We start from the raw sequence: 52,354 nt of genomic DNA on the forward strand, positions 1-52,354 counted from the left end.
GTTGATGCTTTAATTTCATTCACTAGGCAACACTTCCTCAGCTGCATTGCTACATCTACCACCTCCGCCTGACTTCAGTAATTGGACAAAAAAAAGCTCTGGGAATTTAAAGGAAACTGAAAAGACGCCAAAACATCAGTGGCACGTTTGAATGGGTGGAAAGACGCAAGAGCACATCTGTGTGCTGTCATCCTAACGATATGAAGTGGGTGGGAGAGGTATACAGCTGGGCTATCCTCAACAGAGCTCCACTGTTTACAGCACTGCATGGAGACTTTGTCACTGACATTCAATTTGCAAACACAGCTATGCTCCATTGTGTTGTTTTCTGTCTTGTGGGACACATCCATCCATCCTTTGGGAAAGCAAAGAACACAATAACAACAAATTGTGACTCATTTGGGTCACATGAAACGGCCTGCAGTTTTTCCAGAAGGAATTAAGATTAAATCTTTCTGGAGCAAAGCCGAGCTGAGCGAGGGGGGTGGGGGGTGGGGGGGGGGAACCACTGTGACCCTCAGAGGAGAAGGAGCCAGTGAACAAACCCAAAAGGCAGGCCTGTCCAGTAGGAAGGAGAGAAAGAGGGAGGGAAGTGAACAGAGGACGAGAGAGAGAGAGAGAGAGAGAGTGAGAGAGAGAGAGAAGGAGGGAGGGGTAGCAAAGGAGTGTGAAGGGCAGAGAGGAATAAAGACACTACTTGTGACTTGACAAAAGAGGGCAGGTCCCAGAAACAGGTAAGAAAGTTTGTTTGTTGTGTCCAGTTGAGGAATTTTTCATGAGGAATGATGATCAGGACAAACGGCCGCAGTGAGAAAGCAGTCAGGAGCGTTTGAGTGTGCAGCAGAAGGAGGCAGAGGGACAGAGGGTGATGTTTGTGGACTCCTGGTACAGAAACAGCTGAGAGGGTTTCTATAGAAACACATGCAGAGGGATACTCTGTCCTCCACGGAGCAGCAGGGACACTTTGAATCGGCCAAACACTCGCCTTCAGCTGGGCTTTCTAGCCATCAGTTATCGAGCAGAGCTGCCATTGCATTAAGACTAAATTTGAAATGAAGATGTTCACCTTTTTTTCTTTGCAAAATGCCGTTCTCGTGGCTTTCTGTTGTAGAGATGAGGCCTTTAAAGGGTTTGCTACAAAAGCAGCAATTTACTCCTCGGCTTGAAATCCTCTGGTGAGATTTCAGATGGATGGTGCTCCTGGGCGGGTGTGAACCAAAAGCGATTATAAAACTGAAAAGAAACTATTCTGGAAACTTTGGAGCGCAAGTTTATATTTCTTTTCCCCAGGCAAACACATTTTGTGCTGATTATTCATGCTCTAGGTGGATAAACTACAATGAACAGTTTTTGCAGTGTGGAAAGAATGCAGGAACATAAACAGAAATCATTCTTGGCTGATGCTCAGAATAAATATGCAGGTATTAGGGCCTCCAGTCTGATCAAAAACTGAAAATATACAGAGCCTCAGAAAGGCAGAACAACAAGTTTGCTACAGAAAATATTTATTTTTTTATATAGTTTTTGCAACCGATAATAAGAAGGAATTTGTTGTTGTTTTCTTAGAATGTTTTATATAATTTATGCATAACTGGCTTGCTTCTACAGCCAGGCAATTACAACATCTCTGTAAATGTGCCATTTGGTCACACATACTGCCAGATAACAGAGTCAGATAATTAATTTCTGCTGTGAAAGACCTGTCTCTAGTGCAAAGCTCCAGTGTTTTGGCAAAGTACTGGTCTGCAGTCTGGACCAAGGAATGACGGTTACTGGCTCGGCCAAAACAAAATAGCCGTTTGGAAAAGGCTGATTATTAAGGACTGCTGCAGAGAAAACCTTTCATCAAATAGTGGGACAGGTGTACCCCAAGAATTTAAATTGTTCTTTTTAATTTAGTAATCCTTCAAACACAGTAGTGCACTCACTCAAATAGTTATAATCTTCGCTTTCATATGGCTTATACATGAGGAGCGAACAAACGTTGCACAGATAAAGAGTATTTTAAGTGAGATTTTTAACTGCTATCAGCACCGATTTTCTTCTAAAACATAAATACCTATTAAAGCGCCAAGAGATGTTTTGCATTGAAAGGTCAGATCAAAATTATGTTAATTCTCTAATTTTATTCATAGGTGACTTTTAATAAATTAATTGCTAAAGGGTGTGCACATAGCTCCATTTCCGCAGGTTTTAAATAATTTTCAGCCTTGTATCTAATGATGGAACAAATCATTTTCAAATATAAAAATATAAAAAGTGTAAAAGATGGACAAGGAGGCAAGGAGCACAGTTAAAAGTTGGTGAAGAGAAGGGATGATGCATTTTCAACCCCAAACTTAGGCAAACAAACAAATGTGGTGATAGCGCCGTGAAGTTTTTGGGGTGATTTATCCAGTGAGGAGCAAAAAGCAGTAGCTTGGAGACCAAACAAACCGGCACCCTACAGAGGATTTTAAAAGCTCTTTGTAGCATTCTCAATCTGCCTGGAGTTCACCACAGTGTTGAAAGATAGCTTGTGAAAAAATCTCTAATTCAAAACCCTAAAATTTTATCGGCTTGAGATGGTGTTGTACTTTCTGCTCCATTATTGCTTTGATGTGCATAGGCATTCATCAGCACCCTCCTACCGACAACTGTGTCACTAGAATAGCCTACTTTATCTCAGTGTGTTGTGCAGTTAAAATACTCCATTAAAAAATACTGATATAAAACCAGACTGCAGCTGTAAAATACCCTTTGGTTATCATAGCTCAACATGCGGAGGGATGAGGGTTTGGAGGTTAATGATCTAACATGACCTTTTTAACACAAGCAGACATTCTTCACTTACAGAGGACATCAAAAGTAAAAGCAGCTGTAAAAGAGAGACTTTTCTTACCTGAAAAGCATTATGCTCACCAACAACAGCAGCTGTTAAATATAACTTTGCAGAAAAAAGAGTTTTATTTATTACAATTTGTCATTGCGGTTTTAGTTCTCAGCTACACATTCAGCTGCATCTTAGTTTCCAGCGAGTGTTTGGTTAGATAGTTTTCCATATGATTCATGCTTGATGGATTATTCGCATAGTGTTACAAGTCCAAACTGCATGTTCTTTTGTCAGATTTACTTATCGAGGCGACAGATAACCCTGCTATAAATCGAACGTCTCTGACTCTCAGTCCTTCAGTGTTTGCCAGACTTCTTGACATTTAATACAAGAAAAGGGGACAGAGAAAGCTGGTTCTGCTTTCAGACTAAAGGGATGTGCAGCTTAGAGAGGGAAAAAGGAAGGGCAACGCCAGGGAACACAGGAAACTTCAGATCTGTTTTTTCAGGCAGCAACTCTGGATCAGAGCCTCATTCCTAACTTGGGGTGTTTATGTGACGTGTCAGTCAACTTGTTTTTGTCGAACCTTTTCTTGTTTCCCATTAGCTTGCGTTTCACAGTTTCTTTTGATTTCTTTGTGATGATCACTTAAATTTTGTTTAATTTTGTTGTTTTGTTTCATTTCCTGAGTCTAGCTTCTTTCTGTTACTCTCCAGTCCTGCTGTCTCTTTACACCATGTACTAGTTTCAACATTTCCTGCTGATTTATCCTTTCTGTATAATCTTAGATGTCCTTATCAAGGATGTTTCATCCTAGTCTTTCTTTAATGCAGGCTTTTGATAAGAGCAATATGGCTCCCCACCCAGGGCACCATTACGTCAGTGGGTGGCAACTCAGATGCACCTTTATTATATATTTGTGAAAACACAAATAAAAAAGTATTTAACCACTTTTTTTTGATATTGGGAAAACCTTAAAGTGAGAAAACTGCAATACAAGCATGTCAAAAAATGACAACTTTCTGATGATCTTTTGACTTATGAATAAGCACCCGTATTTAGATTGGACTGATCTGAATCATAGTTGTTGTACAATCAGCCATGGAGGATAAAATCAGACTGTATGTTTAAAGCCACTGAAATGTGAGACGTTTACAAGCCCCCATGGGACTGCCCATCACAGCAGGGGGTGCCAACACTGCCACGTACCAAGCCCTCTTGGATTTATCTTTCTCATGCGCTCAACCTAGTAGCATGACTTAGTTTGCCATCTGCCTTCTGCATAATCAGATGCCGGAGTAAGGAACCGTTTTGCCAAATTTTTGCAGGAAGTTTAGCTGAGACCACATGAGACAGTTTCCACGGTGCCTAAACACCCCCCACCGCGTCGCAACAAGCACTCCTGCTGCGCAGAGGTCCACACACTGCCGCTTCCACAGCCGGGGCGCAATGCCCCCTAAACATATGTGCAATGCTGGTTTTTGTTTAGCTCCGCCACAGTTTTGAAAGTGCTACAAGCGTTATTACAGCATTAATAGGGAGTAACTTTAAGGTAAACTCAAGGTGATGTAAACATTGGTCACAGGAAGTGCCCCGACACGTCATTTCTGGTCAATCGTCCGCTTACAGCACCCTCTAGCTTCCCAAATTACCAATTCGAGTCTTAATTATTCCCTGGAGAAATCAAGTTTCCTAAAGGTTATTGATTTTTTACTGAGCAAACCATTCTTTAAAATTTTATTTCCTCGAATAACGTTGTATATAACTCAGATTTACTTTGTGAATGGGTTGAAACATACCAAATGTTGTTCTAAGTTAGTTAAGCTAATTTAACCTCATTCCACATTCTTTAAAATGATCTTTAATTCTTTACTTTAGATCTCCAGTGAACCAGGATTCACTGAATCATTCTGATGATGGTTTTCAACTATTTTTTTTTTTTTTTTTTTTTTTTTGTATGTACATAGTCCCTTAGCTTATTTTTATCTTAATTTTACTCAGTAGTTTAGTTAAGTTTCACTAGCCTCGTAGAGAGGATTTGTTGACTGAGATATAGTGTTAATTTAGAGAAACAGCATTCTATAGTGAAGCTCTCTGGATGTTCATTTTATTTCTGCTAATAAATTCTTGAACTTCAAGAGAAGTTGTCACTCATTTATTCTATATGTGTGCAGAGATTGCTGTTAAAAGAACGCCAGTGCTCGAATCACCCTTTCGACTATTGTCCTATCAGCTGTTTGGGCTGACATTCACTGGACAATACCTAACAGACCGAGGGTTATGAAATAAACATTAAATAACTTAAAACTGTGCGTAATGGCACAACATAGCACATTCATTGTAAAACATAGTTCTGTAAGAATAAAGAAGCTTTATTGTCATTAATTGTTACCATAATGAAATGTTCTGTTTTGTAAAGGTTGAAACTTCTACCCTAGATGTAAAAAAATCGGTCAGTAACTTGTTCTTTGGTAGAAATAAATGTATTACTTTTCTTAATCTGCCTTCCTGTGGAGCTCTGCCGCCTTTTGGGTCCTCCCCCCATCACTTAACACAATTTCCCATGACATGAAGTTTAAAAAAACTGGGCAGTTTTCCTAAGCCAAAGCAATCAGGAACCACTGCAATCTCAGACTTGGAGATTTACTCTGAAAGCTTTATGATGATTATTTCCAGCAGGGTTCTGCTTATCTGGGATGTTTGCTTGGTTGAGAAGGCTTGTTCACACCCACCTCTATACAAACTAAATCCCTGACATGAAGAGATGATGTAAATGATTGTGTTCGTCCTACACAATCCACACGGCTGAGCTGGTTTCTCCCATCTGTAAAATGCATTTCTAAAAATCAGCGGTTACAGTATGCAGAGAAAATCCCCTCCCCTCTGTTCTCCTGGTGAAAATGAAAACTGGGTGTGTTTGAAGCAAAGATTCCTTCATGCAAGCAGACTAATTTGATGCATTTTTTACCACTAACATCACAAGTTAGTTAGTTTTTGTTTGGTTTGAAAACACCAAACAGCTTTGCAGAGTTAAAACATAAAAAGTGTTTCCATTTGTTTCTTTCAGTTTCAGTGGGATACGGTCCAGTTTCCGTCGGGCTTCTTGTACTTCTTGAGTTGCCGTAGCATCTACAGCCTCAGCTGGGTTTTCTGAACTGTGTCTATGTGTGAAAACCATCTCAGGTCCAGAGAAAGGATGGTTCCTTGGAACCTGAAGTGGTCCACAGCGGACTTATTGAGGATAGTGAGGGGAAGCTGTGTGGGGGAAGTAATTCAGAAGATCACCATCCTCTCCACTATCTTGAGTGGGTTGGGCTCCAGATGGTTCTGACCGCACTAGTGGACCAGCCGGTCAGTGAGGAAGTTGGTTATCTCCTGACAGATGGAGGCTGGCACTGGGTGATCTTCTGGTGGAGAATATCTGGGTTGATGGTGTTGAAGGTCAAGTTTCCAGAAACAGACGACCGGCTTATTATTATCTATGTCTGCTTTATTAGCTGACCCTCTTTAAGAGTTCAACAAGCTTAAAAAAACACCCAGTTCCATCCGGCTGGCTTCCACTATAAAACGATGGGATTCCAGCTTCCATCTATAAGGACCGAAACAGTAAATAATCATTTTTTAAAGTTTACAACATGCTATTACTAAACCTGTTAGGATGTTTTTTTTTTTTTTTTGTTTTTTTTTAGAAAATTCTGTGACATGCAGTCGGTTCTGTCAGAGGCCTGAAATAGGAAAGCCTTTGAGCCGGGGGATTTGATCATGGCTGAGGAACAAAGCTGATGGGTGTAGGAAGAAGTGTGGCTGTGGAAAAACAGCAGTCAGTCACATGGAGTGCAGAGAGGAACAGGAGGATTTTAGTTAGGACGCAGAACCTGGCCGGCACACAAGGAATCCAAGAGAAGAGAAGAAAATCTCCTTGCCAGGGAGTTATTATGAGTTTTAAAGGTGATAAAAAAACACTGACAGTCAGGTATGACAACCATCTTCTCTTTCTGCAGGAACAGATCAAAAAGCTTTGCCTTACACTCAAAAAAGAAACTGTCAGAAAAACAGTGAGAGACAAAATGTGGCAGAGAGAGCTAAGATAATCATTGGTTACAGTCAATCAAACATGTTGTAAACACCCTCAAGCAGTATTTGGGCTTCCTGAGATACATGTGCTACTGTCCTACATCCAAATATGTAGTGCATGGAGGGAGCAAAAGTAGCTTAAACAGGCCAAAAAAGAGCACCACATTAAATATTTAATACATCTTCACTGATAATGTGCCTATAAACCCCTTCTCATGGCAAAACGCTGAGTGTTTTGCAGAGAAGAGATACTCAAAACAATGAGCTCAGAATAATTTAGGACCGAGAGCTGCAACAACAAAAGTAGGCAGTGACATCATTTACTGCAACAGGTGGCTCAAATAAAGACCAAGAAAAGAGGATTCAGTCATTTGTGTATTAAAACGGTCTAAGCAAATTAACAAATGAGCCAAAAGACGTTGTGCTAAAGTGCAAAACCAATGAATAGAAATCAATTGTTTAATTGTCATGCATGTGATCATTAGGAGAGAAATTCTGTTTGAGGCATTTGAACAAAATTAAATCCAGATTCAGTGAATTTCATTGTTTTAACTCACTAACAAAATATTTAGCAGAAAAGCAGACAGCAGACCCCTTTCTCCTTAACATAGACATGGATGATTGTGGGAAACATACTTTAAGGCTGTTCTGTATCTTTAGTCTGGTTATTTTGCATATGCAGCCACTCAGGGTTCCTGATTTGCTGAAGGATTTCTTAACTTTTGCACATACAATCAAAGGCCAACCAGATTTTTTTTGTCTGGTTTGTGCATATCCCTCTTTTGTCGAGGGGGATAGGCACCTGAACCTGTACAAAAGAGCAAATAGTTTCTCTCTGTGCTCGTGCATCCTGCCCAACATTTAAAGAGGTGTCATGGAGGGATTCAAGGGCAACACTAGCGAGATAAATGTTTATTTGTATGATTTATAGTGGGACAAAAAACATCATATTCGAAAAGGCCAGCTGAGAGATCGTTGTGAGTGCAGTCCAGGAAAATAAACCAACCTGCTGCATGCTGGCTATGCAAACAGAGCAGAGACATGAAATATAGGTCTAATTCATGATGTTTTTGCTTATAATTTCTGCAATAAACCAATAAACGTAGAAGTGCACAGAATTCAGTCTTTACCTTTACTGTGCTGTGTGCCTTATAGATTTTTTTTCTTTATCACTTTTTTTCCTGAAATGTTTGTAGAAAACCTGCCAGGTCCTAATTTAAAAAGTAATTGCTCCCTAAACATATTAACAGCTTGTGCCACACTTGGCCGAACCAGCTGTCATCAGGCATTTAAAAAAAATGGCAAAGAGACTTTTGCTATTGCAGGAGTTTTGTCCCACTCTTCTTTTGCAGAATTTCATCATCCAAGTCCAGACTTTACCTACAACACCCACAATTCTTTATTTTATCTTTTTTTTTTTTTACCCATCAGAGGTGGACTTACTGGTTTGTTTTTGATCATTGTCCTGCTGCATAGCCCAAATGGGCTTGAACCTAAGGTCTCAATGTAATAGCTGGACATTTACCCAGGATTTCATCCTGCGCTGTAAGTCGTCCAGATCCTGAAGAAGCTATGCAAACCCAGAACCACCAGCACCATGTTTGACTGTCGGTATGACGTTCTTCTTCGCTTAATGGATCGCTGTTTCATAACAGATGTAATGAGACACACACCTTCCAAAAAATACCTTTTGTCTCATCAACCCACAGAATATATTCCCCAAAAACCTGATTTCTGTAGAAAGTGTAATGGACCTTCATGTTCTTTTTGCTCAGCAGTGGATTTGGTCTTTGACCTTTCCCATGGATGCCTGTTTTTGTCCAATCGCTATCTTAATCTAGAATTCAGGTGATGCTCTGGGTTCTTTTGTGACCTCCCTGCTGAGTCTTTTATGTGCCGTTTGAGTTGCATCGGTGACAGAGACGGTTCATCGCTGTTCCATGTTTTCTGGACTCTTGAGCCCTTCTTTCCTTTTTCATACGTCAGACAGGTTCAGTTCAAGTGATTTTATGAGGGAGACAATACCTTAAACATTTTTCACATATGACCAAGTTCTTTTTTTCTTACTAATTTAAATCCTAATTTCAAAGCTACATTCATAATATTTGAAAAATATTTGGAAAAGTTCAAAGGGTGTCATTACTCTTCCAAAGTGTTGTAATTCTTTACCGAGTAATAGCCCTGATGTGCAAAAGAGAGTTTTTTTTATTCTCTTTGCTTGATGCATTAATGCACATTTTGCTCTGAAAAAGCAAAAGTTATAGTATAGTTCATGTTCTTTTGCAGGACGATGAAGACTGGTGTGGGACTTATCTCTTCATTGCTCCTGTTCTTCTTGATGGGAGCAGTTTTCACCCAGAGAACTCCGCAGAGGAAGCCCAGCGGACGTCGTGCTACCAAGCCTTTTGTCCCAAAGCGTGTGGTACCAGCCGGGCCTGAACCCCAGGAGCCTACAGATTTCCCCCCGCCCATCCTTGGTCCTCCGTCCATCTTCCCTGACTGCCCCCGAGAGTGCTTGTGCCACCCGAGCTACCCAAATTCTCTCAACTGTGAGAACCGGAACCTCCGTGCGGTCCCCGTCATCCCACTCAGAACTCATTACCTGTACCTACAGAACAACTATATCTCCCAACTCACTGCAGAGCCCTTCAACAATGCTACAGAGGTCCGCTGGGTCAATCTGGCAAACAACCGCATCAAAAGAATAGACAAACAGGTCAGACAGAACCTTTTGTCCATTAAAATATAGATGCACAGTTTTAAAATGGTAATCTGGTGTCCGTGTCTTGTGCAGGTTTTTGAGAAGATCCCAGGTCTACTGTATTTCTATGCACAAAGAAACCAACTGAATGAAGTCCCATCAGGCCTCCCAACAAGTCTTGAACAACTTCGTCTTGACAGGAATCACATTTCTAAGATCCCCGCTGGTGCTTTCAGTAAGCTGGGGAACCTGACTCTGCTGGACCTGCACTACAACCAGGTGAACCACATTTAACACTCGATGTCGGCATCAACTGCATTCTCACTACTGGAGAGGTTTATCAGTGTGTGGTGTCTTCTCGGTCAGCTGAGCGACAGTGCCCTTGGAAAGAACGCGCTTAAAGACCTGAAGAACCTCATGCAACTCAACCTGGCCCACAACACTTTGAAGAAGATGCCGGCTGGTGTGCCGAACAGCCTCATTCAGCTGTTTCTGGACAAGAATCGCATAGATGACATACCAAAGCAAGTACACACCATGCAGATGTTGTTTAAAGAACACGTGTGGATACACACACTCCACGCGTTATGGCAGTATATATGGGTGCACGTATGAGCGGAACCTTTTCTGAGAAATTAAGATTTTTAAGATTTGTTCAGAAGAAGATTTATATTTAAAGTAAAGGTTTGTGCAGTTTGCAAACATCTGAGTACATACATAAAGCAGAAATCTAAATTTAAAGCTGTTACATAAATATTAACAATATGTAGAAATTTTTAAGCAAAATATCAAGATATCAGCTTATCAAGAAGTTGAAATTCGGTGTTATGCCCAGAAGGCAGAGAACGTGATGTTCTAGCCGGGTATTGCATTTTAACAGTATTTAAAAACAGTAAATACTTGGTGCAGGCAGGCAAAAGTAAAACGTGAGCAGGAGCTGACAGGGCGAAACTAAAAGGCCGACAGAGCTGATGGGCTCGACAAAGATCGTGGTCAGGAAACAATTTAGGTTGATGTCCAGAAAAAGTGAGAGCCAGCGAGGTGTTCGAACTAGAGCGAAGTTAGAACAGGAAATCCAAAAACGAGAACTAGGTCAGAAGCAGCAAACGAGGAACGCTGGACATCTACTCACCAACTGCTTTTAAATAATTTTGCCGCCAACTGACTGAAAAGCTTCTGCATATAAAGGCAGAAACACAAGTGACTGAGGTGAGGTTAATGAGCTGCTGCAAGTGTAGCTGCTCAAACCAATCAGCAGAGACATCAAGACACAGTAAGCCGGCCCAGGTAATAACCGAAGCAGAGGGTAACTAAGATAAACATGCAGAATCGTGACAGTATGGGCATAACTTAGTTTTACAAATAGAAAAATGCATGAAGCCTAGCACAAACTTGACGTTTTAAATTGGTTATTACCAAGGCCTGATCTTAGACCAAAATGTGTGAGCTGCGCCAAAAAATCCACCAAACTACCTTGAGAAGCTTGTTAAAGAATCCCAAAATGTTTGATCCAAGTCAAAAAGCTTAAAAACCAACTCTACCATGTATTAAGGAAGTGTATGTAAACTTTTAAATGTGAAGAAAATTTTGTGCAATTTGTTTTTGCCATTTAGCAGATAAAAATAATTTTGATAATCCCAACTAACCTAAGACAGTAAAAGTGTGTCTAACTTAATGTTGGAGTGAAAAAGAAACATATGTCTCAACTCATACATTGTCTGCAAATATCTGGTTTGTGTATAATTGTCATAAAAACAGCTTTGTGACAAATTGTTTGTAATATGTTAGCCTGTTTTGTTGCTCACTGTCCAATCAGTTTGTAGCGCAGATTTAACAATACAAAAAGATTTCTGCTTTTTGTTTGTATTATGCTCTCAAACTGCTAAAAATTTTAATCACAAATACAAAAATACCTTTCGACAGTTGTACAAACCCTAAGTATCAAAGTATCCTTCAACACTTTTCTTCACAGCATCACAAAGCTGGATTAACAAGAACAGTAATTTTGATTGAACTTGTCTTTGCATTTAGCTGAATTGTTGAGAAACGCTTCTGTGGTTTGCTTCCTCGATGCTTGTGTTGTTCAGAGACTACTTCAAAGACTTCTCCCACCTGGCGTTTGTGAGGCTGAACTACAACCAGCTGAGTGATAAAGGCGTTCCCAAGGCTGTGTTCAACATGAGCAGCCTGCTGGACCTGCAGCTGGCTCACAACCAGCTCTCAGTGGTCCCCCTCTTCAACAATCACCTGGAGCACCTGCATCTCAACCACAACAGCATTGAGAGTAGGTGACTGTTTTAACGCACTGGTGTTAACATATTATCACACTTCCACATGTGGTGGGACGGTTTTAAAACGTGCCTATAAAAACAAATGTGGATACAGTCATATGGCTCATACCTGTGGAATAGGTGAAGAAAATGTTGAATAATTGTAGTGTATATGGCAGAATAAAATCGATGCTAACCAATGGGTTAGCTAACAAGCTACCTGAACAACACAACTCTACACCATTTTGTAATCTCATTAATCCTTCAAGGAGCATTAAGTGAAATTTCACCACTAGGTGCACTGTTTAGCACTAGTCTGTAGACCTAAACAAAATGTGTGGCACCACCACTGAGCTATATTATACACTGGAGTGCTGATTTTGCCGAAAAACTGAAGTCACTGGCCGCCATCTTGCTACTCCCTACTCTCACAGAATCCCATAGGATTAGGTTTTAACAACAAGCAGTTTTCTGGCTGTATGAAAACGTTTCACAGGTAATTCTACAGTCAGTGGATGTTCTAACACTATCAACTACTAGGAAATTAGGTGCGGAATTTTTTTTACTTGTTATTCATATTAAATAAATATATATGTGTATATGAGTATGTGTATATGTATATATGTATATATATGTATACATATATCTAAATATATGTTTTTGTATATTGCTATTTATATATTTATAAATGTTCTATATGTATATTTAAATAAATAAAATGCAAAATATTTCAGCACATGACTTTCTCAGTACTTAAAAGTTTTAGTACATAACATAAAAGTAAATGGCATTTGACATTTTAAAAGTTTTAAGCACCCCCATGAACATGAGAAAATCCTCGTTATTCGATGCTGTAGCGCACATATTCCCTAGTTACTGGGGGAAAATAGGGAGTACCAATATGGCGGCTGGTGGCTTCAAAGCGACTCGTTCTAACAGCGGGCTATTAGCACTCCAGTGTATAATATAGCTCAGTGGGCACCACCAGTAATCCCTTTCAATTTGACATTTGTTGTCAAAAAAAGAATGCCCTGAATGTATGCAACACACAAGCCTGCTGGGCTGCATAAAACAATGCTAACTGTGTTAGCTAGGCTACCGGCTACTCACCTTACATAACAGTAACACCTGGCCCATTGCTGGTCAAACTCCAACAATTAACCCACATGCCACTATTGTAGCATTACATTGAATTGAGTCAACATAGCAACACAAGTCTAACAAGACTGTAACATCAACAAAAACAAAGATTTGACTTCATGCTTTTACTGTCTAGGAGGAGAAAAGCTAGCTCAGAGTCAAACTGGAGCAGCTTCTGCTCTTAAATGCTCTCCACCGTGGAAACACGAGACCAGTGTAATCCTCATTTTGTCTCTTTTATTATCTGAGAACTACTTTGCCAAAGACCATTGTTTTTTTTGTGGTAATACTGGGGCATGACCGCCTTCAAATGAACGTGGTGGTGGCATATTATGGGGAGAGAGGGCGTAAGACCTGAGTGGTAGCTGTTCACACGGACGTACATGTATGTAAATAAGAGACTGGAGAACAACACAGAGAGATGGTGTGTGACGTTGTACCATATTCCATCTAAAAAGATTCATTTAGTTCCTCACAACACTATTTTTTATAAAATATTGAAATTTCGCTCATCTCTCCTTTAAAAATTTGAAGTAGGACAGAAAAATAACTTTTATTTTGCAACAGGCATCAACGGCACTGAGCTCTGCCCGTTCAGCATGACGGCCGACCTGAATGACGACAGCCTGGTGCCACGACTAAGGTAGATCACATCATTTAAAATGTGGGAATCTGTTTGCATGAACCGCTGCTGTAACTTGCTGCGAACGGTAACTAACAGTCTGGTCCCGTGCTGATGGCTTTTATTCTGCTGCCTCAGGTACCTGCGTCTGGATGGGAATCATTTGCACCCCCCCATCCCCAGGGACATCGTCATGTGTTTCAGAAACCTTCACTCCATTGTCATTTAGGGAGGGGGGGGGGGGAGCGTGCTTTCTCACACAAGCCTGCAAATGTACAAAAAAAAAATCTAATGAAAAACAGCAGTGCGCGACAGGGAATTTGAGATCGAACATGCTCATTTACGCCCAACGTTTCAAGCTTGAACAAGTTGTTGCATTACTGAATGAGGAACTGCTCAGCAGCAGAGCTTTGAGTTTACTTTTAAAATGACAGAAAGCAACATTACTGCCAGAATCCAACTGCAAACTGGCAAAAAGAGATTATAGGAACATTTAGCTTATGGTTTGCATGGGAGGTTTAGTGTATCTTTAATAAAAAAAAAAAAAAAAAGAAAAATATTGAATGAACAAAATCTTCAAGTGCAGTTTAGTTAAAAGACATGCAGGTGCCTTTACAAAAATTGGAATGCCATTCATTTTATTTCAGTGAAAAAGTGAAACTCATGTAATATAAAGCAATTACACACAGAGTGTTATGTTTCAAGCAATTATTTCCGTTAATTGTGATGACAATGACAATTAAAACATTACATAAGGAAAGTAAAGAAGGGATAGTCAGTGCATGAAAGTATTTAAGGCATAAAGTATGTCCGTGTAGAGTAAGGTATAACTTCTCAAGCGTTGGCTGGCGTTCCTGTTGGATAAATCACTGCAGCAATGCAGCGTAGCATGGAAGAGATGAGCCTGTTGCTGTGCTGAGGTGTTGTTTAGGTTGCTTTAGTAGCATTGCTCCCTAAAGCACCGGCTGTGGAAATGTCTAAATGGACCTCAAACATCTCGGATTCTGTACATCTCCATTCTTCCTCCAGACTCTGAGCCCTTGATTATCTAATAAAATGCTAAATTACTGTGGTGTGAAAGGAGAAGTACGGACCACTGAGCAACAGTCTAGTGTTTTGTCTGGGTCCAGAGTATCTTAACACAAAGAATGAGAAAGATGTAGCCAATGTCCAATGGTTCTTGACTCCAGCCACATCCAGCCCATACCTTGTAAATCCTCCACTTTTGAACTATTGCGTCCCAATAATCAAAAGACCTACTTCTTCTACTTAACTTTCCATTAATACTTAGTAATGACATTTCGTGACTTACACTCCTTGTGAATGCTATCAGGGAAAGCTGTCAAATCAGCATTCTTCCCGATGAATATGTGACCTTTTTTTAATTGTTTTTATGTAATATTACATTTTTTTGATTAACCGAATTTCTGGTTTTCATAAACCATAATCAGAAAAAAATGTAAATTAAATATGAACTATATCACTATGTGTGCAATGAATATATATCAGAGTTTCACTGTTTGAACTGAATTATTGAAAAAAAAAAACTTTTTGATGGGATGCTCAAGTTTTCTTAGCTCTCCTGCACCACAGACATAAAGGGCAGTTTTGTTTAAGGACCCACAATTGACCTGCATAGACCCAAAGAGTGCTTTACGGTTTCCAAGGGGCTTAGTGTAAAAATGTTTTTATTTTTTTCCTATTAATAGACTTTTATGCTATTCCTCTGTATAAAGGCGCTTTGTACAAATACTGAAAAATAAAATGTCTTTGCTTATATATAGTTGAACTTCAATTGTAATTTATTTGTTTTTGTTTAAGGTTCTGTGATCTTCTTTTGACATCAACACTCAGCTCTGATACTTAATATCCACCTTTTAGTTCTATGAGATGTCAGTATCCTCATTGTGTTAAGATTTCTGTGTCCCTTTTTAAACTCAAAAGCAAATATAAAAGCTAAATCTAAAAGCTAATATATATATATATATATATATATATATATATATATATATATATATATATATATATATATATATATATATATATATATATATATATATGTATGTATGTTTTGTTGGATTTATGTTCCATGTAAAGTTGAGGAATTAGTATCTTTAGCCTGCCCAGCTGTTCCTGACACATTATGTAAATGTATGCACATCATCAGCATGCAGGATGTAACTCAGTTAAAATGGGCTTAGAAAATGTTTTGGCCGATTCTAAAACCAGAAGCATTTGCATGGGTTGGTATCTTACCAGAATACAACACACCTGCCTTTTTCTGGAAGTTACTCTCCTTAAGTCGTGATACAGGAAGCAGTCTTTGGCAGGAAGGAAACATCCAGGTACATGAAACATGACTCATAATGGCTTTAAACCCATTCAGATGCTGTATTTTCTTGAGGAGTTTCCAAGTTTTTTTTATCAGAAATCTCCAGGTTCATAATGCCATGCACGCTAACAAGGTTCCCAGGGCTTTAGGGAATGAAACACGCCCACTGCATCACTCACCCTCCACCATACCTTTGTCAAATAGATGGTTGCTTTGGTGTTGTCTGTCTGTCTTGTCCACGATAATGTGTGCTGCTGCCTTTCTTGTGAAAGGGGTCTTGATCTCCATCAGTCTTTAACCTAAAGGTTTAATGATAAATACATAATAAATGTTTAATAGTGTACATGGCATGCTTTTTCCACACTTCATTTGTTGAATGATGCCAAACCCGCCTGGAAGGTTTGTTGCAGAAAAGCCCAGTTTTAGTCCTGTCCAACAAGACTACACAGTTAAAATCACAGCAGAGTTTAGACTTTTTCCTTTTACTCAAAATAATGGTTTAATTTTGTGATTATCTGTGTAAAACTTGCATTTATTTAGAAGGCTTTTTACATATCTTTGCCAGTAGTGCGAATGAATGTGGCAGGCAATGACAGGCGTCCTGTCAAGGCTTTCTGACCCTTTGAACTTTTTCATATTTACTCATATTCATATTACAGCAACATTTCAGTGTATTTTATTACAGTCTTATGTGAAAGACAAACATGAAGCGGTGCATAAGTGAAGTGGATGGAAAACCATGCATGGTTTTCAAAACTATTCACAAATAAAGATGTAAAACCTGTGATGAATTTGCCTTCATTTTCTAGAGTCGGAACTGTAAAGTGTCACGTTTCCCTTCAATCTGCTTTAAATGTATAACATTACGGACATGTTTATCCGTTTGTTTTTCCAACATTGTTCAAGTTCAGTCAAACTTAATCCAGATCATCTGTGAAGAATCAATTTCAGAAATGTTGTCAAATTCTCAATTGTATTTTGGACTAGACTTTGACTAGGCCACTCTACAACAAACATTTTTCTGAACTTAAACCATTCTGACGTAGCTCTGGCTGTATGACCTACAGGGAGGTCAAATCTGAACTCTATAGCACACTCTTACAAATTTCCACCCAGAATTCTCCCTCGTTTTTGGCTCCATATCTCTTTCCCTCCACCGACATGTGTAACCATGATGATGGCATATTTGGGGCTGTGTGTTCTTCTGCACACATAACATTTTGCATGAAGCCCAACATGTTTAATTTTGCTCTGATCGGACCATTAGCTTTTATCTCTAAATGAATTTCATGTCCCATACCTGCCTTGAGACAAACTGCAAACTGTTCCGAGGGTATTTGATTAAAATGGATCAAAAACATAAGCATGCCACACTTTATAGATTTTGATTTTGTCAAACTATAATAAACTGCATAGCATTTTTTTCCACACCATTTTATTTTGATGGATCAGCAAAACAGATTTAAGCTTTCTGGTGAACACAATAAGGACTGTTTCACATAGATGTTTTGTGGTGCCCCCTACTGGTTATTAATGGCACTACTGCAACTGCTAACACTAGGCTTTCACCTTCTTTAATTTTCTAAATTTCCAGTCAAAAATATGCAGTCAGACATTTTCTCTCCCTCGAAAGACCCTCGGAAATTTTGCACCAATGCTACTATAGCAACAGATGCAGCAACTCAATATTATTCCAAGAGTGCAGGTAATTCCTGTTGTCACCTGACTTCCCTGCAGACATTCTTTTTAGCCATGACTGGATTCTCAACCATTGCCGTGAGCAGGTTCTGCAAGTGTTACTGAAAATGACTTGCCTAACCTGTGTTGAGGTGAAGGACTTATGCCATGAGGGAGAAAAAAAAAAGATGCTTACAGATTGATTATTTATGTTCAGCAGCACAAGGAATGATCAATCAAAAAACTCTCTAAGAAACAATAAGCTAAACAAGTTTAGGACCAAACCGTTTTTTTAATCCTAAAACTGTAAACACAAGTAATTTGGGGAATTATTAACTGAATTTACAAACGGGATGATGGCTCTCTAATCTGATGAATGACTCATGAGCCCATTAGCAGAATGTCAGTGAGAGTGATTCTCCACAGTGACGGGGCTTTACGTCACAAAAGAGGAGGAAACTCTCATTCAGGTATTTTCGTTTTCTTTTACAAGAGCACGAACGAGGAGTTCCTTTAATTGCATCACACTTCCTATCCAGTAAACAAAGGTGTGCACGCCCGCAGCCTCTTCCGTTTCTGTGGGTCGGCGTATGATGACAAAAACCCCCTCAGTCTACTATAAGAGGACAGAGAATGGAGACTGAGGGACACATGCTCTTCAGGAGTCATCCTCTCAGGAAACACACAGGTGAGTCTGAGCACAGGTGATGCTGCTGCTGCTGCTGATGGTGATGAGTGTTGAATTCAGCACTGTTCCCATTTAGTTTTTCTAACACAGCAAGACATTGTTACAAGTTTTATAACTAATCATTGTAGTAATTGCATACATCCTGGGAGGTTTTCTCCTTTAGTCATTAATGATCAGTGGGTGCGGATTTTGGACAGGAGGCATCTTCAGCATGTGCCAACTATCAACTATCAATGAGTGTTTTGACCGTTACCCATAACCCACTCCTGTTGGTAATAGCTTTTAACGAATCAAAATGTTTCCATCAGAGTCACCTTCCGGTAACCACAGTCATGAAGATCCTGCTCAGCTCTTCCATCTGCACCCTGCTCCTCCTCGGCTTTCTGAACGGGCCTGTGGAGAGCCGGACCATGCATGCGGACGGCTGCTCTGCCAACGTTCACTTCCACGAGCTGCACAAACACTTCTCTGACATAAGATCAGATGCGGTGAGTTTAATACACACAGACACGCACTTTTACCTCAGTGTGTGTCTGCATCTCCGGAGTAACATGCAGACACAGGAAAGCATTCCCTTCATGTACGGTGTGCCACATGATGCGTTCAGGTGGAAGGAAACTGAATGAGAGGGATTTTAATGTTCTGTTTTTTTTTTCATGGCAGATATCAGCAGATGGCGAGATCGCTGTGAAACTTCTAGATACATCTCTGATGAAAAATGTTCAGGTGAGCTCTTCAGGCTTTTTCACCATGTAGCTTCATTACCCGAATAAATCTGCATTCAGTCCCCCCCCCCCCAGCATATACTAATGAATGCTTTTATAACTGACACCTGTCTGTGTCCATCAGGAGGGTCAGACGTGCTGTTTTGTTCGTCTCCTGCTTCGCTTCTACGTTGAAAGAGTGTTCAGGAACTACGAGTCCTCTCAGCCGCATCAGCAGCGCTGCGCCAGCTCCCTGGCCAACGCTTTTGTCAGCATCAGAAAGGAAATGCATAAATGTGTAAGCTGCCAGTCATGTCTCATATGTGATATTATTAGACACAACTAGATGTCACAATAATATATAATTTACATTTTTTTTGCTCTGCTCTTTGCAGCACTGCAACTGTGGAGAAGAAACCCAGAGGACAATCGACTCAGTGCTTGCCAAGTTTGACAAGGTACGCTACTTCAAGTGTACGCTCTGTACAACGTGCAAAGATCTTATCGCAGCTCACATACCAGCGGCAGACTGCACAGCATTCTGTCTTAGCTTAAAATCATTTTTTAAAGACCTTACGTTTTATTATTGAGCATCTATTCTTGTTAAAAAGGATCCTGACACACTGTGTCCCACTGCCACAAACCAGTCCAGCAGTGTTGTCATTCTTCATTGTAGGACTTTGCATTTGAAAGAAGAGATGATCAATAGAAATAAATAGAAATCCAACTGTTCTCTTAAGCCACTCTAATGATAGTTTTGAGTTTTGCATTTACGCTCGTATCTTAACCTTTTTGCTCTCGTTTCTCCATCTGTTTCTTCTTGATGCAGCTGCAGATCGAGCAGGCAGCGCAGAAGGCCGTGGGAGAACTGGACACAGTGCTGGAATGGCTGGAGGGACTGGCACCTAAATCATAAGCCTGAAAACAACCCAATCAAGAGACACTTCTCCATTTACCCTTGATCCATTTAGCATTTCTCTGTTTATACTTGAATTAACTTAAAACGGTATATATTTGTACTCTCTTACCTGGACGTTTTTTGGTGAAATGCTTAAAATGGACTTTTAGAAGAATGTATTTTTCGACCTGGGGTCTTTCTGCTTGCAGTCTGCATGTTCTCCCTGTGCATGTGTGGGTTCTCTCTGGGTACTCCGACTTCTTCCCACAGTCAAAAAATATGACTGTTAAGTTAACTGGTTACTCAAAATTGGCCCTAGGTGTGTGTGTGTGCATGTTTTTTTGTCCATTGACTGCTGGAAATAGGCACCAGCTCCTCTGTGACCCTGCACAGATAAGTGGGTATTGACAAAGGAAGGATGTATATATATTTTATATAAATTTAAAGTTGTAAAAAGTGTTACTGTGAACCTGTAAAAAGTGTTTTATATTGAAACTATGCTTTAATCTCAGTTGAAAAAATAAAAAAATATATTAATACATTATAATTTTCTTGTATCATTGGTTGTTATTTACTGCCATCTAGTGGTGCCTAAGAAGAATGCAATAATGCAGTACACAGCAAATAAATCCACACCAGCCCTAGTAAAGGTGTGAAGAAGAGCCTTAAAATAAATTGTTGCTATGGAGACGTTTTGCTGCAGTTTCAAAACAGAGAGTTTGGTCCATCACCTGGAAGCCTCTCCTGCCTCAACTCAAAGCAACACAACTTGTTTTCCCTTTTCAGCTTCCACCACTTTGTCCTCTGCTCTGCCTTTGCCCTCTTCATCTTCCTCTCCATCAGACTAATTCTACACACCATCCTGTGCTGTCTGGCAACACTCTCACCTACCAATACCTTGCAATCACTGAGTTCCTTCAGGTTGCATGTCTGAAGCTCAGGAGCCTCATGGCCTTGATACCTTTCTATGGAGTTAGTTTCCTGACAAAACGTTGTACACAAAAAAATGTTTTGCACACAAATAAAACTTGTTTTGCAAACTATGTTCAAATGTTGCTCTCAAAATATCATTCATAAATTGTCCCAGAGTACAAAACGGTCTCTGCTCGCACAAAACGGGCCTCGACCATTCAGGTATAAAGAGAAAAAAAGTAGGACCAAAACAAAGCCCCCACTTTACATTCAAGTCCTCACCTTACAAGTAAAATGTGCAAAAAATGTTGTTGCTCAGATTTAAGTACAAGAACACACATGCACAACCCATTAACCATCAGCAGCTGCAAACTTTTTAAATAAGCATTATATTAATAATTAAAATTTTCAAACAATTTAACATTTTGGTAATTTTGCAATTGCTGAAGAAAACTTGATTAGGTTGAAGAATGTTATTTAAAAAAAAAATTCAGGGTGAAAAACGTAGGACTGGTGCTTTGACTTTGCGTTACCTCTTTGCCCATATTTTTTAATCATATTCAATAATCTTTGAGTTCAGTTTAACTGAGTTCTTCACCCGAATAGAAGGTTTCATTATAGTAGATTTTTATCGGGCAATGCTGTATCAAACTATAAAGAGTCTGTTCTGCTTTTAGTTTCCTCACTATCACACTAATACAGAGCAGAGAGCAGCAGTGTTATTTTTCTCATTCACAAGTTGATGCTCTTGTTGACACTGTAGTCCCCTTGAAAAGAAAGGTAATTATTCTCAGGAAACTGGCTTCCTGGTTTAATTCAGAGCTGCGTTCTTTCAAGCTCAACGTTAGGAAATTGGAGAGAAAATGGCACTCTACACATCTAGAGGAGTCCAACCTAATCTGGAAAAACAGTCTTCTGTTGTATAAACAGACCATTTGCAGAGTTAGAGCAGCTTATTTTTCATCATTAATATAGGGGAATAAAAATAATCTTAGATTTCTCTTCACTGCAGTTGCCAAACTTACCCAGGTCATAGCTCTGTTGATCCATCCATTCTTGCAGCTCTCAGCAGTAATGATTTTATGGGATTCTTCATTAATAAAATTGATTCCATTCAAAATTAAATAATTGGCATCCTCCCAAACATGATTACCTTGTCCTCAGTAAGTGAAGCTGTGTTAGAGAAATGTTTAGAACCTGATCGGTGTTTGAAGGGTTTAGAAGCAGTAGAGCTTTCTAAGCTATCTAAAATTTTAGCTTCATGTAAACCTATTACCTGTATGTTAGACCCAATCCCAATCAAGTTGTTTAATGAGGAATTGATTAATTAATGCCCCTATTTTAGACATGATTAATCTATCCTTAGTAAATCGATGTGTACCACAGGCTTTTAAAGTAGCTGTTATTAAACCTTTTCTTAAGAAACATTCTCTTGATCAAGATGAGTTAATAAATTACGGGCCTATTTCTAATCTTCTTTTCCTATCTAAAATTCTTGAGAATGTAGTTGCTACTCAAGAATGTGAATTTTTACAAAGTAATGACCTACTTGAAAAGTTTCAGTCAGGCTTCAGAGCTCATCATAGCACTGAAACAGCTCTGGTGAAGGTCACTAATGATATTCTCATGGCCTCAGATAATGGACTTGTGTCTGTACTTGTCCTGTTAGAACTCAGTGCTGCGTTTGATACAGTTGATCACAATATTCTCCTACAAAGACTTGAACATACTGTAGGGATTAAGGGGAAAGCATTAGGCTGGTTTAAATCTTATCTGTCGGACAGATTCCAGTTTGTTCATGTTAATAATAAATCTTCCTCAAACTCTAGGGTCACCTGTGGAGTACCACAGGGTTCAGTCCTTGGACCAATTCTCTTTACTATATATATGCTTCCAATTGGTAAAATGATCAGACAGCATGGGATTAATTTCCACTGTTATGCTGATGACACTCAGCTATATTCATCGATAAATCCTGTTGAATCCAATCAATTACTTCCACTACAGACATGTCTTGATGACTTCAAAACCTGGATGACTTTAAATATTTCTGCTTTTAAAATCTGACAAAACAGAAGATGTCATCTTTGGGCCAGAGTCCTTAAAAAACTCACTTCTTAATTATTCACCCAATCTGGATGGCATTAAACTGGGCTCTGGTAATAAAGTAAAAAAAAAGAAAAGAAAAAAGAAAAAGAAAAAAAACCTTGGTGTTATTTTTGACCAATACATGTATGTAATGTTCTGGGTTCTGTTCTGGTTATGTTAGTTATTTTACTCCCCTGTCTTAGGTTTTCTGGCTGCTTTGAGTTTTGTCTTGTCCTGTTAGCTTCTTAGTTTAGGTTTGGTTTCTGATTTATTTCTTGTTTTGAGCCTCTGCACTGATGTCTGGTCTAATTACTTACTCTGCACACCTGCCTTACTCCACCCCTGCTGCAATCATATCTGACCGGTTTCACCTGCTTCATCCTCCTTATAAACTGTTGAGACCAAACATCAGTGCCAGGTCGTCTGTTTGAGTATGGGTGAGTCTCCTCCTGCAAGTTTCTGTTTATTGGTTTGCTTTTGGATTTTTGACTCCTTTTCTCCAGTGATCTGAGCCATCCTGTTCCTGTCTGTTCCTGTCCTGCCTGCCCTGTTAGTCTGTTTATTTTTGTGCCGTTTTTTTGGTTGTGAGGTTTTTTGGTTTTTGCCTCAGTCTTTGATTTTTTTTTTTTTTTTTTGTTAATTAAGAGCCTGATCTGAAGCTCTGCTGGTCTGGCTGAATTCTGGGTCCCCTGCCTCCGATTCATGACAATGTAATTTAAATCCCATATTAAACAGGTTTCGAGATGCAATTGTTAATTCAAGGCTGGACAATTCTTTACTATCAGGAAGTCCACAAAATGCAGTTTGAAGCCTTCAGCTGATCCAAAATGCTGCAGCAAGAGTTCTTGTGAAAATCAACCAGAGGGATCATATTTCTCCTATTTTAGCTTTTCTTCATAGGATTCCTGTTAAATCAAGAATAGAATTTGAAATTCTGATTCTCATGTATAAAGCCCTTAATAATCAAGTTCCATCATAAATCCCTAACCCCCCAGTTGGTAAGGGCAGATGACTGTTCACACTGAGCCTTGTTCTGCTGGAAGTTTCTTCCTCTAAAAGGGGAGTTTTCCTCTCCACCGTCGCTTTATGCATGCTCAGTATGAGGGATTGCTGCAAAGCCATCAACCATGCAGACGACTGTCCACTGGGGCTCTACACTCTTTCAGGAGGATTGAATGATGCAATCTGCTAGGTTTCCTCAGACAGAACACTTTTTTACCAATCTGTCTGATTTGATTAAATTTGACTTTATAAAGTATCTTGATGTGTTGTGAATTTGAGCTATAAATATGACAGAGAAACTGACAAGTTGAATTGAACTTAACTGAACTTGTGTTTCATAATTTAATTAGAGTTTAGAGGTCTCTATCACCACTACTTATCAGATTTTCAAGTAAATCTATGTACATGTGTGAAGTTCTTCTGAGCCAGACTCGCCTTGCTGTTACATCCGTCCACCAGGTGGCGGTAGAGCTCCTGTACACTGAAGCGTTGAACCCACTGGCGTGCTGCTGGTGGTGGATTTGTGAAAGTATAGTCCCTCGTTTGAAACAGTCTTTGAAAATACTTCAAACAAGAAACTTCTTGGATCCCTGAAAAGAACCGACGTGGATTCATAGAATCTAATTTTAGCAGCCCGTCTTCACGCATTGGACTTTGTCTTGAAACACGTCAGAGACATTGTTGAAGATTAGGCCTCCAGTGGGACATTGTATTCTCTAAAGCACAGTTCAGAAAAAGGCTGTTGTCAAATAAAAAACATACAGAAGAAACCCAAAAACAATTGCAAACCCCTCTAATTTAGAGACAATCTGACTGCATTTTTTTTTTTACTCTTGCAATGACAGAGAAATGAAACTTAAAGCGATATCTTGTCCAATTGAAATGTGATTTCCTTGTGTTTTTTCCTTTTTTGCTGAAAGCTGATAATTGTTAGTTGCAAAGAAGCTGTATATCAAAGAAGGAAGTTAGTCTACAGTGAAAAGTGATTTGATTCAGTTGAATGTAGATTTTTATCAGCAAACCATCTGAAAAGTTGAGTGATAAACTAGCATAATATTTAACTAATAATGCTGCAATAGTGATGATAAAAATTAAGGATTTGAAAATTGATGACATCAATCTTCAAATCCTTAATTACTGAAACCTCCACAAGCAGGGTATAAAGCCATAAAAGGTTGCTACAAAATCAGCTGGCTCATTACAGTTTACTGGACCCAAGGATACTGATGGAAAGTATAGTTGAAGATAAAAGTCTCATGGAACAAGGTGCACAGGCAACAGCGATACCCATAGCCTTGCGATGATTGGGAAACAAAACCCATTCAAGAGTTTAGTGGAGACCACAGCTTGGGCCAGTACTTTAAGACCCACCCCACACATACACGTCCAGGACATAGGCTTATGCAATCTTCATGGGAATGCTGATATCATTTTCTAGCAGAACACTGCGCCTGATAACACAGCCAAAAGTATCAACATCAGCTTCAATTGCCATGGTAAAGGAAAGCCAACATGTCTGTCCTGAACCCCATAGAGAATCTAAGAAGTCTTGTCAAGATGTGAGACACCAGACCCAGAATTAAAGACAAGAAAAAGGCTGCTATTAATGTAATCCTTAAGACCTTAGCAGAGACACACATTGACACAAGATTAATGCAGTAATTAATTGCATTAATTGCAAAAGGAGCCCCAGCCAAGTACGGTGTGCTGACATTTTGCATTATGTGGACATGCTTTTTAGTAGCCTGACATTTCTGTCTTAAAAAAAATCATTTTGCATTGGTTTGATAAAATACTTTATTTCTCTGAGAAACTATTTTGTGATATTTACCAGCTGTAAGTCATTCTCTTCAAAATTAAATTAAATAAATGCTCAAAAATACATCCCTCTGTGTCTAATGAATCTGTATTAGATATGAGTACAGCATTTTGATTTAAATCAATTTCTTGATGAACAGAAAGGTGGTTGAGGACAGCAGAACCACAAAAGAACCCTCAGCAAACGAACTCATGAAACACTGTTGTTGTCCCATATTAAAGCCATGATGAAATAATTGATGTCAGATTGAATTCTGGCGGTGTAGCTGGAGGACAACTCAGAAGGGGGTTGTGAGAAAGAGTTTCAGGCTGGGACGGTCTCTTTAGCCTGGACCACTCCTCAGATTCAAGCCCATTCTTCACTTCCTCCCTGGGGCTGCCGAGGAGAGGGTGGCTAACCAGCCACCTCTGCAAGCCACCACATCTCAACCTCAGGGAAAGGTTACATGGTCAATAGGAAATGTTTGTGTAATGCTCACACATGGTTGTTTTAAACACAAAGAGTTTGTAGCTCATGATAGCATTGTGATGCCATGTCATTGCCGATGTGATTCGAGTGTGTTTTTATGGTTATCACAAGCGTTATCTCCACAAGGGTTTCATACATTGGTGGGATATTAATGTATGTTATCCGGCCCACTCATTATGACTAAAATAAAAGCCGAATCTTTGAAAAGTTAGCGCCTAAAATCGGCTAGCCAAAATGCTACTAGGTTCTGGTAACTTCCGATTTCCAGTTATTCAAATACGGCCGTTTCAAGCATAAAGCTTGCTTAGTTTCACTCCGCCATCGTTCGAAAGTGCTATGAGCGCTATTACCGCATTAATATGGAATATTAATGTTGGTTTAAAGGCATTTTGTATAACTTTAGGAGTAGCCGATTTAAGCGACCCCATCGCTGCAGCGACCCCTAGCTCCCGGAAGTAGAATCGCAATAATAAAATCGAGCGTTCATAAAGTTTCCAGATTCTTAATGAGAAATTCATTCTTTAAAATGTTATTTCCTCAAATAATATTTTGTTACTTTGCATTGTGAAATGGTTGAGAACATGCCAAATGTTGTTCAGAATTAGTTAAGCTAATTTAACCTCAATTCACATTCTTTAAGAGAAACTTTGGTTCTTTAACTCAAGAAAAATGTTATTTCATCAAATAATGGATTTGCATTGTGAATGGGTTGACAACATGCCAAACGTTGTTCTGAATTAGTGAAGCTAATTTAAACTCATTCCATGTTCTTTAAGGTGAACTTTGGTTCTTTAACTCAAACAAAATGTAATTTCATCAATTAATGTTTTGTTTACTCGGGATTCGCATTGTGAATGGATTGAAACACATGCTAAATGTTGCTCTAAATTAGTTAAGCTAATTTAACTCCATTCCATGTTCTTTAAATCAGATCTGCAGTGAACCAGGATTCACTGAATTATTCTGATGATGATCAACCATTTTGTTTGTCTTGTGTGTTATTTTGCATGTAAATAGTTCCTTAGCTTAGCTTTTTATCTTAATTTTTTTTAGTAGTTTAGTTAAGTTTCACTAGCCTAGTAGAGGATTTATTGATTAAAATATAGTGTTAACACAGATAAACAGCATTATATAGTGATGTTCTCTGAATGTTAATTTTATTTATTTTATTAAATTCTTGAACTTGAGAAGTTGTCACTCATTAATTCTATGTGTGTGCAGAGTTTGCTGTTAAAAGATCGCTAGTGTTTGTATCATCCCTTTCAACTATTGTCCTGATATCAGCTCTAGATCTGATATCCTCCAGACAATACTTAACAGACAGAGAGTTATTTATTAAACATTAAATAGCTTTAAACAGTGTACTGGTGGGAAGAAGTGAACTTTGGAGCATTAAGCGCGTCATAAAGGTGAATCTTTAGAACTTAATTTCACATTAGCTTGTTATTCATTACTAATCTAGTATAACTGTCTATGTGGAGTTTTCTTTTTTTTTTTTGCCTTCATCACGGCCAAATTTTCCCATTGTGGGACTGTAAAGGTATTTATCTCATCTTATCTTAAAAAGTGACGTGCGAACTACAGGGATATGTTTAAATTTCATGTGAGATTTCTGACTGCTGCATCAACAATTCAATCCAATTCAGCTCAATTCAAACTTTATTAATCCCAACGGAAATCAAATGTAAGGTTAAACTTGTGTTAAAGATTAAATAAATCTATATATCAGTTGAGTTGATATAGGCGTAATTGATTGGATAATCTTCCACAAAGATCAGTACTCTAGCCTAATCCTGTTGATAAATGCAGAGACTCCTTTTTCCCAAACTCAGCTTGAATGAAGACTTTTGTAATTTTTGACATCTGCTTTTTCAGTCTCATGACTGGGGTTTCCCCTTTCCCCTTCTCAAGCTTACAAGACACATTTTTAAACATATTACCTCTATAAATTCTTTTCGTGTGTTTTTTGTGTTTACCTAAAAAATTAGTCCATTTGATGAGTGAAATAAAAAAAAAACGTATCTAGAAGGTTCTCACCAGAAAACTGAAAAATGTGTACGCTTCTTTCTTACTAATAATACAATGTTTTTTAATTTTTTTTCAAACAGAAACCAAAAGTACAATAAATACATTGTGAAATCAATACTACTGACACCAAGTTTATGTCAGATGCTTTGTTAAACCTTTGTTAAAGCACCAGATCTAGCATAGTGTACCTAAATTTGGATTTTTTTTTATTATTATTATTATTATTATTATTATTGAAAGGGCATCCATTTGACAGACCTGATGAAGCCCCAATACATTTTAAATAATTAAATCAGAAACCTAACAAAGAAATAAACAGTTACATCTGAAATCATTCATCCACCACTGCAAATTTAGTTCACTTAGCAAAAATACATCATAAACTAGCAACTGCTTTTAATGGACAAATCAAAGAAGAACCCATAGAATAGCTCAAAGCAGTCAGTATCACATGGGGCTTCTCCAAATTTAAAACATAAACCCAAATTAAAGGGCCACAGAAGTCTCAAAACAGGCCCTGATTTGTATTTGGTACACCTCTTTCTGTTATGGCCTGCTGCTAATGTGTTTTATAGCCAAATACCAGCTACCTGTAGGGTTCCTGAGAAAACCTAGCCTACTCCATTCTCTATCACACTCACCACATGCAGCCTCACCGTCACCAACACACTCCCAGCATGCAATGCAGAAAGAAAGAATGAATTAATCTTTATCTGATATATCTGGCTCAAAGGGTCTTGCTCAGTCTGCTGGGATCGAAGTTTGTTCCTGCAGCCTTCTATCAATGCATGCCTGCTGGGTTCAGAGAAGGCGGCTCCCCTTAGTAATCGGTTATGCTAAAGTTTTGAACTTCTGTGATCATAAAGTGATATTAAATCCAATACCCCATCAGAGTCTAACAATGCAGACAGGAGGTGGATCAGCTGGTCCACTGGTGCGGTCAGAAGTGCCTGTAGCTTAACCAGGCCGTGAAATCACAGCGGCCGACAGGGGAACACCTCCCACACTGCTTCCCCTCACCATCCTCAACACTGAGTCTACTGTGAATCACTTCCAGTTCCTAGGAACCACCCTTTCTCAGGACCTCATGCACGGACACTTTTCGGCAGAAGGCCTAGCAGGGACTGTACTTGCAGCAACTCAAGAAGTACAACCTTCCTTAGGAGCTGCTGGTCCACTTCTACACTGCCATCATTCAGTCATTTTTTAGCACGTCCATCACTGTGTGGTTTGGCTCATGCACAAAACCGGACAGGTCCAGATAGCAACAAACAATTAGGTCTGCAAAGACGATCATCCAGGCTGTCATTCCCTCCATTCAGGACTTGTACCAGTCTAGTGTCAGGAACAGGGCAGCTAACATCTCTACTGACCACACACATCCTGCACATGAACTGTACTGGCCAGGGCTGCAGCGCTCTATGTAAAAAAAATTAACAGCTGCCACAGAGACACGTTCTCTCTGATGAACACAATGAGCAACTTAAAGCCTGAGTAGTCAGCAACACTGCAGAGCTCTATTTATTATATATTCAGACCTAATGCCTGTACATTGTGAGTGTTGTGATTTAAGTCAAATTCCTTGACTGTGCACACAATCATGGGCAAAAAAGCAGATTTTAATTCAACTGTAGTTACTTGAACTGGTTCTGTCCAAGGTACCTTAGAACCTCCTCCTCTGTGTGGCTCCCCAGCTAGAAAAGTCACATATACCTTTGAATTAAACACCATTTGTTAAATGTAGGCAGGTTGTTTCTGAACCATGCGGACCTGTGGTAGAAATGCAAAAGTAGTGCTTGATGATTTCTGTTTAACCATCCATCCATTTTTTAACATGTCCATCCCTTGTGGGGTGCCTATCTCCAGCTGTCAATGGAAGAGAGGCGGGGTGCACCCTGGACAGGTCGCCTTCTATTGCAGTCAGTTTAACCAGTTATTTAGAATAGTGTATTATAAAATACATTTATGCCAAATATATGTAAAAGAAACACTCAGAATAAGATGAAATACATTTTTTACCATTGTTGAGGATTGGAAAGGTAGTGATGTACAACAGGTTTTGTTTTCCAAACAGTACGAATGAAAGAGACCCGATAACGGTACATGAAGATCAAAACAAGGCACCATAAGAACACTTGAAATACTGAATGACTGCATTAATCTATCGCACTTCAAAACTGACATGAACCGTACTGTGCATGAAAGGTACATATTCATGTCATTTGACACTTTTTAAATTTACACGCCAGTGACTCACTCTGGTTGCATACGATGTTTTTCTGAAAGACTGTCATGTCCTGCTGACATGGTAATTGTTATTTTTGTCTTTTAAGCTTTGCTTTTGCTCAGGTTTGTTGGTAAATATAGCCGTTTCTGTATATATTTACCATGACAACATCGTGTGACTGGGGTTACGTCACAGCGCATGCATAAACAATTTAGTTATCAGGGAAATGGCAATCTAAAGCATTTCATTTGAGTTCATTCTACTGAAAAGGTTTTAGCCTTTGACTTTTATTTATGTCATTGAAAAAATTCCTTGTTTGCGTTTGGTAGGAGATCAGGGAAGGACTCACTGGAACTTAAAATAAGAGTAAGCCGTGTTGGTCTTCGATCAAACTACTATATATATATTTTATTTTAATGAAATATATCCTCCTAAACAGCCTCATTAAATCAACAGCTACACAACTGATAGATATTTAGTCTAGCCCTTGTGATCTGTTGCTGTGGGGCATGCACCATGTAAAGAAGTAAAAATGTTAATAATTAAAAAAAGGCAGGCAATGTACTGACAATGTGATACTATCTTATGCAAATCCATGTCAAAACATACAGTGCCTTGCACAAGTATCCACCTACCATGGCATTTTTCATGTTTTGTTGCCTCACAAACTGGAGTTAGAGTGGATAATTTATGAGTTTGCACCATTTCAATACCGACAACTTTTTACCGACAACACAAGTTAATACTGATGGTTTTAACTTGTGAACAGCGATCTTCAAGTCTAACCAAATATTCTCAATTGGATTAAGGTCTGGACTTTGACCATACCCAGTCCCTGCTGCTGAAAAAACATCCCCTCAGCATGATGCTGCCACCACCATGTTTCACTGTGGGGATGGTGTTGTTAGTGTGATGGGATTTGTTGGATTTGTACCAGACGTGGCGATGTCCTTGGTGGCGTAAAAGTTTAAATTTAGTCTCATCTGACTAGATGACCTGCCTTCCTAAATATGTGACTTTTGCAGGTTTCTGGCTGCACCTGAACTTTTTAGGGGGCTTCATAGTAAACAGGGTGGATAGACATAAGCACATGGCAATTTTCAGTTTGTTTAGTTTTTGTTATCCTTTATATATATATATATATATATATATATATATATATATATATATATATATATATATATATATATATATATATATATATATATATATATATAATTTTTATTTTTTATCATTTCACTGATGTTTTTGTGCAGATCCAGTGCATGAGATAAGATAAAAACCTATTAAAATTACAGGTTGGAATTTAACATAAGGGTTGACAAGTCAAATTTCTGCAAGGAATACTTCTGCAAGGCAAGAGACGTGTTGCTGACAACAGCAATTTCACATGAATAAAACTTGTGCTTAAGCTGTGTCATGTGATAAATTCAGCCCTCTTTGTTATACTGGACATAGCAACAAACATCAAGAACAAACAGAACCTGGATAGAGGGGGTCGGATGAAGGTAAGGCTGTGTATTGTACTGTATCTTAATCTTTTAATGGTTGTGTGTGGACATGCTTTATTTTTGCTATTGCAGGTCAATTTGCATTTTAATTCTTAATTTAGGGTAAGTGTATTTGATTTTGCACGCTGTGCCAATTGCAAAACCGGAAACGCAAATTTTACTTAGAGTACATTTTAGATTATTTCCTTTTTTCTTTGGTGGTAAGCAGGTTTTTATACAGTTAGTTTTATTTGTATTTCAGTAAAGTCCCACCATAAAAACCTTAGTTTTACGTAAATACATTATGAGTCATTCTGCATTCCAACAATTTCGAAAGGACATTTTTTGTGGGTAAATTAGCAACTTGGACCACATTATTGCATGACGTTAAGAAACCTGTTGGTTTCAGGCTAAAAAAACTAAATCTGCTAATCTGTCAGCAATACATGTGATTAACTCTGTATGTACCATAGTGACTAACGCAGCCCACTCGCTAAAACAAAACCTCCCACCTGGTTTGGGTAATGACTAAAATTATTAAAATATTCCCCAGTTGGTGAGGGTGAAGCCTGTTTCTGATGACGACGATGATAAGGTGTTAAACCTTGACTGGAAGTGTGCACTTCTGTCTTGTTAGTCAGATCAAGACAGAAGTGCGAGTTTTTCAGCAACAAAATCCTCCAGGTGTGTCTGAATAAATGGAAAAGCAACTCGAGAATGATGCAGGAGCTATGATGCTGTGGGCTGATTTTTCTCCCAAAGACGATGAGACGCTTGTTAGTGTGCATGAAATCATGAACTCTTTGGAATGCCAGGTGATTTTAAGTGAACATCTAGTGGATTCAACAGTGAACTAACGTTAGCTGGTCATTTGGTCTTTCAGCACCGGTATAATCCAAAAAATGTTTTGTCAAACCGACAAAGATATTGTCCACCAAACACTAAATTAGACTTCTTCAGTCCCCAGACCTGAATTCTGTGGATAATCTATGGTGTGACATGAAGAGAGGAAACCCAGGACTGCGGAGTATTTTGACAGGAATGATTAAAGTTCCTTTTCTTTCTCTGTTTCTCTGTTGGACATTGTGAAAATCTATACGTGCGCTGTACGATGGCTTTCTAAAAAAAAAAAAGAAAAAAAAAAGAAAACAGCAGGAAAGCTGATAACTGTGGAATAGTAACTTTGTTAAAAAAAGAAAATTTCTTAGTGTAGAAATCTGTCCTTGATGAGAAAACATTGAAGGCAGGATTGTTCTACATTTTCAGCATGAGGTTATGCCACTATGATAAAATATCCATGTATTTCATGGCTCGTTAAGCAGATTTACCAGGAGGGGCAATAGTCCTGGAGGATGCAGGGTTATTTCCACAAGGCAGAGAGAGATGGTGGCCACGCAACACCCCAGACATGTCCTTAAGTATTGGTTGACGATTTTTGGTTAAGATTTCATAGAAACTGGTTGTTTAGTTTTTAGTTTTTCAGCAGAAAGCAGGAAGTGGTGAGTTGTGAAACTTTTGATTATGTGTTTGACAGTTTCTTAATGTTTCTTCTTAAAGGAACAGACTGTTCAAGGGAAGTTTAACAGGATGGTTAAGAGTCCACACCGATTCTTCAGCAGGGTCATGTTTATCTTTTGCGCAGTCATGATGCAGTTAACATGTTGTTCTAAAAGATTACATGTTATGCAATAGACATGTATTTTAAATGTTTGCACAATGGCTCTTTACCGGATAGTATAACCCGAACTCATTTTAAAAAAGCATGAAAATAAAACAAATATAAACTGAATATTCGATGCTTTGAAGGAAATCATCAGGACCCTGTTTTTTTAAACAGATTCTGATTAGATTATTAAAGCTATAAAGCTTACTATGGAGAAAAAAAGTACATTAAACTAGGCATTACATTAGTGACATACTTTAGTGCATGGTGCCTTAACAAGCTCCAGTTTAATGGTACACATTGGAGTTAGAGTATTTACTTATGGCAGAAATTAAAGTGACAAGATCCATTGTCTATACCCACTTATCTTTGTAGGGTCATGGGGAGGCTGGACTCCAGCGATCACTGGGAGCGAGGCGGCGCACACCCTTCATTTGTTCCATCACACCATGCATGCACACACTCATACCTAAGGGTAATTTACAGAGACCGACTAATCAAGCAGTCATGTTTTTTGAACTGTGGGACGATACCAGAGAACCTGGAGAGAACCCACACATGCAGAGGGAGAACATGCAGACTCTCCATGCAGAACCGGTCGTTTGAACCCAGGGCGCTCTTGCTGCAGAGCAACAGTGCTAACCACATCATACCTGCCTGAAAGATAAATAACATCAGTTGTTTACAAAAATAAGCTAAAACACATACATACAGATTCTGAGTTCACCATTAGTCATCTAAAAGACTCCCTAAATATGTAAAAGAAAATAACTCACAAATACAAGTAAGGCCATAAAAAGACGAATGCAACTCGTGATGGAGTCGCGATACCTCCTCAAGAAAGGAGCAGCACCTCAATAATAAACTATTTTATATTGGCCAGAGCCCTTTGAACCTCTTCTCATAAATTATTCTGAAAATTCAAAGGGAAAAGAAAACCTGAGAGTTCCAATACGTTTGTAAAACGTCTTCTGACCATTAATGAACCTGTGTGTTCAGGAACTGATTGGTATGAAGCAGAATAAGTAACAGTAAGCAAACCAGCAACAAAGACACCTTAGAGGAAAACCAGAAGCCGAATCGATCAAATCTAATCTCATATTGCTATAAAAACAGATTGGTTTACATTAATCAGGTTCAAAACTATAAACTGCAAATCGGCTTGTAAGAAACCTAGACAAAAATTGCATAAACCAAACACATCACTCCAAGAAATGAACATCACACCAACTGGGAAGAACGGAGGGTGAGATATTATGGTTTGGGACTGCTTTGCTGCAGCAGGACCGTGTCAGCTCACCATCACAGAACCCACAGTGATTTCTACCTTGTGTCAGAGGAGGCTTGAAGAAAATGTAACACCACCTATACAACTATAGATGAAAAAACATCCTAATTCTCACTGGCTGAGAATCAGGAAATGAAAAGCCCTGGTGTTGATCTCATTGTGATGCTGTTGGTGAATTTGCCTGGCCTTCACATGTAAGAAAACCCTTAAACATCTTACAGCTGATGGATATTTCAACTTAATAGGCTAACACTGGCTATTAGGGATTATAGCGTACCAATTTCCCTTTTCATTTAGAATCCACATTTTTTATTTATTTTGTTTAATGAGCTTAATGAGCTAAAAAACATTTCTGTTAGACTTTTACTTGTAATTGCATGGAGCTAGAGATAGCTCAACTTCTAACTAAGTTGAGCTATCTAACTAACAGATGCTTCATAAGCTACATGAAACATTTTTTTGCAATCATTCATCTGTTATACTACATCTGGGTACTTCTCTGGTTCCCAGCAGAAGATTGCTTGCTCAGTGCAAACAGGAAACCTGAGGAGAGAAAAAGTGTCTCTAAAAGGCTGACACGTAACTTGACATGTGGGGCAAATCATTTCCAAATTAGGCAAGAAAATAAGCACAGGAATGCAGAGCTCAGGAATCCAATTCTCATTTGGCAAATTTATTTAGGAATGAAGTGGGAAGGTCAAAAAAGGGACATGTGATTTTGTTCAGTAAATGAACTACTATTCACAGCATGACTACAAACAAAAACCAGTGATATTATTAGAACATCTGAATGATATCATGTTGCCTTTTTGCCTTGATGTAGAACACATTGTCACAGAAAAGATATAGACACAGATAAACACAAAACCACTGAGCAAGGAGTACAGTAAAGAAAAAGTAGAGTGTACAAAGGGAACTAGCAATAGCTCTAATGGTGGATTAATCCAGGAAAAAGACAGAGCTAAATATAAAAGAAAAGGACAGGGAGTACTTTCTTAGGTAAAAAAAAAAACACAAAGGCAAATATAACAGGAAGAACAGTTGTGCATGACTCCGTCCAGAAAGGAGACAACTAAATACAAAAGCACGGAGCCAGGAGGGCCTATAGTAGGAGGGGAAAAAAGAGAGAGAATACACACTTGCCAGGCACAGCTAAGGCCGGAGCCACTGAGCCAGGAGTACTTTCTCTGGTAAATAAAAATAAATCATTGTCTTATTCCAAGAGACAGACGCTGGTAAACTGAGAAATAATTTGGATAAGTGTGCCCTCTATGGAAAGAAACAAACAAAGAGAGGCCCCCTAAGTCAATGGGAGCAATCCTTTCAAATACTACATTAATGGTGAGAAAAGGGCGTAAGGACAACGGAGCAAGGCAAAGCTGTCAGTAAGTCCTCCAGCAGGGTAGGCCTATAGCAGCACAAATATAGATGTAGTTCAGGAAAACCTATGCAGCTCTAACTATAATAAAAAAACTAAAGTTTAGGAGCCAGTGAAGGACAATTAAGTAGACTGGAAGACTGCCTCTGAGACAAAAACTGACAGCAGGTTCTGCAGGAGTTAACTGAAAGCTCTGGCTCCTATTTTACCCTCTGCTCTTATTTATAAAAAAAAAAAAAAACTATCACCATTAAAATGACAAACGTTTCTCTCCTTGACTCCATCACCTTCAGACAGAGGTGCAAACGTGAGTTCTGACCTGTGTCAGATATGTCCCTCTGCACTCTGGCTCCCTAACTTGACCACCCATTGGAGATGTGCCAGGAACGCAAAAAGGAAGCGCTATCAGGCGCCATCGATTATTCAACTGCTAAAGTACATATCAACCAAAATAATCTGTGACTCACTGTTTAATTTGCATTCTGAAACTCTGCTTTTTTTTTTTTCTTTCTTTTTTTTTTTACTTTCACTGATTCAGCACTCATATGTTTGAAAACCTTTGGAAAATTTGAGCTGTCACAACGAACGGCGCTTACTTAACTGCGGTTAACACCGTTTTATGCAGTTGGCCGTATGCATGAATTTGCTTACGCATATGAGCGCAAATGCAGTAAAAACTAAAAGTAGCAAAACATTTGACGGTTGTGCATGAAAGACCAACCAAACCTGAAAGCGTTACACAAGTTTAATCTTGCATGGCTGGGTGGGGGTCAAATCAATGTTATGGTCAGAGGAAATTTTTGAGGTTGCATCCTTTTACTCCACAGATGCTTGCTCAGCAGGAGGTTACATTAGGATCACCTGTTGTTCATGGCTCAGTTCTGCAAAAAGGCTAAGGTTTCTGACAGGGTTATTTTGGTGATAATGCCTATGCTCAAAGGAAGAGGCTATTGTTGGTATTATTATTAATGAATCACCAGCCCACATCAACCCCGATGATAGAACGGAGAGGAAGTCGACATCGGAAGTCCAGAAGATTGCTCACTCGGATGAAACTCTTAACAATGCTGCTTTTTTTTCCCCCCACTCAATACTCTGAAAAGCCAGACATTTACCAGACTTACCACATGGGCGGTCACAACATATGCTGTCACCGCCGTGAAAGGGCGGCTGTCAGAGGACAAGCGGGCAGGTCCGGACAAACCCAGCTCAGATGGCCCAGCACAAATGCATTTCTTAGAGTTTCCTCTTTTCTTTGAAGCTTTGGCCACAGAGACTAGGAATAACTACCAAAAAACGTACACGATCTTCTGCTGTTTTATGTTCGGTGCAGGCAAGCATTCAACATAAACAATAACCGAAACAGTCAAATGGACACACAGTGTGAAAGTGAAAGACGAATGCGGTGACTCTGTAGGTAAAAGACAAATTGATTTCCTCTAAAGGTGACAGTTGCAAATACACTATGCAAGAAGCAAAATGCGCACAGGCACAGAGAATGTGACACAGGCGGTTGAGGAAATGTAAAGGTACAGCTGCATAGCATTTTGCAACTCATCAGTTCTGCAGATCAAAAGGAATCTCACCAAGGAGTCCTGCAGCAGAGAGCTGTCAGCTGTGTGCTGCGAAGCCTCCGCACACTTTGTGCCACTTGTGATAAAGGCACAAAGTGGTGGGCTGAGTGTAATATCGGCAGTCGGGTTTCAGGTAAAGTGCGAGAAAACTGCTGACGAAGGATTCTTGGCACCCGTGTGACTCCATCAGAGCCACCAGCTTTGGAGGTAAGGGGTCAAGCAAAGAGACGCTGATGGGAAGCGTCGCACCGAACACTAAACAGTGAAACTTTTTAATAGGATCAGACCCAATCAGCTCTGGCCCCTTCTGACCGTAGAGCTCTTCAGTGAAAGCCACTGATTATACGTTCGCCACATTGGTTTTGCTCCAGCAGGACCGCTTTAACAAGCGTTGTGAAACGAGGAAGCCAGAGAGGGCTGTCTCATTTCATAAGGGCCAGTACTAATATTAAACACAGTTGCATTTACAACACATCAACATGAAAAACTCTGACAGCTATTTCCGTGAAGAGATGACTAAAATCGGGTTCACTGAATTAGCTGGTTTCGGCCCACTTCAGTTCATCGGGTCACTTATTGTGTGATCACTCCAGCTTGTCAATGGCTGCCTCTTTTATTCTTAGAAAAAGAACAGCCTCCTCAGCAAAACAACTTCTAACATATGTTCAGTTGAACTGGGAATTAGACATATTACTAGCTTGTCACAAGAAAGGGGAACATAACACATATTAATAAAATTAAAACCTACCATAAATACAACTTATCTCAACTTCTTTTATTTGTAATCTTATATTTTGCAATAAGAAAATTTAACATATTTGAAAATATTCCTTTTTACGCTTCCGATTTTGTGCAGCAATAAGACAATTAGGTAATTGACGAAGTAGATTTTAAAAGTACATTCTGTTTTGCCTTTCTTGTTGTTGTTTTGGCTGAAGAACGTTTGTTTTTTTTTTAACAGTATTCAAGTCAACTAAAGGCATTATTATCCAGATTCGCAACTTGACTGATGGGGTTTTATGAGAAATGCAGTTTTGCACGGATTACAACATTTCTCACAGCTGCATCAGCATGAAACTGAGTGGTTTCTTTTTTAAATGCCCTCTCCCACAGATAGACTTCACAAAAACAGGCGCGGTATTCTGACGTCTTTGTGATTAATAACAACTTTTCATGAAATCTTAGTCGGAGTAAAGAGTATGGAAATGGTCTTCCAGACCTGCTGGATCGAGTAGCGTCTCAACATCGATTTTCAGTTCTTAGCAAACATACCTCATTGGTTTTAAATGTGGACTTTGACTAGGCCATTTCAACACATGGATGAAGTTTTTCTCTAAAGGTGAACCCCTGTCCAGGTCTCACATCAATAGCTATGTTAAAAATTATTTGCTCAGAATCAAATCTATTACGAATGAAAATAGTTTAAAAAAAATCTGAACACATTGTTTATACAGGCACACAATGAATTAATGCAGTCAGGGCGCACATTTACATACGCGTCATGCTTTATTCTGAATACAAGCCCTGTGACATGTGCAGAGTCCTTCAACTTCCTTAAAAACCAAAGAAGGAGGTGTTTTACTTCCAGCTGTGCAGTATTGATCAATCGTGTACAAAGAAACATGGAAAATGAACAATTACATATACAAGCATGGAAGTGTGGTCAGTTTCTAAGAACAGCTGGAACGTTACTGGACTCCCTAATAAAGCGACAGCAACACGTGTTTAGGTGGACGCTGTTCGGATAAAGGATCAGCATAAACTACCCGTCTCAGTCGGAATCCAAAGTTTCCGAAAAAGCGTAATCGGATTGCAATATTCCAATTGACGTGTTTACATGATGCATTTTTATTCACATCACCCTTTTATTCTGTTTACTTATGTCCGTGTAAACATACTGAAAAACAGGTTTACTTCCAGGATTGGCCTGTATTTAGCTCCACTGATGTTCCCACTAACTCAGCTCACCTTCCCCCGTGCCTGGCGGAGAAAAGCACCCCCACAGCATGATACTGCCACCAATAATGCTCTCTAACAAATCTCTTTCAAGAGTTTACCCTGATCAAAGATACTGAAGGTTTCAGGACACCGAAGTGACGTTTGGTTAGCCTGCTTCATTACCACAACCACCTTGGACATCGTTATGTGGACGTCCCTTCACCTTTCACTTTTCAGCCAGAATTCCACGTTATTTAGACAGAAAACAATTATGTCCTCTGTCTGTTCAGGACAAAACGAGGAATATACCACTTGATTTTTTTCTTCCACTTTTCTTATTGATACAAAGTTCTTCTGATGCAATTTATTTCCCCCGTACCCTATGTCCAGGGTGTGCGTAGGCCGTTCTGTTTATCCAATTTATTTAGAAGGGCACACCAATTTTTTTATTCATAATTACATACATTTCATGTTCAACCTTTACAAATCGTCCTTAAATGTAACTGGAGATTGCGAAGTCTTCATGCAAAGGTCATGTAGGGGAAAGGTTTTCCCATTATTAACAGACACATCAAATTCTTGAAAAACCAGGGTTGCTTAGTAATTAGGCTTACATTGATCATGAGCCGGGCAGACAAACTCATGATGGCATGGCATGAATGGACATTCCATAGAACGCAAAAAGTACTGAGGGGAAAACACCTTACTTCTTTACGCAGTTTCTCTTTTTCAATAATAACACTCCTTCACCAGTGCATGCAAACAGTGGAATCACAAGAGAGACAGATAGAGAGAGAAAAAAGGGCTGCCATCTTCCCCCACCCGCCGGCAGTTTTCTTACGTATATCTGACACACAGAGAGAATCCACGGCGTCATCAAACTCAACACCACAGCTCAATATTATTTCCATATTGGGGGGGGGTTGCAGGTTTATTTGGTGTTGACAAGAAAATGCTCAGAAATGATGTAATTTACTGCATTTAGGCAATTAAAAAAGTTCTATTATTTAATTATGACCAGTCTAATAATAATAATAATATTAATAATAAAATGTTATTATTGGGGTGAAGTTTCATTAGTAACTGATGACAAAATTATGCCAATATCTCATCTTACATAATAGTTTAAATAATGATGATGATGACAATGATTTTGATGATGATGGAATGGGTTCTTTGACAAATTTTGTGATCAATTCAGAGATGGGCAAAGCCCTGCCCATGTACAATGTAAGAGGAGAGAGAGAGAGAAAAAAAAATCCCCTGCATGTATGAAACATGTTTAACCCTTCCAGTAAGTCTCCTCCTTCCAGCCCAATGTTTGCCTATAAAATGACAGCAGAAATGAACCCCAAAACATGCACTTCTCAGCTCTACAGCAACATCCTGCAAGGAGCAGTTGATTTTTTTTGTTGCGCTCTCGGAAATCCACAGAGCCCACCGTGTCTTCACTCCACTGAGGATCCCCTCTTCACTTTTTTTTCTCTACCATCTCCCTCGGCCTCGTCCAACAGCAGCAGCAGCAGCATGACTCCTCGGTGTCTCCTCCTATCCGTCCCGGTCCTGCTCTTCTTCCTCGTTTCTGCCTGGTGCTCTCCGGTGTGCAACAACCAGTGCTGCCGCTTCGTGGAGGAGTTCCCCGTCAGGCTGAAGCGGCTCAGGCAGGACTTTGCACAGATCAGAGGTTTCTACGTGAGTACTGAGCGTTTCCGTTTCTCTGCAGCATCACCGCTGCGCCGGAGATCCACGAGTGATGCTGCGGCGCGCTCGTCGCCTCTGCAGGTGCAGCACGTTTTTTTGATTTCCTCTATGGTTTTTTTGTGTTTGTTTAGGAAGCAAACGATGATATCGAGACCGCCTTGTTAGACCAGAGCGTCCAACATTCCTTTGAGGTGAGTTTGTCCAAAAACGAAAGGGAACTTTTGCGTTTTTTTGTTTTTGTTTACACCAGAGCGCACGATCGCCCACGAGAAGCGGCTGAGGCGAGCCCGTCAGCGGCTTCTGTTATTGGCCGCCCGCTAACCGGACCGCTTCTGTTTTCCCTCCCCCTCCAGAGCAACTTTGCCTGCCAAGCCATGAACAGCATCTTGGAGTTTTACCTGAACACAGTGCTGCCTTCCGCCGTGGCCGGCGTGACTGAAGAAACCACCGACTTGAAACCTCATGTGGAGTCCATACAGCAGATTTTCGATGAGCTCAAGAGTGATGTCACCAGATGTGTGAGTATAGCTCAGACACGTGTCCTACTCCTACATGAAAATGCTGGTGGAAATACGTGGCAAACTGCTGCAGAGCTTTGGCTGCAAAATCCAAAGCTGTCTGTGGTTGTTGGAGCACAAAAAAGAAAAAAATATATATTTTTTTATATCAAAATCAAAAATTAAAGCTGGTCTGCTGCTGACTTGTAATATTTTCAGTCTAAGAAATTTGTCTGTATTGGCAGGTTTGCTGTTTTTTATTTATTCATTATTATTTATCGAAGTATATCTGCTAGACTGTATTAAAAAAAAAAAAAAACTAATTTCCACCAGGACGTGTAGTAATGTCAAAAAATCGAAACAGGAAGAGGTCAGCCATGGCTCATAGGACTTTTTGCAATGATCTTAGTGATTAGTCAGCAATTGCTGCAGAAGCAATCACACCCCGATCCAGTTGTTCTTCTCTTGGAAGTGTGGGGGAGGCCGGCATCAGTGTTTCTCCTTATTTTAAGTTCCTTGCTGTGCTGCTTGGTTACTGATTATGATGCTTCTCTCGTTAGACTGCACAGGACGGTCATGTGTTAACGTCTAACCCCCCTGCTCTCCCTTTCTTTCCCCCAGAGGCACTACTTCCACTGCAAGAACCAGTTTGACATCAGAAGCCTAAATTCGACGTACACTCAGGTGAGCGTTGCGACGTGCAGATCTACGACTGGCTTGTGCTTTTGGTTGTTCAAGTGTAATAATTAAGCCCTGTGTTTCATTGCAGATGCAGAATAAAGGTGTGTTTAAGGCCATGGGGGAGCTGGGTCTGTTGTTTAACTACATTGAGAGATACCTGGCATCCAAGCGTGTGAAATCTTCGTGAAGACCGGCTGACTTTAACCAGGATTATTGTCAATGTGCTCCTTCTGGGTTGGAAAAAAAAAGTGGACAATCTTTGGATTTTAGACTAACATGGATGTACTTCTACGTGTGCAGAACTATGAGTGTAATTATAGACCTGCTCAACTGTTTTCTTTGTTCTTCAAAGACCGTTGTTTACTTGTGTTTGTCCCAAGGACAAGTTTGTGCTTCAGAGACTGCATATTTTCATATGAAGGGTATTTATTTATTTGAGTGTGTCATATAATGTATTATATTTATTGTCTTTTTTTATACTTTGTCATAGAAATAAAGATAATTTAAAAAAAAAGGACAAGTTCTTCCGTTGACTTTATTTACCGAGATGATAAAACTGCTGTCATGTGACTGTGCGTTGGAATGAGTAACTGGGAAACACATACTTTTTTTTCACATCGTGCAGATTGAATACATGCAGAACCAGTGTGTAAACTCAACATGCTGATGCTCTAACCTCAAACATGACCCATATACATCACTTACCAGCAGCAGACCGAGCCTGTGTGTCGATTTACCGTAACTAACTAGCCAGCCTCACCCTCATGGCATATGCACACTTGCACAAAACGCATGCATGCAGAAACGATCCCGCTTAGTCACACACACATTTATAGAGCAGAAGTATCGCGCGGGTTATGAATCAACCGTGCATTGAGACGTGGGAAGTTAATAGCCAGATACGCTTTGAAATTCAGCTCAAAACGATGCGTGCACAGTATAAAAACAAGCGCTTCACCTGTTATTTCACTATTTCATTTGGGTTTGGATGTTATTGATTTTATATGTGATGCTGGCACCTTGATGCAACTCTCAAACATCATTTTTTCCATGATATACTTCCTAATTTCTGTAAACTTTAAATAGCTTTGTGTACTTAAAAAAAAAAAAAAAATCACGCTAGTAAAACAAATGCATTGCTTTCAGCCAAAATGGAGCACAAGGTTGCCTTTCAGCTTGCAGAAGCGCTGTTTGAATTTTACGTAGCTGGTATCGCTCTGACAGAAGGCTGTAATCTCATGACTCGGCTCGCTCTACACTTGACTCAGGGCTTTGCACTGAAACTACTCCAAGGCGTTACCTCAGTCATATGCTGAGTCAGCGTGGGCTGATTTTGAATAGTATTTCAGCAATGACAGTACTTACGAAAAAGCTATCATTCATAACATCAGTCCTTACAAACCGACGTGACTCTGTTTTTACCCACGTTAATTGCAGCTTTTTGAACAGTTAATACTTATGAGTGTTGATTTAAAAAAAAAGATTTAACAAGAGGTAATACTTTATTACTGACCAAAACACTTAGTGAGAGCTTGAAGGGTTATGCAAAAAGTCAATAAGATCACATGTAGCTGTTATGGAATGAGTGTAAACTTACTCAGACACCAGGAGTTTCAAAGCGGGGTGCGAAAAACTAAAGCTGGTCATGTGAAACTGTGTACAGACATTTGCAAAGGGAACTATTATCTCTGAAATCCCATGGCAGCTTTCCCTCTCATATGTCAACAGATGTAGACGCCAGTAAGCATCTAGCAACTGCTGCAAGAGTGACACTGACTTCCATTTGTTTCGGCCAAATGACCTTGTCATTTTACACGCGTAACATTTCTTTGCCTTCCTGGAAAAAGAAAAGCAATAGTTTACGTTTTACCAGAGGGTCTGCGGGGAATAAATGTGCAGTCACTATCCTACTCATTAGCGAAACCAGCAAGAATCTACAGGAAGGCATGTGTGGTGGGCTGAGGGGCTGGATGTCCATGAACTCTATATAATGTTTTAAACAATTAGCATTAAGGTAGAAAACTACTCAACAGCTTTAATTTTTCTCAACCATGTCCACTTTTATGGAATTTGACTTACTGCCGGCTGCACGATGGAGAAGTTGTTAGCACTGTTGCCGTGCAGCAAGAATGTGCTAGATCACGATCACCCCGGCAGGACTCTCTTTGCACAGAGATTGCATGTTCTCGCCAGTCATACATACATTTTTTGTCAGGTACTCCATCTTCTTCCCAAACTCCAATAATGTGTATGTTAGGTTAAGTGGTCTCTTTACATTGCCCTTCGGAGTGAGTGCTGGAACCGGCCGCCCACTAGATGACTGCTGGAGATGGAGAGCTGAATGCAGTCAGGATTATCGGCCAAAATGGTTGGAAAGTGATACGGATCTCTTCATGGATTAGAAAGTACACAGTTTCTAACTTCTTGTACTGCTTGGCTGTACTACAGCGCAAACACCAGCTTGCACATTAAACAGGAACAAGAAATGCAGATCTGGTTTCAGCAGTGTTTCTTTTTATTTCTGTCGCTGTTCAAAAACAGTGTTATAGCTATCAACAATTCTGTCAGCATCTCTGCTTAGGTGTGACAGTGAGCTGCCGGTGCAGTTATGTTTTTGATACCTAATTGTTTATGTTAGCTCAGCACAGTAAGTTTGTTTTCCGTTGGTTTATTTTGTCTGTTTGGATTGTGTGAATGTGCGTGTCTGGGCTTGTCTACCCCCAAGCTAGACGGCCTTACTTTGGTGTTGAGATTGATACAGGGCAGGCTTTGGTTGGCTTATTATCAGTAATGCTTATCTATTTATCTCTTTTTAGATGCGCTTCTGAAATATCTAAGACTTGCATCTTCAAAACAATCGCAGACAATTCAACCTCAGACCCCAGCAACAACCGGTCCCCTCCATCTAGGCATTGTTGCAGCTGCCTCTGGCGATGCGCTAACAAGCAGAACTGTCCCCCCATCACCCCACCCACCACCTCAACACAGTGAGGTAAAAGCTGCATCATTAAGCTTGCTACATACTCCATGAGAACATAGAGGGTTTTTTTCTCATATTCGAGGTTGGAAGAACACCAAAAGTTTGGTTTTGCTCTGTCTTTTCGAGAGCCAAGCACAGAGCTGGCAGACACATAAATGCCCGCATGTGCTCTGGTGCAATTTGTAAAGAGTGTGAACACCAGCACTGCAAGTGAGCAGGATTGGCATGTTCGACCATTAAACCACCAGAGTTGGACTGCGTGACAGCACAACCGCAGGTCGACAGATTTAAAAGGAGCTATAAGTAATAGTGACACCTTGTGGCTCAAATGAGTACATCAGCTTGCCAATCACAAGAATCTAACATACCAATTTTAAACGGTGTGTTGCTCTTGTGAATTTTTACTTCCACAAGATATGTATATGATGTTCTGTTCTGTTCTTTTTCTGGTTCGTTTCCTTGAGTCAAGCCTCTCTGGATCCAGAGACGGCGTCAGAAGTGTCTCGCCTGGGCTAAAGACTAAAAGGACTGGACTGCTGCTGAGTGGTCCAAAGTTCTGTTCTCTGATGAAAGTAAATCTAGCATTTCATTTGGAAATCAAGGTCCCAGAGTCTGGAGGAAGAGAGGAGAGGCGCAGAATCCATGTTGCTTGAGGTCCAGTGTAACGTTTCCACAGTCAGTGATGGTTTGGGGTGCCGTGTCATTGCTGGTGTTGGTCCGCCGTGTTTTCTGAGGTCCAAAGTCAACGCAGCTGCCTACCAGGTAGTTTTAGAGCACTTCATGCTTCCTGCTGCTGACCAACTTTATGGAGATGCAGATTTTATCTTCCATCAGGACTTGGCACCTGCACACAGTGCCAAAGCTACCAGTACCTGGTTTATGGACCAGGGCATCCCTGTTCTTAACTGGCCAGCAAACTCACCTGACCTTCACCCCATAGAAAACCTACGGGGTATTGTGAAGAGGAAGAAGCGATACGCCAGACCCAACAATGCAGAAGAGCTTAAGACCACTATCAGAGCAACCTGGGTTCTCTAACACCTGAGCAGAGCCACAGACTGATGGACTCCATGCCACGCCGCATTGCTGCAGTAATCCAGGGAAAAGGAGCCCCAACTAAGTATTGAATGTGTACATGCTCAGACTTTTCATGTTCACTGGCCAACATTTCTGGAAATCCTTTGTTTTTTTGCATTGCTCTTAAGTAATATTCCAATTTTCTATTTTCTGAGATACTGAATTTGGGGCTTTCGTTAGTTTCCATTTTATTCTGTCACACTTGTCCCTTGTGGGGTCGCGAGGGGTTGCTGGTGCCTATCTCCAGCATTCAATGGGCGTGAGGCGGGGTACACCGTAGACAGGTCGTGACAGGGCAACACAGAGACAGACAGGACAAACAACCCACACATGCGGGAGAACATGCTAACTCCATGCAGAAAGACTCAAACCCAGGACCTTCTTGCTCTTGTGTGTGTATGTATATATATGAAATGTTTTATATACATTTAATTTGTGAACAGGATAGGGTAATTATTTATATATTAGGAAGGGGTGGGAACAAATTATGTTTACTTCAATGTATTCCTTTTCAATATGAATAAAAATACTCTGCATTCCACTGCAATCACTCATTGTTAATACTGACATATGCTCAAGTAAATGGATTTATTGCATGCAAAAATAGTGATGCGGTGGCCCCCAATACAAGTTCCCTTTAAGCCTGGTTCTGTTGGAGGTTCTGATTCCCTTCTGCTGTCAACCCAGACTTGCTGCAAATTCATTACCACAATGTAATCAACTGGGTTTAGTTACACAGACAACTTATTGCCATTTAGTTTTATACGATGAACAGACTTCGATTATACTGCAGAATAATTCAGACCAAACTGGACTCTGTGTACTTGAGTCTAATCTAAATGTGGTTAAAGTGTGACCTCATTAAAAGGCCCACTGCCGAAATATTTAAGGGAGGAACCTGAAAATATCTAAAACCTTTGTTTTTAGTTACCTCATAACCTTTAGTTATCTCATCCACAGTTTTTTTAGATTCTGATGTGAAATTTCTCTGTCTCACAGAGCAGTAACTACTCATGAGTAGAACCAGAATCTCACTTAAAACAAACAAACAAGGGAGTTCATTGTCATCCGTTACGATTCAAGACTTTAGAGATAAAGCTCTGTGGTCGAATTTCCAATATGTCATGAGTCAAGTGTAAGATCCTGAAGATACAATTACTGTATATGCTGTTTCTCATTCCGTGCATTTCGGGTGTCTTTCTAATGAAATGTGTGTCACTAGTAGGAAGCCAAACCACTGCACTGAGTAGCTATAATGAACCTGAGAGGGGTTGATTGTGTCAGGACAGCTTCGCTGAAAGGTTATGAGTAAGAGCCCACTTGGCCTGATGTAAGGTGGTATTTAGTGCTATCGGCAGATTCTTTTCCTGACTTCTTTTTGTTTTGTTTGCATCTTTCTCCAAAACATATAAGCCCCAAATAAGGAGTGACAGAGTGGTACTTCCGGTGGTCAGCCCCCACAATAAGTCAACCCCATCATTGTGCAACAATTGGAACTCTGGGTACTTCCTAAATACGGACACGATCTTGTCGGGCTGTGACAAACTGCATGTGGATCCTCTTTTCTTTTTTTTTTAACAGTTTAGGTATTTTTCCAGTTTGTCTAAAGGGAAAATATCGAATGACCTCAAGAATGAACAAGAAAGCCTCAATAAAACACCAAAGAGCAATTAAACCCTGTCACACATAAATGCACAGTTATGTAAGGTGATGATAAAATGGTTTCGTTTAGATTGATCAGAATAATATCTGATGATGTTCCTTCTGCAACATTAGAACAACCCCAACACACCCACAAACCACAACCTGCTACTTTAAAGACGAAGCAGAGCAAGAAGGGGACCCTATAAAACTCCCAGAGACCCATCATTTCAACATCATGGAGTTAATCTGTGACAACATTGGGGGAAACGGCTACCGGGCTCCACAAATTTTATCGGCTTCCGAACAAAGCTATTAACTAGGGAAGGCAGGGCTCTTCCAAGGCGTCACAAGGCTTCCAATTGTATTAAATCTGTTCATGGGACAGGAACCACAATTTGTGGCATCGTTGCCTTGCAGCAAACTGGTCTGGAGTTAAACTCCTGGCCTAAGGTCTCTCTGCTGCCAGGTGTGAGTGCAGGAGAGCGGAGCACAGGTGGAAAAAGGATAGGCTACACATTTCTTTTGGTATTCTCGAGGTGAAACTGTTGTGCTGTCAGAAGCAATTATGTCAGAGAGATATTTATCCTTTTCAGCTTTTACAGTCGTCTGACTGTAACCACCCCAGAGTTCTGTTTCAGACCATAGACACTGTTCTCGACACTCCCAAGTTTGTTGGTTTTGACGCCTCCACTGAAACCTGTGAAGATTTCCGCCACTTTTTCACTGATAAGATTGTGTCAACTGGAGCTTGTGTCTCTCTGTACCTTCCCATGACCCTTCTATTCCTTTGCTCTATTCAACTTTTAATCAATTTAAGCCACCGTCCCGCTCTTTTTTTTAAAGGAGACAGTCGGTGTTATGAGACCTTCTGGTTCCCCTACAGACTGCATCCCACCTCACCTCGCTTGTTTAAAGAGGAGCTTGCTGCTGTCAGACCAAGTGTACTTCAGATGATCATCAGTAGTCTTTCCTCTGGTACATTATTGTCCCCTTCTTAAAAAAATAGGCCTTGACCCTTCTCTCTGCTCTAATTTCCGGTCTATCTTCAATCTTTAATTTATTTCTGTTATATTACAGAAGCTTGTCTACAACCAGTTGCTACAATTTTTAGAGGACAATAGTATCCCGGAGCCCCTTCAGTCTGGGTTCAAAGCCCTTCAAAGTACATTGAGCGCACTTCTGAGGGTTTCAAATGTTACACTTTTATCAGTAGACTCTTGAAAGTTTGTTTCAGTGCTTTTAAATTCGTCCACTGCAATCGATGCTGTTGATCACAGTTTTTTATCTCTTGTCTTGAGCACTGTGTGGGCATGAGGCGTGTCAGCTTTATTTCCCAGGTATGTGTACAAGTACGACGAATTTGACTCACTGTACAACGCCCACTGTGTTTATTTATGCCATAATGCAGTAATAACAAAAATCAAACAATCTACAGTAAGGAAATCACATGACCAAACTATAAACAACCTAGACTAATTGAGTCAATGCAGAGGATGCAGGAGTAAATATTTCCGCTGTTGTTATGCACATGCTGGAGGTGGAAGGTATGTGCTGGTGCAAGTACACATTCAAACATACGTCAACAATGTGATGAGTGCAGAGAATAAACTGCTAAGTAGGTGGATTTGGTAGACAGTATTTACAATATGAACAGTAAAAATGAACAGCACTGAAATAGAGAATGGATAACTGGTAAATGAGGTAGAATTACTAGGTTATTGGACAAGAGGGTTTTTTGTTGATTTTGTTGTCAGAGACAGCTGTTCATTAGAGCAATGAGTTGTGGGAAGAAACTGTTCCAGAGTCTGTTGGTTTTGGTGTACAGTGCTCTGTAGCGCCTACCAGAGGGGAGAAGTTGGAACATGTTGTGGGGTGAGCTCACTGAGCTCTATATATTTACTGGAGTGCGCTGTGAAGCCACCAGCCGCCATATTGGTACTCCCTATTTTCCCCCAGTAACTAGGGAATATATGCACTGCAGCATCGAACAAAAAATGATTTTTTCATGTTGGGGGGGGGGGGGGGGGGGGGGCTTAAGACTTTTAAAATGTCAAATGCCATATACTTTTATGTTATGTACTAAAACTATCAAGTACTGAGAAAGTCATGTGCTGAAATATTTTGCATGCTATATATATATATATATATATATATATATATATATATATATATATATATATATATATATATATATATATATAACATTTATAAACATAAATAACAATATATAAAAACATATATATATATATATATAGAATATGAATAATGTAAAATATTTCGGCACATAATTTCCTATTACTTGATAGTGTTAGTACATCCACTGACTGTAAAATTGCCTGTGAAACGTTTTCACACAGCCAGAAATAGAGATCAGTGAGTGGGATGGATCTGCAGTGATGTTTCTTGTCAGTTTCCTGACAAGAAACATCACTGCAATGTATAGGGTCTCTATTGGGGGGGGGGGGGGCAAGAGGCATGCTGGCACCAATGATCTTTTCTGCAGTTTGGCCTTTTTGATGCCAGTTGGATGATGCCTGTGTTGAAGTGGATCAGCAGGTCATTAGTCAGGTTGAGCTTCCTGGGCTGGCCCAGGAAGTACATCCGCTGTTGGGCCTTCTTGATGATTGTGAGCTGTTGAGTAGGGTGATGGGAGACTCCTCCTGAGGTCCACAGCTTTGAGCACATTAAGCTCTGGGTGGTTGTGGCTGCACCAGAGAGCCAGCTGACCTACCTCCCTTCTGTAGGCTGATTCATAGCTGTCTCAGATCAGGCTGATGACCGTTGTGTCATCAGCAAACTTCAGGAGCTTGACAGATGAGTCTCCTGGGGCGTCCCATATATATTAATTACACACAAACCAATTTTCAGATCTTTTTTTTTTTCTGCTAACAGATGATGACAACTCAACATTTGAGATTAAAATATTACAGACTAATTAAAAAAACATTTTAAATACAGAAATGTGGGCTTAATGAAAAGTGTGTTCAATAGCAGCTTAAAGACATTTTTCAAAAGGTACTTTAAAGCTGTTTTCACAATACATATTCTAATTTATTGAATATGACATTGCTGAAGCTGTTTGGTATGTTTCTATACTAAGATATATTTCTGTCTGATGTAATATTTTCCAAAAATCTGATTTTGGGCGTCTCATTCGTGTAAAGCCATAGACATAAAGACATTATAGAAATAAACTAACTTAAAGGATAGTCTTTGTGTAGTCAATCTATGTGTTTTACTTTTTTTTTAATTGAATAACTTTTCGATGACGTTCCAATTTGTTGAGGCACACCTGTACGTCTTCACATGACTGCAGTTCTGGCAAGGAGGTGAGGAGTTCCTATAAAGAGCCGCGCTTTTAAAATAATCTGGCAACATCTGAGGGAGAGGAAAAGACAATCAAAGCAACCACAGCAACCGCAGCGTGTCCGTAAAGGTGTACCTGGTGTGACTGTTACGGCTCTTCGCAGCGAGGCCTAACGGATTTCCAAAACAAGCTAAAGATAATCACTTGTTGCGAAACGTGTCAAAGTGATAAAGACGCGCTTTTCCGTTTGAAAAACCTGGGTTAAAGTTTGCTCAGCTGATGTGCTGCTGCAGGCTCGTCTGCCGCGGGTCACTCTGAGAGAGGATGTGTACGTGTTTGTGTGAAGCAGGATGGCATGCCACTTCAAAGCCACAAGAGCTGTCACCGTTTCAGCTGAGAAGTCTCCATCCTCCACATTTCCTCTCGCAGTTTTTAAACTCAGAACGACGACGACGACATACTGCCGTTTCCAAACAAAAAACGTGTTTTAAAAATTGTTTGTGCCGATTGTGACAAGTTTTTGCTTCATACCCCAACCCCTCACCTGCTTCAGCGGCAATAGTTGCAAGCTCTTTCACCATTTAGCAAAAAAAACCAACCATGTGGGTGACCTGTGGTTTGTTGGGTTTATAGTAAGGGGTCACAGCCTCCACAGGTTTACTATAGGGACTCCC

General features: G+C 39.8%; 3 protein-coding genes across 4 annotated transcripts; all 3 read left to right on the plus strand.

Moving 5' to 3' along the window:
• Positions 1–628: 628 nt before the first annotated feature.
• LOC105934773 (proline/arginine-rich end leucine-rich repeat protein) lies at positions 629–15,408 on the plus strand. Its single transcript, XM_012874913.3, has 7 exons — positions 629–734; positions 9,173–9,602; positions 9,681–9,866; positions 9,954–10,111; positions 11,675–11,871; positions 13,565–13,640; positions 13,758–15,408. The coding sequence occupies exons 2-7, from the start codon at positions 9,177–9,179 to the stop codon at positions 13,846–13,848; spliced, it is 1,134 nt and encodes a 377-aa protein (XP_012730367.1). The 5' UTR covers positions 629–734; positions 9,173–9,176; the 3' UTR covers positions 13,849–15,408.
• Positions 15,409–15,689: 281 nt separating this feature from the next.
• il19l (interleukin 19 like) lies at positions 15,690–20,465 on the plus strand. 2 transcript variants are annotated; one of them, XM_036151894.1, is made up of 6 exons: positions 15,690–18,316; positions 18,625–18,804; positions 18,980–19,042; positions 19,166–19,318; positions 19,416–19,478; positions 19,850–20,465. In XM_036151894.1, the coding sequence occupies exons 2-6, from the start codon at positions 18,649–18,651 to the stop codon at positions 19,934–19,936; spliced, it is 522 nt and encodes a 173-aa protein (XP_036007787.1). In that variant the 5' UTR covers positions 15,690–18,316; positions 18,625–18,648; the 3' UTR covers positions 19,937–20,465. The 2 variants fall into 2 exon arrangements, with proteins under 2 accessions (XP_036007787.1, XP_036007786.1); XM_036151893.1 differs by having other exon boundaries at positions 15,690–18,804.
• A 20,686-nt stretch (positions 20,466–41,151) lies between these two features.
• il10 (interleukin 10) lies at positions 41,152–43,166 on the plus strand. The gene is given in 6 exon segments (XM_012874875.3): positions 41,152–41,187; positions 41,189–41,485; positions 41,626–41,685; positions 41,848–42,012; positions 42,613–42,675; positions 42,761–43,166. Coding segments are annotated over 6 exon segments (720 nt in total). The 3' UTR covers positions 42,860–43,166.
• Positions 43,167–52,354: the final 9,188 nt, after the last annotated feature.

The sequence above is a fragment of the Fundulus heteroclitus genome, chromosome 20, assembly GCF_011125445.2.
Source record: "Fundulus heteroclitus isolate FHET01 chromosome 20, MU-UCD_Fhet_4.1, whole genome shotgun sequence".
Classification (NCBI taxonomy): Eukaryota; Metazoa; Chordata; class Actinopteri; order Cyprinodontiformes; family Fundulidae; genus Fundulus; species Fundulus heteroclitus.

What these genes read in the sequence shown, in the direction of transcription:
- LOC105934773 (XM_012874913.3), top strand. Translation starts at nt 9,177, where the DNA reads ATGAAGACTGGTGTGGGACTTATCTCTTCATTGCTCCTGTTCTTCTTG. An exon ending in TCAAAAGAATAGACAAACAG is followed by an intron (nt 9,603 to 9,680) that starts GTCAGACAGAAC and finishes TGTCTTGTGCAG; the next exon opens with GTTTTTGAGAAGATCCCAGG. An exon ending in AGCCTGGTGCCACGACTAAG is followed by an intron (nt 13,641 to 13,757) that starts GTAGATCACATC and finishes CTGCTGCCTCAG; the next exon opens with GTACCTGCGTCTGGATGGGA.
- il19l (XM_036151893.1), top strand. Translation starts at nt 18,550, where the DNA reads ATGAGTGTTTTGACCGTTACCCATAACCCACTCCTGTTGGTAATAGCT. An exon ending in CTCTGATGAAAAATGTTCAG is followed by an intron (nt 19,043 to 19,165) that starts GTGAGCTCTTCA and finishes TGTGTCCATCAG; the next exon opens with GAGGGTCAGACGTGCTGTTT. An exon ending in GAAAGGAAATGCATAAATGT is followed by an intron (nt 19,319 to 19,415) that starts GTAAGCTGCCAG and finishes TGCTCTTTGCAG; the next exon opens with CACTGCAACTGTGGAGAAGA.